The sequence below is a fragment of the Sturnira hondurensis genome, unplaced genomic scaffold (genome assembly GCF_014824575.4).
Source record: "Sturnira hondurensis isolate 20B ecotype Veracruz unplaced genomic scaffold, ASM1482457v3 Scaffold0016587, whole genome shotgun sequence".
NCBI classification, from domain to species: domain Eukaryota; kingdom Metazoa; phylum Chordata; class Mammalia; order Chiroptera; family Phyllostomidae; genus Sturnira; species Sturnira hondurensis.
In genome coordinates this window covers 500,482-563,976 of record NW_028089218.1, presented here as the reverse complement: position 1 = coordinate 563,976, position 63,495 = coordinate 500,482, and the positions used below count along the sequence as shown (strand labels likewise).

Here is a 63,495-nt window from a genome sequence, read left to right as displayed (position 1 = left end):
GAACCATAGAAATAGAGATCACATGGAGGGTTAGAAACAGGGGAGTGGGAGGAGGAGAAGGGGGGAGAAGGTACAGAAAATAAGTAGCATAGACAGTAGGTAGAAAATAGACAGAGGGGAGGGCAAGAATAGTATGGGAAATACAGAATCTAAGGAACTTGTGACACATGGACAGACTAAAGGGGGGAGAATGGTGGGGGATGGGGTGTGCAGGGTGGAGGGGAATGAAGGCAGGGGAAATGGGAAAACTATACTGGCATAATCAATAAAAATATTAAAAAGGAAAAAATTTAAAAAGAAAGGATAAGACAAAAATAAAATAAATAGAAATAAATTATATTAAAAATAAAAATATTGTTGGTACACATTGCCAGCTTTTCTCCAAAAAGACTGCAATTTACATTCCCACTAATAGTGTATAAAAGTACCCCTTTCCCTACACCCTCATCAGCACTGTATGTTACCATTCTTTAAAATTTTTGGCAATCTGATAGGTGAAAGGTGATACGAAATTTTATTTCCATTTCTCTAATTACTGGTTTATTCAAAAGTTTTTACCCATTTCAAAAAAGATTTCATTTATTTATTTTTAGACAGAGGGGAAAGGAGGGAGAGAGAAAGGAAAAGAGAGACACAGTGTGTGGTTGCCTCTTGCATACCTCTCACAGGGTTCCTGGTCCACAGCCCAGGCATGTGCCCTGACAGGGAACTGAACCAGCGAGTCTTTGGTTTTTAGGACAGCACTCAATCCACAGAGTCACATCAGCCAGGGCAGTTTTTGCCCATCTTAATTTTAGTCTTGAATTGCCTATACATATCATTTTACCTGTTTTTATCTGAGTAATCTTCCATTGTATGGTTGTATGATAGTTTGTTTATCCATTCTGCATGAGTTTCTATAACTGTTTAATCTGTTTCTTTGCCTCGGCTGGTGTGGCTCAGTGGATTGAGTGCAGATATATATATATACACATATACATATACTTATACTTACATAAAGTTGGTAAATAGTTTCTGTATGGCTTCTAGTGTTTATCAATTTGTGTTGTATTCTGCCACTTAACTAAATTGAGCTCAGTCTTATGTGATGAGTAGAAGTTAGCTAGACGAAGGCGGGAAAAGCATTTCAAACAGAGACCGGAAGGGCAGGTCTGCAGATGTGAGCAGGTGCAGTCCTTTCCTGGGCTGGCTTCCTCCCCCATTGCTTCATTTCTGTCCCAGGGACATGTAACTGTCTGTGCTGGGCTCCCAATACCACGCTGTCTAATGCTAGGATACAGTCAGAAGGGGACTCTCTTAGTGTTGTTGGGTAGGTAGCTAGTTTGTACTAATAAGGAAGGAAGCAAATGAAATCAGACAGTAAGCCTTATAAACTAGGAATCTGAGCTGGATATTATGCCTGACTTATTAGGAAACTATAACATTCACATCTCCTCAGGGAACAGGAACTGCCTCATCCTCTGCCTAGGGTACTTAATCCCCCAAGCAGACTCTCCAGGGCACAACGGGTCATAATTTGGGGTTACAGCGGGAGAGATAAAGCAGTAACAGGTAAACGGTAAACCGAGGGGCTGCGTGCAGGTCCAGTCAGACCCAACAGGGCACAGGTGGACGTCCCTGCACTGAGACATGCGCAGTAGGAGCCAAGATTGCAACCATAAAGGGGAGGGGCCTAGCCTGGGGAAAGAATTGGATTGGATAAAGAATACAGAACCCCAGAAGATCTAAGAAAGGGATTGGATAGGAGGACTATCCAACACAAACCTGAAAAGAACCAGGAAAGAGATTGGTGAGTTCGAAAGTCTGAGGTAACGGAAGCAAAGCTTAACAAAGGCTCATGGGTAGCGCACACTCTCCCGCTGGTTCACACATTCCCCCCCTCCCCCTCCCCCTCCCCCTCCCCCTATCTCTGGCAGCGCAGCCCCGGCGGAAAGCACAACCGGGAACGGAGAAGGGAGACTAGGTTATCCGGGTGGGGGCAGAGACTGAGCTGGACTAGCTTGGGCATGAACTAAACTGCACTGCGGTAGCTTTGGGTGCCTTCCCCGTGCTAGGTAATGACGAAATATCTCTGACCCTGGTTCTTCTGGAATTGGTGAAGGCAAGGCTGGACTTACTCCCCGGTCAAGCAGCCTGTGCGTGGACGAGATACCGGGCACCTGGATACAGTCCTTGGTTTTTACTTCAATAAATCTTTCCCCTACACCTCATCCTCCCATGCGTGTGTCCCCTAAATGTTTTTCTTGCAACTCCATGGAAGAACCCCACTTTCACTGGCAACAATGTGAGCCCCAGATCTGTCTTCACTAGGCTTACCTTGGCCAAGTGACCAGGCCCCAATAATGTTTTTAAATCATGTGTCCAACCAACCAGCCAGTTATCCAATATTGAAGGTCCAGAGAAAGATGAGGGCCAAACCCAAAGTCAAAGGCATGGTTAAGAGCCTTGCACAGTGACTGATATCTCTAAGGGATGGATTCCAATAAGGAATCTGCGAAGAACCTTTGACTGACATCCTGATAGTGAACTTGTAACTGAACATTTTACCCAAGCCAAGGCTTTTGCCGATTCCTCGTCTTTCATTGGACCATCTCATCTCCTACCACAGACACACGCACACCTTCTCTTTCTCTGTCATTATATTGCAAGCTTGTGCCTTGAGTGTCACCCTGAAGCAAAGGCCTGGATCTGCAAGCTCGGGAAGGCACAAATCCTGTACTTTTGCCCTGAGCACACACAGAAAGGCAGCCAGCCAGGCAGCCAGCCAAGTTATATTTAGATTCTGTCACCTGATGGGGTCATCCATGAATCAGGGCACAGTGGCAGCTGTGGCATTTGGGGAATAAACTGAGGTGGGATCAGGGGTAGTGAAGAAGTGGGCAAGGAAACCAGGCATTGACTTTCAGGCTCATTTAAGCAAGTCACACAACAGATAAAAATGTGTGGTTTACATTGAACTTGGAGAGATGGAGGTCAGACCCAAGGAGGACCTTGCCCGTTGAGAGAAATCAGTGTCTGGTTCAGGCAGGGGAAGGACACCATGGGGAGATCAGCAGGAAGCAGTGGCTCAGCTGGTTAGGTTCCTTCCTGCCCTGGAAGCCTGGGGGTGGGTGGGTAATCCATTTATGGGGGGGGTATCCATTCAGTTTAGTTCATGGGGTGGGGGGTGGGGGTGGAATCTCTAGCCCCTTCCTGTCCTGTGAGCCTCTGCTGAGTGAATGACTCAGACAGGCAGTTAACACCCAGCTGCTGTCAGCAGAAAGAGCTGCAATCACAGAACCCCATTCACAAGGGAGACACCACAAAGAAGTGCACATGCAGGATTTTTGTTTCAAGCCCCAAAGGCTTTCCTTGCCCCTCCAGATTATTGATCAAATTACAGCTTTAGGAGCCAGGGAAGTGGCCCTAACTTGTCAGTGATCCAGTTGCTTTTCTTTCATATTATCTCTAGACTTTATCTCCACCCCTGTTGTGTGGGGCCTTTGTAAGGATCTCCTAGCCTGGCTTCGGCCCTTCCAGGCTATTCCACACCCACCGGACAGGACTGGTTTTCCACAACCCAACCCTGCCTGAAACAACCACAGCTGCCCCTGGCATCAGGGGCATCCACACCCCTCAGTCTGGCTTTCAAAGTCCTCTTCATTCTGACACCCAGCCTGTCCCCCAGACTTTTTTCCCACAGCTTTCCTGAGGTATTATTAACATAAAATACAGTGCCTATATTTAAGTGACATATATACATTCTCAGAAACCAACATCACAGTCAAAATAATGACTATGTCCATCACCCCAAAAGTCTCCGAGGGTCCCTTCGTCATCCCTTTTTGCCATTTCTCCCTGAGCCCCACCCCCAAGCCCAGTGAACTCTGACATGCTTTCTGTCACCATAGATTAGACTGCAATTGAGGCAGTTTTCAGTATGAGTGGAATCGTACAGTGTGGACTCCTTTTGGTCTGACTTGTCTCACTCAGCACAGTTATTCTGGGACTCACCCCTGCTATTGTGTGTATCAGTAGTTCCTTTTCTTTTTGTTGCCGAGTTTAATATTTTTTTATTGTATGAATGTACTATAATTTGTTTACCCATTTACCTGTGAGAGAACATTTAGGTTGTTTCCAGTTTTTGACTCTCAAGTAAAGTAGCTTTGAACATCCGTGTACAAGTCTTCACGTGGACATATGCCTTTATTTCTCTTGGGTGAATACTAGGGGTGAATGGGTGGTATTAAGGTAAGTGCATATTTAATACTTTTTAGAAAGTACCAGGCTCCGTTCCAAAGTGGTTGCTTCATTTCCCATTCCCAGCAGCAGTGTGAGAGAGTCTCGTTCCTCCACATCTTCACTGACACTTGCATCGTCAGTCTTTTTGATTTTAGCCACTCTAGCAGGTGAGTGGACAGTTCGTGGAGGTTTGCATTGCCATTTCCTGAATAATTAATAGAGTTGAGGATGTTTTCATGTGCTTATTTGCCATTTGTCTATCTTCTCTGCTGAAGTATTCAAATATTTTTCTTGTTTTTTTTAATTGGATTGTTTTCTTGTTAAGTTTTGAGTGTCCTTTATAATCTGTATGCTAGTCTTTATGAGATACATGATTTTCCAATAGAGCCTCTCAATCTCTGGCTTGTCTTTTCATTCTCTTAACAGTGTCCTTTAAAGAGAAGTCTCTAATGTTGATGAAGTCCAGTTTATTGATTTTTTTCTTTTATGGATAGTGTTTTTGATGCGGTTTCTAAGAAATCTTTGCTAAACCTAAGGTCATGAAGACTTTCTCCTGTGTTTTCTTCTAGAAGTTTTACTGTTTTAAGTTATACATTCAGTTTTATGATCCATTTTGAGTATTTTGGTTTGGTTTGGTTTGGTTTGGTTTTAGGTTGTTTTGTCTGCATGGATGTTGTGTGGTTTCAGCACTATTTGTTGAAGACCATTCTTTCTTTCTCCACTGAGGTGCCTTTGCATGTTTGTCAGAAATCAATTGACCATATGCGTATCCATTTCCGGATGCTGATTCTGTTCCACTGACCTATTCAAAGAATTGAAGAAAACAATCCTTTCTCCAGGGAACACCTTCACAACTTTGTTAAAAACCAACTGGCATGTCTGTACAGCTTTATTTCTTGACTCCCTATTCTGTTCCAATGATCTTTTTGTATGTTTGATCTATTTGTACTGATAACATGTTGCTTTTATTACTCTAGCTTTATAACAAGTCTTGAATCAGGTAGTGGTTAGTCCCCCAGCTTTGTTCTTCTTCAGTATTATTTTAGCCATTCTAGGTTCTTTGTATTTCCACATAAATTTTATTTTATTTATTTCACGATACTAGGAAGTGGGTACTATAATACCATTCTCTTTGGTGACAGTATAGCATGCTGACCAACACCATGGGGCATGGATTTAGAATTACTTAGATTAAAATTCATCATTGTTACCTAATCTACCTAATCTACCCTAGGTAGTTATTTAACATTTTATGCTTCAGTCCTCTCGTGCATAAAATGAGTGATTAATAATACCTAGCTCCAACAGTCATAAGGGTAATTAAATGAGATAATTATATTAAGGTCCTGGAATACTGAGCGAGGTTTGGTAAGTACTAGCTTCCATCATTGTCCTTAGTTTGCAAGTGAAAAAAGTTGAACTTTATGAGGCTAAATAACCCTCCTAAGGTAGAGCTTAATGGGATACAATAAATTTATGAGTGACAGGACCACAGTTTTTGGACTCTAGACCCACCGTTCCCTAGTCACGATAGTATAATATATCCTGTAAATTTCATAAAGATCATTTTTAATCCTCATACAATGCTGCAGTAATAATAATAATAATAAATAAAAACACTTCTGTAACACTCAGTTTAGGCCAGACATTATTCTAAGTACTTTACCTATGAGTACTTAACTCATGCAGTCCTCACTACTCTGTGAGGAAGGTATATTTTTATCCCCCATTTACAGATGAGGAGGGCCCTGCGGCACTGTGGCAATGAAGTAATTTATTGGAGGATGTATAGATAGTAAGTAGCAGGACCAAAAGTTACTGTGACCATTCTAGGTCCTTTGTATTTGGTTATGCATTTTAGAATCAGCTTGTTCCACCCCCAAAATAGCCCACTGAGATTTTGACTGCTATGGTGTCGATTTTGTAGATCAATTTGGGGAGAATCAACAACTTACCAGTATTGACCTTCTGATCCATGAGTATGATACAGCTCTCCACTCATTTAATTTTTCTTTTGTTTTCAGTGTGCAGGTCTTGCATATCTGTCAGAGCTCTAAGTATTTAATATGTTGATGGTATTTAAAAGATAAAATAAAATTTTAAACATTGAATGGTAAATTAAGTCATAGAAATAATATTTTTATGTCATTGTAAATGGCAAAAATATTTTCAGTAGCTGATTGATTACTGCTAGTATATGAATTTAGTTTTGTATTATATTCTACATTATTAAACTCACTTCTTAATTCTGGTATCCTTGTCATTCTATAGAACTTTCCACCTAGACAATCGTATCTCCTGTGAATAGACGTAGCTTTACTTCTCCCTTTCCAGTCAGGACTCCCTTTAGAGCTTCCAGCACCGAGTCGAATGAGCAGTGAAAGCAGACACGCGCCCGGGTCCCGACCACCCTGCCCGGGTCCCGACCGCAGGGCTAACGCGCCCGGGTCCGACCGCGGGGCTAACGCGCCCGGGACTTCAGCGTTAGGTCTGATGTCAGCTGTAGGTTTTTCGTAGATGACCTTTTTCAAGTGGAGAGGTTTTTAAAAATAATTTTTAAAACCCTTTTATACTTACCTTTGTATTGACCATTTTCAAGTTCTTCATTTCTTTGCATAGCTCAGGACTTTACCTGGTATTTTTCTTCTGACTGAAGGACTTGAACAGCTCAGGTCAGCTAATAATATACTGTCTAACTGAAAATGTCTCTGATTTTTCTATCTTTTGTAAGATATTTTCACCAGATATAAAATTCTAGATTGATTTTTTTCTTTTAACGTATTGCTTTGCTGTCTTCTGGATCACGCTGAATCTGTGAAAAATAATCTCAATGGAGCCACTCTAAAGTGGAGTCTGAGTAGCCGTTCCAGATGAGGTGCTTTGCACAGCTATTCCTCAAACCTTTGGAATGTTAAAACTGGGCAAAATTACTTTTGGCTGGGCCTAAAGCTGCGTTGTATTCCAAATAACTTTGTTATGACTAGGGACAGGATATTAAAGACATTCCTTAGAACTGTCATCATATGTTAGCTTATCTGCATCTATGGAAATGCCTGCTGTCTATTCATGTAACTGTTCCCTTTCTGCTGTCTCATGACTGCCCCTTGCCTTCATCTCCTAGTCTAAACCCTTTTTTGGTTTCTGCCTCAGTCAGTGCTTCCTGAACAGCTGTTCTTTCGGATCCCAAACACTTGTTGCCCTTCGTTTTGGCCTTTCATTTCTAGATGAACAATTCCAACAAAAGATTGCTAAACTCTGTTTCCCTATACAGAAGGTACCCTTTTTCCTCTGGCTGCTTTTCAGGGATCTCTTTATTGCTACTTTTAAGTAGTTTGATTGTGATGTACCTTGCTGATGTACCTAGTTTTCTTGATGTTTCTTGTGCTTGTGGTTCTTCATAGAGCTTCTTGGATTTGTGGGCTTATAGTTTTCATTGAATCTTTTAAAAAATGTATGTCTTTGAATATTTTTCTACACTTCTTTCTCTTAGGACTCCAGTTACATGTATAATAGGCTTCTTGAATTTATCTCACACTCAGTGTTCATTTATTTGCAGCCTTATTTTTTCTTCCACAATTCATTGTGCATGGTTTCTGTTACTACATCAAGTTCACTAATAGTGTCTTCAGTGGTCTCTAATCTGCTATAAATTTCATTCAGTGTGTTTTTAAGTCTCTTCCTAGGTTTATTGCCCATTTGAATTTTTAAAAGAAGAAAGTAATATGGCCTTTGCTCACTTTTTCTTCTGTTGGTCTGTGCATATTGATTTATAAAAGATATATATATATATATATATATGAATGAAAATAACTCTTTTCTTGGCACAGGGTGTAGATATTTTTTACAATTTGTCTTGTCTTTCAAATTTGTATTTGCTGTTCCCTGTGCTTGAAATACAACTAACTCATTCTCTGGTATTCCAGTCTTCCTTACCCTGCTCCATTTTTCCTCTGGTATGTGTATATATGTTATGTTTCCTTTTGTGACTGTCTTTTTAAAAAATACATTATTTATTTATTTTAGAGAGAGGTGAAGGGAGGGAGGAGAAAGGGGGAGAAACATTAATGCATGGATGCCTCCCATGTGCCCCTAACTGGGGACCTGGCCCCCAACCCAGGCGTATGTCCTGACTGGGAATTGAACCAGCAACCCTTTGGTTCATAGGCCGGCACTCAATCCTCTGAGACACACCAGCCAGGGCTCTTTTGTGATTGTCTTTGAACTAGAAAATAAACTGAACAAAAACAAAGATTTATCTCTTTATTTACTGCTATAACCCCCAAGCATCAGGAACAGAGCACATGATAAATGCTTATTAAATATACATATTTTTGAGGGGAAAAGGTTAATTTTGTTTTTTTTTATTAAAATCAATCACCTTTTCTGTTATGGTTCCTGACTTTAAGATATATTTATAAAGATTTTCTCACTTCAAGAATATTTATTTTAACTGTAGTTGAAAAAAACGTTTTTAGTTAAAAAAACAGATTTTTTGCATTTAAATTAAATACATTTTATTTCTTTCTTTCTTTTGTTGTGCCACTTGTTTATTCATTTGTTTGTTGATTTTTCCTATGTTCTCTGACCATAGATGGCACCCGCAGCCTTGGCATATTGGGACCCACAGGCTAGCCAACTGAGCTACCCAGCCAGGGCCCCAAACCATATTCATTTAGACTACACGAACGCAGAGGTTCCAAAGGCAGGTTTTGCATGCATGTGTGTGTGTGTGTGTATGTGTGTGTGTGTGTTCATTCATTAGTTGATGCTAGTGAAAAACTTTCAGTTGTTCTGGTTTGAGTGTCAAAGGTAGTGACATGTAAGTTTCATCTCAGAAATAAAGTACATGTATAATTCTGTAAGTGACCTGCCATAGTCACACTCCCTGAGTTCAGGATTGTGCTGGTTCTTTGCTCAAAGCCTCTTAAACTGTGTTGGTTTGTAGACAGTGAACTTAGGTGCAGTATTTACTCTCTGGGATTTGCTAAGCTTGTCTCCCAGATTGAAGTAAATTCTTCATAGAATTTACTAGGGGAGAGGGAGAAAGAGCAATGTTAATTTTGGTTTGCTATCTTTATGGGAAGTCTGGCATCCAATTTTCCCAAAAAGATGTATGTCAGAAATTCCGCACTTTGTACAGAACCCTGGGGTGAAACCGGCGTGGTGCAGCCACGGCCGTGAGTGCTCGAGCTGCCTGTGCAGCTGTGTTGGGCTACAACGGTTCTCAGACCTTTTCATCTCAGGACCCCTTCCCACTCAAAAAACGTTAAAGAGCGTTTTGGCTCATGTGAATTATATCTGTTCCTATTTACCACATTAGAAATTAAAACTGAGAAATTTCTTCAATGTTTTATTAATTTCTTTTTTTAAAGATTTTATATATTTATTTTCAGACAGAGGGGAAGGGAGGGAGAAAGAGAGGGAGAGGAACATCAGGGTGTGGTTGCCTCTTGCACACCCCACACTGGGGACCTGGCCCACAACCCAGGCATGTGCCCTGACTGGGAATCAAACTGGTGACCATTTGGTTCACAACTGGTTCACTCAATCCACTGAGCTGCACCAGCCAGGGCACAAAAAGCATATATATGTTAATCAGTAATATCACTTAACTTTTTTTTTGCATTTAACTTTTTACATCTGTTTGGAATTAATGATGTGTGGAGTATAATTCTGATTTCACCCATGAATTTTCTCTCCTCCCACTAGCTTCTGGCCATCACCATTCTACTTTCTCTGTCTCTCTGAATCCGTTCCCCATATAAGTGGGATCATACAATATTTTTCCATTTGTGGCTGGTTTATTTTACTTAGCATAATATCCTTAAGGTTTATCCATGTTCTGTCATGTGTCAAAACTTCTTCACTTTTAAAAAATGTAATCTTTATTGCACTTTTCCCCATCCTATTTAGTCCCCTGAATAATATTTCATTATGTGTAATTTTGTTTATGTACTCACCCATGAATGGACACTTGGGTTGTTTCTACTTTTTAACTATTCTGAGTAATGCTGCCCTGAATATGGGTGTATGAATACCTCCTTGAGATCCTGCTTTTCATTCTTTGGAGTATATACCTAGAGGTGTAATTGGTAGATAGTGTGGTAGCTCTATTTTTAAGTTTTGGGCAACTGCCATACCATTTTCCATAGTAGCTGCCCTTTCCTACATGCCCACCATCAGTGAACATGGATTCTAATTTCTCCACATCTTCACCCACACTTGCTATTTAATGGGGTTTTTGTTTTGTTTTGTTTTGTACAATAGCAGCCATCCTAATGGCAGTGAGGTGGTATCTCATAGTGATTCTGATTTGCACTTTCCTACATGATTAATAGTGGCGTGCATATTTTCATGTGTGTTGGCCATTTGTATATCTATTCTTTGAGAAAATGTCTATTCAATATGTGTTTTCTCTATTTTTAAATCAAGTTGTTTGGTGTTTTTTCTTTTGTGTAACCATTGAATTTCAATCTTTAACAAAGTGAAATGAAACAACAGAATGAGAAGAATGTGTGGTAAGGAGGGTTTGGAGGAAGAGATTTCTGATCAGGATCTCCTTCCCCTGTCTCAGTTTTCATTCATCTGTCCAAGCAGTGTCTTCTTTCCTCTGCTCCTCCCTCAGTGCAGAGACTTGAAATTTCCCTTACTTTTGTGTATCTGTCTCAAATTAGGTAAATTTGGTTCTTTTAGGCTCCTTCGTATATTTGAGAACCACTTTCCTGGTTTAACAGTTAGCTCGCGTGGGTGACGGGCTCCCTCTGGTGGCAAAAGTGAGAATGTATCCAGACTGCCAACAATTATTTTTCTTTTTTCCCCTCCCTCCCTCCCTCCCTCCCTCCCTCTCCCTTCTTCCCTCAGTTAGTCCCCATACCTTTGTCTGTGTCCATGGGTCATGCATATATGTTCTTTGGTTAACCCCTTCACCATCTTTCTTCCGGTCCCTGCTTTCCTCTCTGGCATCTGTCAGTCTGTTCCATGTATCTACTCTTAGTTTATTGTGTTCGTTAGATTCCATATATAAGTATAATCATATGGTATTTTTCTTTCACTGACTGGCTTATTTTACTTAGCATATTTTCTAGGTCCATCCATACTGTAGTAAAAGGTGAGAGTTCCTTCTTTTTTTTACTGATGTGTAGTATTCCACTGTGTAAATATACCACAGCTTTTTTTAAAAAGATTTTATTTATTTATCTTTTAGAGAGGAAGGGAAGGAGAGAGGGAGAGAAATATCAATGTATGGTTGCCTCTCATGTGTCCGCTGCTGGGAACCAAAACTGGGAACTGGCCTGCAACCCAGGCATGTGCCCTGACTGGGAATCAAACCGCAATTGTGTGGTTCACAGGCCTGCGCTCAGTCCACTGACCTACACCAGCCAGGGCTCATATACCACAGCTTTTTTATCCATTCGCCTACTGATGAGCACTTAGGCTGTTTCCAGATCTTGGCTATTGTAAATAGCGCTGCTATGAACATAGAGGTGTGTTTATTTTGTATTTGTGTTTTAGGATTCTTAGCGTATTATTACCAGAAGTGGAATCTCTGGGTCCGCTTCTGGGGATACTCCGTATTATTTTGCACAAGACTGCCTTCCCACTCACAGCACATGAGGGTTCCCTTTCTACACATCTTCGCCATCACTTTTTTGTTTGTTGATTTATTGATGGTGGCCATTCTCACAAGTGTGAGGTGATTATCTCGTTGTGGTTTTAATTTGCATCTCTCTGATGATTAGTGATGTGGAGCACTATTTTCATATGTCCATGGGCACGTTGTATGTCCTCAGGCCCTTTGTATGTCCTCTTTCAAGAGGCTGGGTGGAGGTAGAGGCAGGATTTAGTGGCACCAACCAGGCTGTTGCTTTTTAAAAAAATCCTTGCCTGAGGATAAGTTTATTGATTTTAGAGGGAAAGGGGGGGAAAGAGAGAGAAACATGGATGTGAGAGAGAAACGTTGATTGGTTGCTTCCTGTACATGCCCCAGTTGGGGACTGAATCTGCAACCTAGGTACATGCCCTGACTGGGGATCAAACCCTCCGTCTTTTGGTGTACGGGACAATACCCCAACCAACTGATCCATTGGCCAGGGCATCAGGCTTTCGCTCTCTGAGACTCTCTACAGTTCAGTGGGTACTGAAGTGCTTCCTTGCCCTGCTCAGTTTGGGGGTGCCAGGCCAGAGATAGCAGGCAGAGCTCCCCATGTTGTGTTCACAGGGGCTCCAGAATGTCCCATGCACCCAAGCAGGATCTCCCTTACAGAGTTCCCCAAATTCCTCATTTATGGAACCCCTAGGGCTCATTTGAGGTAACCTGGTCCTTTCTGGTTTCGGTTCTGGAGTATTCATACCTCTGTGCAGGCCTAGCCCTCATGGCCTCCCTGACCAAAGGCAGTACCTGGTTTGAGTTTCTCAGCCCTGGTTAAGCGACCTGAGTTGCCCAAATACCGTACCTCTGCAGCTTTGCCTTCATCTCAAACACTGTGGGCCTCCTGCCCACTTTGGGCTCTGGGGTCCAGTTTTTCTTTGTGGCTTTTCTTTCCTGTCTGCCCCTAAAGCAAGCCCTCAGGTCTTTAACATCAGACTTTACTGCAAAACTCAGCAGGGACCTCAGCAATGGGTAGGTAGTGTTACCAAACTAAAGGGGTTTGTTTGCCTGTGCACATCAAAGCCCAATAAGACATGAACAAAATGAGGGAGCATTTTGAACTGTATGTCTGATACGTTGACTATCCCTTGGTCGCTTAGATGTATTGGCTCTGGGGCTTCGATTTGTTCTTTCATTTGAACCATTTTGCGGGGGGGGGCGGGCAGTCTGGTTGCCCCTGTTACATATTGAGGGGCAGAGCCTTAGGTGTTCACAAGGGCGGGGCAACCCCCATAGCTGGGTTCCCTCAAAGAGGGAACAATGGCACTCTCTCTTGGATTTCAGTTCCTTCTGCCGCTTCCCACAAGCAAATTGGGCCCTTCCGGTGCTGGTTCCGAGCTAGGTGGGCTTGTGTATATTCTAGGACCCTGTGGTTCTCTCCACCAAACTCTCCTGTGAGGCTGGGAGTCTCTCCAGGCACCTCAACCCCTATAAGTGTTTTTAATCGGTGTTTTTAGGCTCTATTTCCCAGCGCTGGGGCCCTGGGTTGTGCAGTCTGTCTCACTGCCCGTTTTCGCCTGGTTTATCTGCATGCAGATGTGGGACCATGGTTAGCCAGCCGCCTTGCGCACCTCACTGGGTCTGCTCATTGCCGCCTTGCGCCCAGGTCTGCTAGCCACTGCCTGCATGCCTGGGGCCTGCCAATTGCTGCCTTTGCACCTGGATCCCCAGCAACTGCTTTTTCCTACTGCGACCCCTCTCCACCGGCCACAGATTCTGTCCCTCTTACCAGTCTGGATGAATGGTTGTCGGACTTCCCTACAGTTCAATTTTCTGTCAGTTCTGGTTGTTTTTTTTTTCTTTCAATTTTTGTTGTCCTTAATTTTGATTGTGCAAGTAGGCACAGTGTGTCTACCTACGCCTCCATCTTGACCAGCAGTCCCTCTTCATCCTTCTTATTCCTTAGGTTCAGCCCTGCCATCTCTCACGTAGAAAAAAAAATTCAGTGGGAAGTGAGGCATTGTCTACACTCCAGAGAACATTCCTCTGGGTTTTCCAGTTCCAGTTTTCTGTAAAGTGCAGGTAACTGATCGCAGCCCAGAAATAATTCTTGTCTGAAGACGTGGAAACTCTGTGAACTGACTTTCTTCCCCACCTACCCGCTTTGTGGAAAAGCCAGCTGCACTTATGTCTGTACATCCATGTCAATATTCCTGAGCTATACATGTGTCCATTATTTGGATTGTCTTTTAAACCTATTATAACATTTGGCTGCCTCCCTCATTCATTAGTGGATAGGAGAAAAGCTTTAACAGATGCTCCTTTTTATATCTTCCCGAGAGGCAAGTTTTTCCTCTCATTGGAAATTATGCTTTGACACTAAGCTGGGTAGTCGCCTGTCCCCCAAAAAGCCCAGCTTTCCAGCACTGGCATGCAAAGGAGCCCACTTTCAGGGGGACAACCAGGGTGACCTGGCTCCCCTTCCATTGCTCTCTAGACTCTGGGGAAGACCTCACCTCTGTGTTCTGGTGACCATGGGTGGGAGGAGGCTTGCTCTGAAGATTTCTGAATTCTTTAGTTTCAGAACAGTTCAATACAGCTCAGGAGCACAGCCACCCTTGCACTTGCCAGGACATTAAATGGTTGCTTTGGAAAAGTGTATAAAAGCTTTTACTTTTGTTCAAGAAAACGTTGCAACTGATGGCTGGGGGGGCGGGGTGAGGAGTTTCCTAAACTTCTGTGCAGTTTGGGAAGACAGAAAGGTTCTAGAGATGGACGGTGGTGACGGCTGTACAACAGCGTGAACGTCCTTAATGCCATTCGAGCTACACACTTGAAAACGGTTAAAATAGTAAAACTTTATGATGTATACATTGTACCACAATAGAGAGAGAGAGAGACAGAGAGAGAGAGAGATACTACTTTGAATACTTTGCTGGGTGGGCCCTGTGGGAAAAGTTGAAATTCACAGCTTCTCAGAAACTGAAATTGTGTGTGTGTGTGTGTGTGTGTGCGTGTGTGTTAAAAGTAAACCTTCCTCCTCCCACCCAGCCCCTTAGTTCTCAACCAATCAGCAATGACTGTGTTCCACCATCTCTAGGGAACAGAATGGAGGAGATAAAAAGAAGGGGCTAACAGTGTGGGAAGGCTGGCCTGTCAATATGTTACTTGTTCTTGTTCTGAAAGGACTGTTTTGGTAGCAAACGACAGACACCTTCCCTGAGCTGGCTTCGCCACAAACGCCACAAACGCCACAAACGCCACAAACTCCACAAACGCCACAAACGCCACAAATGCCACAAACGCCACAAACGCCACAACCGGGAAGGCTTTGGGGGGATCCTAGAGGTGCCGGAGGAAGTGTTAGTTTCCTGTTGCTGCTGCAGCAAATCACCACAAACTCGGTGCCTTAAAACAACACGAATTTAATTTCTTACATCCCTGGGCATCTGAAGTCTGAAATGGATTGGCAGGGCTGGTTCCTTCTAGAGGTTCTAGGGGAGAATCTACTTTCTTGCCTTTTTCAGCTCCTGGAGGTGGCCAGCATCCCTTGGCTCATGGCCCCTCCTTCTCTCTCCATCTTCTTGCTTCCATGGTTACTTCACCTACTACTGACTCTGGCCCTCTGGCCTCCTCTTGGGAGGACCTTTGTGACTACCTTGGGACCACCTCTATCATTCAGGATAACCTCTGCATCTCAGAGACCGTAGCCACAACTGCAAAGTTCTTTTGCCCACATAAAGTAACATATTCATGGGTTCTGGGGATTAGGGAGCTTTCTGTGAATGCATACAGGTAAGGAAAGGACTACTAATGGTCCCCATACCCCCTCGGGGGGATCCTCACCTTCAGGAATGGGGAGAAGTGGACCCCTTTGCCATGCAACAGATGGCTGCCTCCTGCCCAGCTACACCCAACTATTCCGTGCAGACCTTGCATCTGGGCGGGAAGTTCCCACCTTAGTGACTCGGGGCAGGGAGGGGAAGGAGAGGAGCTGCAATGCCTGCTTGGCCACTGTCGTTGGGGATGAACAGAGCAACCGCAGTGGGCTTCCTGATAGGCCCCAGTTCCACCTGGGCACTTTGGCCTCCCACACCCCTCTAAGAGCCCTTCAGAGAGTTCTTGTCTGTGATTCACAAACACACCCACACTCCTCAGATGGTAAAAAAAAGGCAATTTAAATCTCTGAAAATCCCACTAACCCAGAGGTAACCACTGTTAACATATTGATGTATATCTTTCCTGTATAGATTGATGTATAGATTTGAGTATACACGTTTACAAAATTGTTACACTAGCTGCTTTATAATCTGCTTCATTCGCTCAATAATATGTTGTGATCACTTTTCTCTGGCAATAAAAGTAGAATTACCTCTCCATTTCTAGTGGTTTCATAGTATTGCATAGAATAATATAATTAGGACACAATTGACTACCAAGTCAGTTTCAACTATTATAAAAAATTTTACCATGAACCTCTTTGCTATTTGGTTAAGTATCTCCTTAAGGTAAATTTCTAAATATGGAACTGCTGAGTCAAAGCTATACTTATTTACACTTGGGTATTATTACGAGTTAAATTGTGTTCTTCTCCCCTCACCGCAAAAGACATGTTGAAGTCTTAACCACTAGTATTATCCATATTTTCTTCTGGTATGTCTATGATTTTACATTTTCTTTTTTCTTTAAAAAGATTTTATTTATTTATTTTTAGAGATGGGAAGGGAGGGAGAGAAACACCAATGGCTGCCTTTCATGTGCCCCCTACTAGGGACCTGGCCGACAACCTAGGCATGTGGCCTGACTGGGAATTGAACTGGTGCTCCGTTGGTTCTCAGCCTGTGCTCAATTCACTGAGCCACACCAGCTGGGGTTGATTTTATATTTTAAAGTTAATTTTTTGGTATACCAGGAATGTGTTTTCCTGCAAGTGAGATTGGAATCTAGGCAGGTAGTTTTTCAGCGTGACTAGACAGTACCATGAAATAAATGATGAGTGTTTATCATGCTGATCTTAATACCACCATTGTCATATCATACATTCCCAAGTGTACTGGGTGCTACTTCTGTACTCTTGAGATCACTGTTGCAATCAGCCTAACTAGTAGTCATTTACTCTTCTTTATCCCAACTGGGAAAGCACCAAAAATGACCACCAGAGGGCGCCTTCTATTGTCCTTGACCCCCCTCCAGGTCGTCTAGCTGTCCCACCCTGCAGGCTGCATTTCGGTGTTGCACAAAGACCAAACAGGCCACCCTAACTTCCTGCCTTCCTCTTGTGGTGAAAAGACAATAGTGGAGCCAGGGGAAGAGTGTAGGCAACAGGAAGTGGGCAAGTCCACATGCCCTGGTGTGGGCCTCCCTCTTGCCAACACAACAGTCCCAGTCGACTGGGACAGGGCCGCCAGCTGTTCTCAGAGCATTCTGGCTTGGTTTATCCACATTGTCTCCACTAGGTGAGCTCCTACGCCTCCTTCTTGGCCCAGTTCAAATGCTACTACTGGGACCCTCTTGGTTCTCCTACTTTTCTGTCTGTGCTCCCTCAGCACCAGCATTCGTTGCTTTCTGTAGCAATTGCTTATGTCCCCTCTGACCTGGAGAACGTGTGCTCCACCAGGGACCAGCTTGCTCAGCTCCGCCTGGAGACTTGTGAGCAGACGGCCTGGCACGTGGCGAAGAACACTGAACTTCACCTGCATTCTAGTATGTCTTCACCTGCTTCCTACACCTTGGGAGGCTTCCCTGAGGGCAGGTGCTGGGTCTCGTTCTTCTTTCTGGCCCTCTCACTGCCCAGCACAGGGTCTGGCAAAGCAGGCCCTCAGATTCGCTGCGGTGAAGCAGCCTTAGGTGTCTGTAACCCACTTCTGTCCGTGGATGTCTTTTTTTCAGCCACCACGTATCTATCAGGCATTTTCTGTTGTGCCCAGACTGTGCTGGGTGCCTTGAAGGGAGGGGAGTTGAGGAGGTGCCCTGTCCCAGCCGGAGAGCAGACAGTCTCGGATGAGATTCCATGGCCCTATCGCTGGAGCTGCTTCATGTTTATCAGTCGACTCTCTCATTTTACAAACAGGGAGACTGAGGCTCAGGCAGGGGAAGGTTTCGAATTGGGAGTTGTTAGCAGACTGACCCTGGAATTCCGACTCTGACACCCCAGACTTGGACTTGCTGTGCCAGGCGCACCGTGGAAGCAGCAGGCCTGTGAAGTCTGCCGCAGCACCGCTGAATGGGGCCGTCCTGAAGGGTTAATGACGTCACTTACGAATGAATCAGCGGAACACAAGCCAAAGTTGCTGCTTTAGTAGCAGAGGATGACCTCTACCCACAGAAGCATTTATTCACTTCTTGAAAGCTCATTTAAAACTTGCTTTTCGGGAGGTTTTTGAGCAGCTCCCCTTTAGATGGACCCTAATACGGAGGAGCACAGACTCTGCAAATGAACGGAGCTGGGCTCCGAGTCCTTCCCTGGCTGTGCAGAGTTGAGTTGATTCAGGGTACCACTGCCCAGACCGTCAGTGTTCTCACCTGTGACATGGAGATGATTGCCTTCCAGGTAAGTGGAGGAAAACCCTGGTGGCAGGCCCTGGCCCCCAGCAGGGCCCAGACACAGGCTCCCCAGTTCTGTGGCTGGCGGCCCATTGCGCTCCTCTGGTCCCCATGCCGAGTCCAGCTACGTCCTGCTAGGAGCCTGGGATCAGCCATGGTGGGAGCTGTTACACCATGGAACTTAGCAAACACTACCATCCAGGAAGCTGTTTGTTTCCCAAGACATTTCCCAGACATCCCGGGTGTCATCGTTGTCACTGAGAACAGTAACTTGTGAACTCCAGGCAGACCCATGCACACAGCCAGGCTGTGAAGTGCCCACATGGCCACTCGTCTCCATCTGAGCGGTCAGCTCAGCAGAATGGCTGATGGGTCAGCTCAGCAGAATGGCTGATCAGTGTCGGAGGCTGTCGGCCTCGCTGGGAACTCCGTCTGGTCGCGTTGTGGGGAAAAACCCAATTCGGTCAAAATTTCTGGATGCCACCTGTTACGTACCCTCAGGAACAGGAGAACTTCCCTCTCCTCCCCCAGCAGAAGCCGGGTCAGCGGCTCCAGGGCTCCCTGGGCTTTGCACGAGCTGCCTTCCCTGCCGGCCACAGGTGAGCTGGGCGCTTACCAAAGTCTGCCTCTGGGTGGGTGTCAGGGTCCTCTCCTCCAGAGCTCCGGGAATGCTCAGGGCAGGCACGGCTGTGGGGACACCCCTGTCCCCCCATCCAGGGCCTGACCCCTCCTCACTAGGACGGGCTCCTGGAGGAGCCGCGGGGGGTCAGCAAGAAGACTCTGGCTCCAGGAAAGCCTCAGGAGTCAGATTCCCTGGAAGAACGGATGGCCCGGTGAGGGCGCGGGGGCCTTTCCCAGGGGGCTGAGCCGAAAGAGGAAGTGTGGTCAGGCCTTGGCGCTCGCTGCTCTGGGGCGGGTGGGAGGCCTGTGGGCGAGGAACGCCTCTTGTCTGCTGTGCCTGAGCCACGGCACTCAGGACACCGCTGTCCCCTCAGCCACTCACATCTGAACTTGCTTATGACCCAGGTAAGCTTCTGGGACTGTGTGGTGTGAGTGACCAATGGGGGTTGGCCTGGGGGTTGTGGCTGGAGCCTCCATAAGACCATGGGGTGGGATTGGAGAGACACTGGTCTTGAAGAACCCACTGTGCTGGTCACTGGCTGGGTGACCTCAGAATCACTGTGCCCCTGTCTGGGCCTCCATTTCCTCCTGTGTGTGTGCGTTGGGTGATGAAGAAGCCCATGCGTCAGGTTGAAATGACAACTGGGAGTGAGGTTGTTACCTCTCAGGATGCTGCTGGGAGTTTTGGTAGCTGAGGGCCCTGAGGGGTCAGAGTGGAGGGTGGGGTGTTGGCATCCACGGTGCAAACTTTGGCCTGTGTCTGGAGCTGTTGGATGAAAACCCTGAGCCACCAACAGCCTAGGTACCTTTGTCACTGTGCCTCTGGTGCTCAGGGATTTATCTGTAAGGCATCCTGTCTTCTAGAGGCCTCAGGATCCAGGTGTGCTGGGTTGGGGTCCGATCTCCATTTTGTTGCCTGCTCTTGCCCTCTGGAAAATTACTGTGCAGGAGACCCGGGTTCAGCTCTGTTGCTTCCACTTCCACCTTCCCACGCATCACTCGTCCAAGAGCCACTCCCTCCCCTGCCCTTTGCACGCAGTGACCTCTGAGGGAGCATGGAAGATGGACATTGATGAGGTTGCAGATGACAGGGCCTGGGAGCTTTTTATTTTTGTTTTTTAAGGATCTTCCCCTGACCTACCTGTGAGAGTTGGAAAACTGCAGGGAAACACAGAAACAGTGTTCTCAAATTCCACCACCTCACCACCATGGCGGGGAAAAGTTTGGGTTTTGCCTTCTAATCTTTTTTTCCTAGGTATAGGTATTTTGAAAAGCTTCATTTTGATGTAAATACATTCTAGAAATAGAAATACCAACATCACCACTGTGGTCAGGGCCCGGGCTTCTGTGTCCCCTTCACCCACTTGCATATGGCACCGGCATTATTGCCTGGGGCCCACTGAGCGACAGGCTGGGAGTTTTCCTTCGTATTCTTAGAACCAAACACGTAAGGAAAGTGAACAAAGAGACAATTTTTGATTGGTCACAAGAAAAGACTTGTGGGTGGTAGAAATTTGGGGGTAAATGTACCAGGAAGCTTGAATGATCTGCCACTCTGGGGCACTCTGCTATGGGCGACCAGCATCTCAGCAATACCACAGAGCGACCTGTTCGGGATCAGGGAGCAGAAGCTCTTTTAAGGTGTGATACCTAAGTTTTTGAAAATGTGTTTACCTTATGCTTCACAGGAGGGCCAGGTGATAGCGAAAGAAAGAAGGACCCTACTCTCCCACACCCAAAAATCAAAATCGCTTTTCCATGTTCACTCCCCGTCACCCCAGCCGCAGGCACAGGGGACCATGCGTGCTGGCGTGGCTGCAGCGCAGACACCCGTTGAATTCCACTCCTTTCCTTTTAATCGGATTCCCGATGGTCCTCTCACAGTGTTTTCTTCCAATTGCTCGAGTGCCACGCCCTATCCTGTCAGGTGACTCTTCTGGCACCTTCTCCTCCGGCGCCCCAGGCGCCCCAGCGTGGGACTGCCGGGCAGCTCCCTGTTCATCTGCACACCCAGGCTCGTCTGCACACATATGTGTGCACTTAGGTTTTACTTCCTTTGGATTACTTCTGAGGCTAGATTTCTAGAAATGAGCTTATGGAATCACAGGACAGGAACTGCTTTTTAAATGCATTCCTATTTGCTTTCCAAAAACATGTAAGTGAATGTGCAGCGCCAAAGGCCATGTAGGAGGATCCGTTTCACCACAGCTTTGCCGGAATAGGATTTTATCATTTCTTTTTCCTTTTTGCTAACAAACAGATGTAGTTTCTAACTGAGGGCAGACAAATGTGCCAGGAGGACAGTGAACAAGCGTGGCGGCTGAGCATGCGCGAACAGAGTTGGGTTCTGTAATGAAACAAATCCATTGCCAAGATGGGTCTGGACGTGAAGCTGTGCTAGATACGCTGCCCCACTGCAGGCAGCGGGTGCAGTCAGCACGGTGCTGCGTGGCCAGAGTGGCATGTTCGTTTGCTCTCTCCCCCTTAGTTCCCTAGGATCAGCCTTTCATAGAAATGGGAGGGTAGACGGAGGCAGAGGAGAAGCTGCACCCCTTTTAATTATATTACCCCGCCCTTTCCCAGGCACGCTTGGCTTGTAAGTTGCCAGCAACTGTCCGCACGTCCATTTGTGGTGCTGAGTTCAGCCAGGAGGTCAGGCAGGGATCTCCCCCCCACCGCCCTCCCAATCATCCCATCCCCCAGAGCCAGGGCAGTGACAGTCTGGGAACTAGAGGGGAACTCAGGCAAGCAATGCTCATACTGACCTGCAAGTATTAGCTGAAATACTGTCTTCAGTCTCCCAGGTCCTCGGGATCTAGGCTGAGACCAGCTCAAACCCTCGTCTTATGCTCTGCTGAAGTCCAAAGCCCTCCCTGAGACTGCTGTGGGGTCCCCAGGAGGCCACCCCTTTCCGATGGCTCTGAGCCTGAGCATGAGCCTCTGTCCCAGGCCACACTGACCAAGGGGCAAACTCAGCTCTCTTCTCGGTTCCCTGCACCCAAAACAAAATGGCTCACGGAAGCATTGGAGATACAATAGATTTCACTAAAGACTGGGCAGGGGGCCACCGGGGAGAGGTTTCCAAGGCAGCACTAGGAACAACAGCCCTATTCTTAATGCCATGGCCGCTCCACCCCGAGCACCTGCCACCAGTTGCCTCTTCCACCTTCCAGCCACACAGCTGGCTCCCTGCCCTCCCCTCCTCTCACGCCTTCCCCTCCCCTTCTCCCCCAGAACTCCAGGCTCCCCACCCCCCCCCACCCCCGCCCAGTACACAGAGAAATTCGATCTTCTCCAGTTCCTATCAGCCAACTTCAATACCCGCCCAGCCAGCTAAGCACTTTAAAGGCAGCTCNCTCCACCCCGAGCACCTGCCACCAGTTGCCTCTTCCACCTTCCAGCCACACAGCTGGCTCCCTGCCCTCCCCTCCTCTCACGCCTTCCCCTCCCCTTCTCCCCCAGAACTCCAGGCTCCCCCCCGGCCCAGTACACAGAGAAATTCGATCTTCTCCAGTTCCTATCAGCCAACTTCAATACCCGCCCAGCCAGCTAAGCACTTTAAAGGCAGCTCATTCTATTTTTTACTTCTATTTTTAAAGCGAGGTATAAATAAAATGCACAGGTTTTAAATGTGCAGTTCAATACTTTTGACAATTGTGAATGCTCTGTGACCACGGCCCAAAATAAGATGCAGAATATTTCCATCACCCAGAAAGGCCCCTTGTGCCCCTTTCCAGTCACACCCCTTCCTCCCCCATGGCAGCCACTCTTCCCAGTTCTACTGCAATCACGACCTTGAGTCTGTCCTTGAACTTCCTATACTGAGAAGCACACAGGCTGTGCTCATTTACCTCTGGCTTCTTTCACTTAATGTTTCCAGGGTTCATCTACATTGTTGTGTGTATCGGAAATTTGTTTTTTAAAATTTCTAGGTAGCATTTTTTAAAGATTTTATTTATTTATTTTTAGAGAGAGGGGAAGGGAGGGAGAAAGAGAGGGACAGAAACATCAAAGTGTGGTTTCCTGTCATGTGTCCTGGGGACCTGGCCTGCAACCCAGGCATGTGCCCTGACTGGAAATTGAACAGGTGACCCTTTGATTCCTGGTCTGGCACTCAATCCACTGAGGCACACCAGCCAAGGTTCTAGGTAGCATTTTATTGTGTGAATATACCAGCCCTTTTATCCATTCTCCTGTTGAATTCCATTCTGTTTCTATAGTTTCATATTCTTTGAGTAAGTACAACTTGCCTAGATGGTTGATATTAAGAATAAAAGTATGAGCAGGACAGAGGGGAGAAAATTTAGGTGGGGAGGTAGGTATAAAAAGCGGGGGGAAAGCTGAGATTTTAATAATACATTTTACTTACCCCAATATATTTAAAATGTTATCATTTCAATATGTAATTGATATAAGTTTTTAATAACAAGACTTTTTACATTTTTCTTTCCACACTATGTCTTTGAAATTTAGTGTGCATTTCACACTCGCATCTCCAGCTCCAACTTGCCGCCGCGTTCAGTAAGTGCTCAGTGGAACAGCCTCAGGGGCCAGCAGCTGCCGTCTTGTTCAGTGCAGGCCTCCGCTGAGGAGACGTGTGTCTGAGGCCACTCCTCAGACACAGTCCTCAGAAGCAAGGACCTGGATTAGGATTCAGACCTGCCCAGCTTCCTGCTGAGCTGTTTGTGAGTCTGCCTTCTTCCACAGGCACTGTTTTGAGGCCCCTTCCAACTTTCTGAAACTCGAATCCCTCCCCCACACACGTTCTACCTTACCTTTTAGGTCTCAGGGCATTTCTGATCATGTATTCCTCATGAGGAAAACGCAGGTTTTCCAGCATATAGGACACAGCCAGCAGTGGGATGTGGAGTCAGTCTGGGGGCTCACACTCAGTGTTCTGGTTGGTGAGATTGGCCGAAATACTTGAGATGTTGGCACGCCTCATGTGTCATGAAGACATTTGAAGAAACTTGTTTCATTTGTGTGAATATACGAGTAGCTGTGACATGGTAGGCTGTGTGTCTCGCTCTGAGGATCTTGCTTGAAAAAAAAAGCAAGGGCTAAATAAACCCACAGTCTCTCAGTCTCTGGAATTCCCGGCGATGGACAGTGAGTACGATTTCTGTCACCAACGCCCCAGAAGTGCCCTTTGGGGAAGTGAGACTTGGGGCCGGGATGGCTGCTGCTCTGAGCCACGGCCCACTCCCCTCCACTCAGAACTGCAACAGGCTCACAGACAGTGGTGTCTGAGGTTCCCAAGGAATGGGGAGATACAAGACAGAAGCTGGGACTCCCCGCTCCAGTGCCTGCATAGCCTGTGCTTCCCAGTCAGCTGCTCGTTGCCAGCAGCAGGTGGCAGATGGAGGGCAGGGAGCCTGCCTCAGGTCATGTGTCCAGGTGAGGTGGCTTTGGAATTAGAATTTCAGACCTTGGCCTTGGGTGGTGTGGCTCAGTGGATTGAGCGTGAGCCTGGGAACCAAAATGTCGCAGGTTAGGTTCCTAGTCAGGACACATGCCTGGGTTGCAGGCCGGGTCCCCATTGAAGGGTGCGCAAAAGGCAACCACACATGGATGTTTCTCTCCCTCTCTTTCTCCCTCCCTTACCCTCCGTCTAAAAATAAATAAAATCTTAAAAAAAAGAAGGAATTTCAGACCTTGGATCCAAGGTGCCTACTACCCCACATTGTTATGGGAAAGGTCTGCCAGAGTGAGGGGAAGGGGCCGGGCACCATTTGGAGTGCCCGCTATGTTCCAGGTGATGCTCTAGGGGCTGGAAACAACTCGAAAGAGAAGGGCAAGGCCCTTGCTCTCATGGAGTTTACAGGCCAGTGTGGGAGACGGACAGTGAACAAATAAACCAAGACAGCCATCCTGATAAGAGCATGTGGGCTCAATTAGAGGGGAAAAAGTGCCTTTGGTGTATTGACTGTAACATAATGGTGGAGACGGTGTGTGTCTGCCTCCCACCCCTCCCCACCCAGCACCCTACTTTGGAGAGAATGGGAGCTTCTGGATGTAAGGGTAAAGGAGGGAGAAAGAAAAGGAGAGAAACATCAACGTGTGGTTGCTTCAAAAGTGGCCCCCACTGGGGACACTGGCCTGCAACCCAGGCTTGTGCCCTGACTGGGAATCAAACTGGCGACCCTTTGGTTCGAAGCCCTTGCTCAACCCACAGAGTCACACCAGCCAGTGCAGTTCCCTGTTAAACGCTCACCCTTTCACCTGGGCCTGCAAGTGTACCTCCTCTGCTCCTCAGATCCTCTCCTGCCCTCATCTCTCCCTTCATGTCGTTCTTTCTCCTGGCACCTTCATGGTTTACGGAAGTCTCTGGTAAATATACAACCTTTCCTCACCCTCAGTTTCCTCCCTTCTTGAAATTCAGGCTTCTCTGGCCTCCTGGGCTTTGTTGCCAGTTAGGAGATCCTGGAGACTTGGTCTGTCCTGAGGGCAGGATGGTGGAGGAGGAAGCGGGGAGAGAGTAGGGCATGGAGTTCCTGAGCAGGGAGCATCCGGGAAGTAGGGAGGGGGTGACAAGCAGGAGGATGATGCCAGGACACCGGGGTCTTCCTGGGTCTCTGGTCCTTTAGGAACAGCATTCCTATCTTGTACTCGGTTGCAACCATATTCCAAGGACTTTGGATAAAATTCTAGATGCCCCTGCTCCTGCCCAATGCCCTAAGGAAAGAACCCAGACATCCAACCGAGTCTTTCACATCCTGTTAAAAGTCAGTTTTTCTTCCTCAGCACCTGGCACACCAGGCAAATGAGGGGAAGTGGAGCGGGGAGGGAGCATGGAACTTTGCTCTGGAGAGGAGTGGCTTGATAATGATGAAATTCCAGGTACTGTGTGACAAACAGACAGGAAATACATCTGGGTTCAAGGAGTCTTTTTAAATGCCTTTCACTTCACCCAGCAACTGCTGCCACTGCTTCTGACTGTTGTGGGGAGCAAGCCTCCAGCTTCCTCAGTTGGCCCAGCTGATGCAGTGTTCTTCCCAAGCCCGAGGACCACCTGGAGTGCTTGCCATAAATGCTGATACCTAAGTCCCACACCAAACCTACAGATCAGGGCTGGGAGTGGAGTAGGGGCGTAGGACCCTGGGGTTGGCATTTTAATACTTCTCCCAAGGCCTGGCTTTGATGGTCACCAGCTAGGGCTCTAGAGCCAGAAAGATCTGGGCTTGGCTTCTGATTTTTCTGCTCACTAGCTCTACACACTTGGACAAGTTATTGAGCTCTTGTAAGCCTTTACTTTCTTTTTTTTTTTAAATATATTTTATTGATCATGCTATTACAGTTGTCCCAATTTTTCCCCTTTGCTCCCCTCCTCCCAGTTCACCCCAATTCTCACCAGCAATCTCCATTCCCCCCTTAGCTCATGTCCATGGGTCATGCATTTAAGTTCTTTAGCTTCACATTCCTTATACTATTCTTAACACCCCCCTGTGTATTTTGTACCTACCAGTCATGCTTCTTAATCCCTGTGCCTTCTCCCCCATTCTCCTCCTTTCCCCTTACAGCTGATAGCCCTTCAAGTGATCTCCATATCTATGATTCTGTTTCTGTTCTTCTTGTTTGCTTAGTTTGTTTTTTAGATTCAATTGTTGATAGCTGAGAATTTATTGCCATTTTAATGTTCATAGTTTTGATCCTCACCTTTTTCTTAAATAAGTCCCTTAACATTTCAAGTAATAATGACTTGGTAATGATAAACTCCTCTAGCTTTACCTTGTCTGGGAAGCACTTTATCTGCCCTTCCATTCTAAACGATAGCTTTGCTGGAAAGAGTAATCTATGATGTAGGTCCTTGCTTTTCATCCATCCCTTTAAATACTTCTTCCCAGTCCCTTCTAGCCCGTAAAGTTTCTTTTGAGAAATCAGCTGACAGTGTGATGGGAACTCCTTTGTAGGTAATGCTCTGCTTTTCTCTTGTTGCTCTTAGGATTGATTCTCTTGTTATCTTTAACCTTTGGCATTTTAATTATGATGTGTCTTGGTGTGGTCCTCTTTGGGTCCAACTTGATTGGGACTTTCTGTGCTTCCTGGACTTGCATGTCTATTTCCTTTATCAAATTAGAGAAGGTTTTTTTCTTTATTTTTTCCAAATAAGCTTTTAATTTCTTGCTCTTTCTCTTCTCTTTCTGGTATCCTTATGACTCCATGAGGATGTTGGTATGTTTGGAGATGTCCCAGAGGCTTCTTAGACTATCCTCGGTTTTTTTTAATTCTTTTTCGTTCTTGCTCTTCTGATTGAATGCTTTTTTCTCTTTTATGTTCTAAATCATTGATTTGATTCTCAGTCTCATCCCCTCCACTGTTGGTTTCCTATAGGTCTTTCTTTATTTCCTTTAATGTTTAACCTTTATTTCTGCCTGGGTCTTTTTTATGCCACTGAAGTCCCCAATGAGTTCCTGGAGCATCCTGATAACCAGTGTTTTGAACTGTGCATCTAATAGGTTGCTTATCTCCATTTTGTTTAGTTCTTTTTCTGGAGTTTTGTTTGTTCTTTCATTTGGGCCATATTTCCTTGTCTCCTAGTTTTGGCAGGCTCCCTGTGTTTGTTTCTGTGTATTAGATGGAGCTGCTTTGCTTCCCTGTCTTTGTTGGGATGAACGTGGCTTCTTAAAATCCTTGGTTGTCGGGCTTCCATACAGCTTGGCTATCTGATGGTTCTGGATGACATTTGTTTTGTAGTCCAGTTATAATTTTTTCTGTAGTTGTGAAAGGAGGTGTACCCATACTTCCATCTTGACTGGAAGTCTTAAGCCTCTATTTTCTTATTTGTAAAATGGGATAATAACTATGATCTGCCTTATAGAGTTTTTGTGAGGATTAAATGAAATGGCACATGCTTAGAACTCGTGGTAAGTGAGGCTAAGATGCATGTTACTTTTGTAAAGTACATTTTCATATTGAGGTTCTTATCATATGAGACATGTCAGAGCTAAGAGCTGAGGTCTTGCCAATATTGGAAGTTCTTGAATGAGGCTTCTGCTTTCAGTTCTGTAATGACGAGAAGCTTCCATCAGCCCAGTGTCAGCCTGGCAGAGCAAAGAGAGCGTGGACTTCGGCAGTGGATGGGGCTGAGCTGCCGTCTTAGGTTAGTCAGTCAGTGGCTCTGTTGGCTTTAGCAAGTTGCCTTATCTGAGTTCTATTTCTTCATCTATAAAACAAGGGTAATCATAGCCCTCATTATGTAACAAGGTTATTATGAAGATTAAGTGATAACATGTATGTTAATGTTTCTCAACCTTGGCCTCCTATTAGAATCCATTGGAGAACTTTATTAAAACAAAGAATATCCCAGTGCCCAGGCCCCAGCCCGGAATAATGTGATCGCAGTCTCTGATGAACTGCGGACAGCAGCAGTGTCTCCAGCTCCACAGGTGATTCCGAGGTTCAGGCAGGGTCGGGAACTTAGGATATCCTTCAGACTCTTGCCCCAGGGCCTAACACACTCAACGGACCTGACAGTAACAGCTAAACTGTGCTCCCATAGTTCCTCCTACTTCTCTTTCCATTCATGGTGTCCACTAAATGCTCCCCAGTCCACAGAAACCAAGGTGAAGCCTTGCAGCTCCCTGACCTCCTCCTGAAAGCTTGGATCCCCACAGCCATACATGGGGACTCAGTCCCTCACCGTCCACTCCCACCCTGTGCTCTGGCTCCTGCTGACTTAGGGTTCAGAGTTGGACCAGCTCTGCCTCACACTGGATTTTACCCTCTCTGGTCTGTGCTGGGCAGTGAGCCCCACTCTGGTTGAGGGAGCCCTGAACCATCTCTGAGTCTGAGTCTTGCCTGGGGATCTTCCCGTGTCAGAGGCATGCGACACTGCTGGCTCTGCAGGCAGAGGACAGGGCCAGGGGCCAAGGAACAGGAGTGACCTCTGGAAGCTGAAGGGGACAAGGACATAGCTTCTCTGGCTGAGCCTCCCGCAGAGCACACAGCCCTGCCACATTTGCCACGCTTTGCCTTTAGCCCAGTGACGTCATGTTGACCTTTGACCCCCAGAGCTGCAAGATAATGCGTGTGTGCTTTAAGGAACTGTGTTTGTGCTAATTTGTGCGAGTGGCCATCAGAAACAAGTGTGGTTTGTTTCCAACTGCTGCTGCCTGGGCCCCCACCTTATTCCAATGGGAGTGGCCTCCCTCAGTGACATTTCAGTCCAATTCCAAAACCTTTAAGTTACTTTTGATTACTAAGCAGACTCATTCTAGCTTTAAAAACTTAATTGTGCTTCTTTCTTCTACCTTCCCCCGAGGACATTTTTTCATTGCTTTATAGAGAGAGAGAGGAAGGAAGAGAGAGAAATACCAATGTCAGAGAAAGGCATCAATTGATTGCCTGCTGTACATTCCTGGATCGGGGACAGAGCCTGCAACCCAGGCGTGTGCCCTGACCGGGAATCAAACTTGTGACCTTTCAGTTATGTGATAACACGCTAACCAGCTGAGCCATACCAGCCAGGGCAGTTGTGCTTTTTTGAAAACTTCAATCTTTGACTCAAAACTCTCTCCCCTTTGCCTCAGTGCAGGGAGTGGTCGGAGCGGGGTGGGGCTGCCTCAGCTCCCTCAGCACCCTCCCCTGCACCTTCTTCTCTGCTATTGGGTAGAGGAGGAAGGACCAGGACAAACACTTCTCCACAGGAAGTCTCCCATCAGTGGACCATTCCCGCTGGGCTAGATTGCAGTGTTGAGTAAAAACTCTGGCCCTTGGCCCTTGAGAGTTTTCTTGTGGACCTTTGAGAGACCCGACTGCATTGCTGAGCTGACTGCCAGCATCCTCTCAGGCAAACACTTCCTTGCCCCACGTCCCAGTAGCTCTCAGCCATCTCGCACCCCACAGTGCCCCAACCCCAGGCCTGCCAACACAGGTGGGATTCAGCTTGCACAGCTTTCCAGGGCGTGGACTTGGCCATGCAGCCACTGCACGCTGCCCACTGGCCAGACACCCCACCATCACTCCCCAGAGTACCTCTCACCTCTCTGGTGGCACCCTGGCCATTAAACTGTCCTGGTGGAGGACATGCTACTGGGGATGGGATGGGATTCTCTTTGGGCCCCTCTCTCAGCTGCGCTTGCCCAGAAAGACAAGCTCTGCTTGGTTCTGTTGAAAGGTATCTCAGGGTCCATAGGGGAGAGGGCTATTTCTCTGGCCTTAGAATGGGGGGAACTTGAGATGCTTATTCTCAACTGTGGTCCCTGACCATTCATTCTGGGGAATCCCTTGGCTCCTCCCACCACGTGCCAGGACCACAGTGAGGCTCCTTTTGCACTTCATCTTAGCCAAAAGGCCGAGAAGCGATGTGATGCTCCTTTTGAAGTAAGGTGTCCTGCATCCCATTTGGCTTTTCATTGATGACTTGGGAGCATCATGACTAACATCAACAGAGGGAGGCTGTGTAACATGGAAAGCATCTGCCCTCCCTCTCACTGGCTGACCTTGGGCAGTCATTTGACCCCAGTTTCAGCTCTGCTGTGGCTGAAAGAAGCGTGGCGGTGCGGGTGAGCTGAGGGGAGAGACGGGAAAGCCCTTGTGGCCTCCTCGGTGCACTGAACACACTCGAAACACCTGATGGAAAATCAGATTCACTCAATCTGTAAGAACACAACTGCAATATATTTATCACTCCCCGTCGTTCTGAAAAGTGACTCATAGTTTCACTTTCTGACGTAATTTCTTTGAACTTGAAATCTAAGCTATGGTTTTCCATGGAAGTTACACCATATATGGTTGGTTGACTCTTTTTCAATTTTATCAAACTAAATGTAAATAGTTAAAAAGTATCCAGTAATCCAGACGGTTAACGGTGGACAGTTACAGCAGCCCCCACTTCCCTCCTCCCACCCAGTCATGCTCCTCAGACGCACTGGCTTTTAAGTCTCATGTCCCGGTATTTACTTCCATTGCTCTAAAGAAGGTGTTTATATTGCTTTGTGGGGAAATCCTTCAAGAGTAAGACAAAAAGACAAAGAGGTATAAAATAGGAGAGGAACATTAGATAAAGAGACACACACTTGAATGAGAAAACAAAAGAGACATGATAGTAAGAAATTCTATTTGTCAGTCTGTCTATCTGGTTCACCAGAGCTAAGAAGGTAAAAGTCCAAAAAGAATTTTTTAAACTAGGAATTAAAAGAACATTTTTTAAATGGCCAGATTCCAATTTAGGTTTATTGAACAAAGAGGCTGCCCTCTGCTACGTGGTGGCACTTAAGTCCAGTGCCCTTTGACCTCATGGGTCCCTGCAAACCCCACTTTCATAGCCCCATTGAAAGCCAAGCTTCTCATCTCCATGGTTTCCTTTTCCCTCTGTTCTCCTTCCTCCCATTACTTTTTTTTGTGCATCCTGAAAGGGTGACCTACAGCAAAACCTCTGCCTACCACCCGCCTGGGGGATGAGATACCCCTCATCCCTGGTCACTGGCGCTTTGCTCTCTTTAAGTAAATCCTCAGCACATTTTCCAACGTGGGTAAATGACAAAAACAATGTTGAGCAAAAAAGTCAGCTGCAGAATGATTAGTACAAAACAGTGCTGGTTATACATGATTGGTTCTGTCCCACATAACTTGATTCATAGACAAAGAGCCGTATATTTAATTAAGCCAAGCCTTCACTAAGGAAACAAAATTTGGAACTGAAAAACCAAATTGTAGTATAATTACTTCATAAATAAGACACTGTGCCAGTAATGCACACTTTTAAATAGTCAGGTTAGGAGGTCTTTGTAGTAACAATGGCCGTAGCAGCAGCAGCGGACTCTGCCGCTGCCCCTCTGCCACCTGCCTGGGCTCCTGTTGACACTGTTAATATCACTCAAGAGCATGAATCAGAAATGCACTGTATCAACACGCATGAGCCAAATGGTGGCACAGGAAGCAGATTCTCACATAACCGGAAATTCCAGGATCTCTCCCAGGCCTCAGGGCCGTTTTTACTTTAATATCCAAGGATATTCACAGAGTACCCATCCCATGAGTGAGGGGAACCCAGACCCTCCCCAGGTCCCCCTGAATTCCTGCAGCCTGCTCTCCAACGTCCCTCGGAGCCTGGCAGCCGCTCTTCTCTCTGCTTGTCCCTGTGTCACCCCTGGCTTGGAAAACTGCTGCGTGCATGTCGCCTTTCCACAGGTTCTCTTCACATAAGCTGTTGTTGTGCCATTTAGTTGAAGATTTGATGGGAACAGAAGATGACAACACTTTGAGTGCCTATTAGACGTCACTGTCCTACAAAGGCACTGGTCACGTTCCACTGCAGAATCCTCCTAATGATGCTCCGACTTTGCGCCGTCTTCTTTGTTTTTATCTCCCCCAACTTTATTTACATGTAATTGACGTATCGCACTGTGACAAATCACACTGTGGGTTTGATACAGTTCTGTATTGTAAAGTGATTACCAGCGTTGCGTTAGCTAACGCTCCCATCACATGACATAATTACAATTTCTTTTTTGTGGGGAGAACATTTAACACTCACTCTCTCCTTGATCTTGCCCTCTGCTACTACTCTCTTCCCAGACTTTCCTGCTCTCTAGTCAGCCCACTCTCGGCCCCCAGATTCCTGTCACTTTCTCGTGCAGACTAACTCAGTGTGCTTTGCAGCTTCACCTTCCCCCTTCCCACCGACCATGCCTCACTCAAAAATACCCATCAAGGTATTTTTCTAGCCCTCATCTCAAAAAAACCTCTCAAAATTCTGTCTCTGCATTATGAATTAAGCCTATATTACCTGTTTAATATAAAAGCAACTGCAATCAGTTTCACTTTAAAGGGCATTTCCACTCCTACTGCGTGTTTGACAATATAAGAAAGAACAGTGATTACCTCTGTCGTTTCTAGAGTACCTAGTCCGTCCATAGCTTATCCTCACGAATCCTCTGTGAAGTCATAGGTGGTGTCACTCCCATATTGCCAACAAGACACCGAGGCTCCGAGTAGGTTAAGTGGTTTGCCTGCCACCTCCTAGCTGCTGACTGACATGGTTTGACAGCGAACCAGTGCCTGCCTGACCCCTGAGCAGGTGTGTCCTCACACAACACGGAAGGTAACCCACCCCTGTCACCCCAGGATGCCTTTCACTCACGCCTGATTCCTCTATCTCCATTCTCCTCAGGAATCCACTGCAATGGATTGGTGGAAAGACAATTTCTGGATCATCTTAGCTGTGGCCATCATCCTAGTCTCTTTGGTCCTGGGCCTCATCATGTGCTGTGCCTGTAGGTGGCTGTTCAGAGGAGGTAATAGCCATCGCACCTAGGCAGGTGGAGGGCTGGTTATCAGTGCATTAGGGCTCCTCTAGAGCAAGAAGATTAGTTCTGGGCCTGTATGGGCTGAACTTTGGATTAAGCATTATGCTTGCTGGGTTTCAGTTCAAGCCCTGCCACTAACTTGGATCCCTGAGCCTCAGTTTCCCCATCCGCATAGTGAAGGGAGAGAGGTTAACTGATGCCCAAGAGTTCTTCCAGCCCAAAGGGCTTGGGGGAAAGCAGCACCTCTTTCAAGGCGCACTGTGCTCCAGTGTTTTCTCTCTTTATTGTGGCTGCTGATCACAGCATCTTATGTCTGAGACTTGGACTAGAGCACAAGTCTGTGTCATGTCAAAAGCTGTCTTAATTCCAAACCCATCAAGCTGTATACATTAAATGTGTAGAGCTTTTTCTATGCCAGTCATACCTCAATAAGTAGCTTTTTAAAATGTCCTGAAGCATGAAGAATAGACTCAATCTACGATCAACCTGTTTGTCCACCATGCTCACCTCCTCTAAGATCATACTCTGATTCTGGTATTACCCACCTTGGCCAGAGCTTCTTGACCGCCTCAGACATAAATTAGCAGCTACCTGGGGATTAACACTCACTTTAGATGATCTACAAGAGGGTTTTCCATTTTGATATGCCTCTCCAGAGGCATGCAATCCGTGATTCCGCAGTGTTTTCTTGAGATCTTATCCCTTTACGTAATGACCTAAACCTGGAGTACCCCTGGGAATGGTAAATACATGGAGAGGTACGGCCATGTCCCCTGGGCCACCCTGGGTGCCATCCCACCGTGATCAAGGCACTGTCCTCCTGCTGCATCCGGACACACTCAGATCCGGCCAAGCCAGTGCTGGAGTGTCAGGGCTGCAGGAGAAGTCAAGTCCCACTGTCATTCTTCTCAATCTCTTTTTAGAGATGAGAAAATTAAGATGCAGCAGGAGGCGAAGCCTTGGTTGGGATCTTGTCGGGGTTGGTGGCAGAGTTCGAAACAGAACCCAGGTCCATGGAGCTCCCTGTTTAATATGATTTCCTCTCCACCCCTTGATGATAATCAGTCTTTTAATACAACATGTGTATTTTGGCCCTTATCCATTTGCCTTCTTAGAATGTCCCATTCTAAGACAAGCATAACCCTGAACAAAAATGTTACTTATTCTTTTATCTTGACCCACTCTTATTAACAAGCTGGTTATAATTAATAAGTTATATGACCAGCATGTCATAATTTACAAACCGCTTTTCCCATTCTTTACTTCATTTCCTCCCAAGCACACTTTTGCTTATTCGTCTGACCGGTATTACTGAGGGCCAACTACGTGCCCCCTGTCCTACTGGCCATGAGGAGACAAACACAGCCCACATGCCCCTGCCTTCACTGGGATCGCAAAAGGCCCGGGCAGCCCGGGGTTCAATTCCAGCTCTGCCGGCGTTTTGCTCTGCGTCCCTAAATCTGCTTCTTCTTGGCGGTTCTTCCGCAAGTCCCGAACCCACATGGTTTCTGAGGATTTTTAAACCCTAAAATCACAAGTTTTGTTAATTCTTCCTAAGTCAATATGTTTATTTGTTTCCTTAGGCAAGAAATTGGAAATTTCTAAGCCCTTGAAACAGAAACAAAAAGATGAAGAAATTATGTATGAGTAAGTAAGGGAAATCCTTCCGCTTTTTAAGTTTGAGAACTGCTGCTTCACTTCCACTCTTGGGCCTCCGCTCCTGTGTGAGCGTGTTACACGCCCGCTTTTCCTTGGCAGCCAGTGAAATGTCGTGCCTGGCAACTCTCCCCACTTCAAGGGGAGAGGTCTCAGGGCTGTGGGGGTGCAGGGTGCCATCTGCCCCTGTCTGCTCTCCAAGTGTCCCTCACATCGTCTACTTTGGTAGAGGTTGCAGGTCGGGCTCTGTGTTCTGGGTCCACCACTCAGAGTGAGCCTGGCCCTTTTTTTCTTCAAATGGGTTAAAAGTGTAGTCCTCTAAAAGCTATTGTGCTGAACAAAGATAATACATCTGCGTTACTTTTGCATTTTGTGATTGTTAGGTTGGAGTTGCTCAAGAAACCAGACGGACACAGCGAGCTGAGAGCCCGGTTTATTAGCTGGGAATAAGAGGGAAAGTGGAGCCAACTGAGGGAGGTTGGGACTCACTTGGTTGTTCTTAGGTGAGGGTTTTTAAACACAAAAATCTGTGAAGGGTAACAGAGTTTGATTGGCTAGAGCTGGTTGCTGGTTGGCTAGACCTGTCATGCCGATAGGCCGACCCCAGACCCTAATCTTCATCTGTTTTTCCTGGGTAGGGTCTGCAGGTAGCTGCAGACCCTGGGTAGGGTCTGCCATTTTCCAGCCTGGTAATTTTCCATTCCTCCTAGGCCTGCCTAAGTCTGTCAGTGATATCTTCGGGGCTTTATGAGTGATATCTGTGTTGGGGGTTCCCAAGCCCACCCTTAGGCTGGATGATTCGCTAGGAGGACTCGCAGGACCCAGAAACATTGTTATATTTATGGTTATGGGCCATTACAGTACAAGGATACAGACGAAGTTGTAGGCAAAGGAAAAAGGCCTATAGGGTGCAGTCCAGGAGAAGCCAGGGGCAAGCTCCCAGGTGTCTTCTCCCAGTGAAATCACACAGACTGCACTTTCTTCTCGCAGCACGAGCCATGACAACCTGTGCCCACCCGAGAAGCTCACCTGCACCTTGATTCCTGGGGTTTTTATTGGGGATCGGTCACAGAGGCAGGGAGCACCCGCATGACCACTTTAGCTACTCAGTCTCCAGCCCCTCCAGAAGCCAAACAGATACAGCATGACCTGCAGCCCTACACAAACACAAGCAGGCATTCACCATCAGTCATGTTGTTAGCATAAACTATCGGCTGGCCCAAGGCCCTGAGTACACAGTCACTCATCAAGCAGCATATTCCAGGAGCTTAGAGGTTATTTCCCAGGAAATAACTTACATCAAAATGTACACGCCATCCAAAACAAAATCTTTCCTAAAATGAATTTTAGGAAAGATTTCCTTTCCTATACTTTCCTAAAATGAATTTTGTTGGGGCTTAAGGGATTCAGCAAATACTAAGTCTCTTCCCCACCAGCTCTGATCCAATGAGGAGTATGACACACCTGTCCTGCAGCTAGGGAACCAAAATATCTCCTTTATTGAGAACAAAACCAACATTTCGAAATGTGGCACCTCTCTGAGGGCAAATGTGTTTCCTAGTTCAAAACCAGGCGGGCTTTCCTGCGCGATGCACAGGCAGCTCTGGAGAACCTCAGGTCTCCGCTGCAAGGCAGCCCTTTGTCTGAGTGGCAAAGACCAGAGCAGGATATATGCTCTCTACATTCAGGCCTGCTCTGGAGGAGAAAGGGGGAGGAGCTGGACTGGCCCAAATTTAAGAGTCAGATAAATTTCCCTCCTCTCCTAGGGAGAGCCACAGGCAAGTGGAGGAAAAGGCTACTGATGGAGCTCTTGCCACATGTCCCCTTCTCCACTCATGCCCACAACCTAAAAATGCTAATGCATTGCCAGGGGGATTAACCACATAAGTGAGACCACATCTCACAAGAATCTAGTACCAGTTTGAAAATCAGAGTGCACAGAAGGCAATGGGGGTCTAGGTAAGGAGGCTTGCTTGGAGTCTATCTTTTTTGTTGAAACTTCTTAGCAAAAAAAAAACCCACAAAAAAGAATACAGAAAAGTACACACGGTGAGAGTACAAGTCAATGAATTTCTGAAAACTAAATAGACCCAGGTAGGTGGCACCCAGCTCAAAAACCAAAATTATTAGCACCGCAACATCTTATATTCCCTTTCAGTCATTCTACCCCAAGGATTTTCTTGTGTGTGTTTTTTTTAAGATTTTATTTATTTATCTTTAGAGGGGAAGGGAAGGAGAGAGGGAGAGAAATATCAATGTATGGTTGCTTCTGGTGTGTCCCCTGCCGGGAATTGGTCTGCAACCCAGGCATGTGCCCTGACTGGGAATCGAACTACGATCGTCTGGTTCACAGGCCCACCGCGCTCAATCCACTGAGCTACACCAGCCAGAGTGATTTTCTTGTTTTTGTGCTTTGTATAAGTGGAGTTGTACAGTATGTATTACTCGGTGTTCTTGGTCAGCATTTTTGTGAGATTCCTTGTGCGTGGTTGTAGATCGTTCATTCCCACTGCTATAGAGTATTGCACTACAGGGAACTTATCCATCCCACCACTGATGGGCATTTGGGTAGTGTCCAGTTTCAGGATGTTATGATTAGTGTTGCTATGACCATTCTAGGACATGTCTTTTGGCAAGCATACGCAAGCATTTTGGTAGGGTGTATATCTAGTAGTGGAATACTGTCACATGGTGTGTCTACAGTTAGCTTTAGGAGGACATTAGTGTTGCAAGTCAAAATACAGCTGGTGCTTACCTCCCCATCTTCACCAGCCCAGGAGAGCTCAGGAGGGGGGTTGCTCCATGCTCTTAGTTACAGCGCCTCAGCTCCCTTCCCTCAAGTCCCGATGCTCTCAGCTGGTGCAAGTGGTTTCTTTGGAGTGCCAGTTACAAGTGGGGTGCAATCCCTAGAAAGGGAAGGTAATGCTTCCGGGTTATAGTGACCTACCCACTTTCTTTGGTGCTTTCCTTTAAATCCACTGACAGGGAGCAGGATCCAAAGCAAACTCCAACTCCTCTTTCTTTCTCTCCAGGAATGTTCTCGATCAATCATCAGTTCAATTACCCCCTCTGCCACCCAGGGATTTTCTTTCTCAACAAGATGCCTGTAAGTATATTTTGCTGATAAGTCTCATTCAGAGTAGGATAACAAATTTATCGAGGTGTCTTAGTCAGCTCAGGCTGCCCGTAACAAAATATAGACAAAGGTAGCTTGAACAACAGAAATTTATTTTCTCACAATTCTGGAGGCTAGAAATCCAAGATCACAGTGCCAGCTGATCTGGTTTCTGGTGAGGACTGTCTTCTGGGCTTGAAGATGGCTGCCTTCTTGCTGTGTGGCTCACACAGTGGGTAGAGCTCGCTGGTGTCTCTTTTTATAAGGGCACTAATCCTGGTGTCCCAGGGCTGGGGCCTCATGACCTTATTTAACATCAAGTACTTTCTTGGAGGCTCCATCTCTAAATACAGGCACACTGGGAGTTAGGGCATCAACGTTTTGTGGGCACAAACATTTGGTCTGTAACACAAGGATTTGCAGAGGGCGGCAATCTGATTAAATGAGTTTAAAAGGATTAGAATAAGTATCAATGCTCCCAATGTTCACTTTATAATTTCATATTCAAATTCTGGCTTGGGATATGAGTAAACAGAAATTGTGGGGTGTCACTGGGCCTCTCCCACTTCTTTTTTAATTTTTTATTATTTCTCTTTTATTGATTCTAGAGACAGAGGAAGGGAGGGAGAAAGAGAGGGAGAGAAACATCAATGTGAGAGAGAAATATTGATCAGTTGCCTCCTGCATGTGCCCTGACTGGGGACTGGATCCCACAACCCAGGCACATGACCGGGAATTGAACCTGTGACTCATTGGTTTGCAGGATGACGCCCAGCCAACTGAGCCACACTGGCGAGGGCAAGGGCCTCTCACATTTGTATCTGCCTGGTTCCCTTGACTGGAATGTTGTTCCTTAAGCTCTTCACACAGCTGGCTCTACCTCCTCCTCCAAGTGTTGGTTCACATGTCATCACCCTGAAGAGCCCTTCCCTAACCACTCTATCTGGAGCAATCCCACTGGTTTTCTTTGGGAAACATAGGAATGACCAGAATTGTCTTATCTAGTTATTGTTCGTTTGTTTATCAACCTCTTCCACGAAAATATAAACTCTAGGAAATAGGCACCTTTCTTGTCTTATTCACCACTGCTTACCCACCACTGGAACTTAGCAGATAATTAATAAAAATGTTTTGACTGAGTGGACAAGTAGTGATATTAGCTAACATTTATTGAGCATGCACCATGTTCGGGCCCTGTGCCCGACACTTTACAGGCATTATCTCATTTAATCTTCTCAACAACTCTATGAAGCAAGTACATGATTATTACCCTTCAACAGGTGTGGACACTTAGGCACAGAGAAGTTAAGTGACTTACTGATGGTCACACAGCGAGTGACTGCTGGAGCCTGAACATGAACTCAGATCTGTCTAACTGCTTAGCTCTGCAGCTAAGCTAAAATGGAATGGTGGCTATTGTTTGGGTTCTCTTAGGAAAAGATGAGAGTGTGATATAGGCAGTTCCCATCCCCATGAAAAGTGGTGCTGAGCTGTTTTGTCACCCTTCCCCTAGCCACTTTAGTCCTTTTGCTATGTGCCCACACTCCACTAATTCCACCACTTGAAAATACCACTGTCCCCTTCTTCCTGAGAACAGAGATTCATGCATGAGTAATTAGCAATAGTTCTGGAAAACGGTGTAAGTCATCGTGAGGCATGTGTCAAAACGGAAATATGGTTTGTGTCACTTCCTTATGAGAACTAGGATCTTTAGTCACAACACTGCTCACTTGGCTACTAGCTCTGTTCTGTTTCTGGTCAAAGTTTCTGTTTCGTGGTTCCCACTGCAGTGCAGTCTTAGGCAGAGGGTCATGGTAGCTGACCAATATGTGCCATTTACTCACTGGGGTGATCCTGAGACTGTGTCATGTCTGTGCTTTAGTTCGCTTTGTAAAATGAGGATCTGGTCCACCAAGAAAAAGATCACTGAGATCCATAAAAGCAGTGCTAAGCCACACAGTCAAAAATATACACATGCATGAGAGCTTTGCATCTAAAAATCTTTTTGTATATTCTAGCCCCACAGGAAACCGAAAGTGTGCCTCCAGCAACATACTCATTGGTAAATAAAGTTAGAAATAAGGAGACAGCTTCCATCCCGAGCTACGTCGAGCCTGAATGTGACTATGATGACGTAGAAATCCCTGCAGATATGGCAAACCGTCATTTTGAAACAACCACCTCTTCCTTTTGGCAAGCTGAAGAGGGTTCACACCGCTTATTTTAAAACCATCAGGAACAGCTGAACTTCCATGTGTCCAGTCCCGAAAGCAGTGGTAACGTTATGGGCTTGTATAAGATGAGCACTTCTGAACCTTAGATGAAGAAGCTTTAGTGATCACATGACGGCAGCCAGAGAAAGATGCAACCTCTCAGTCCTGACGACCAGAGAGGGGTCAGGCCTTGAGCTTCTGCCGAGCGAGTTTCCTCGGGAAGGACCGCTGAGCTTCAGGGCTCCCGCCCAGAGAAAGCACCCTGTTCTTGGCACCCTTCCCTCTTTTCTTCTCTTTTTGTTTTAAGAGAGCTTAAAGCTTGGGGTTTGGTTGTGCAGAGGCTCCTGGGCTTCCATCCCCAGCACCATGGCTGGGAGCACGAGGTCTTGTCCCCAGTGGCCCCGCCCACCTCCTGTGTAGTGTCTTTGGCAGTAGCAGCTGAGCGTTCTTGTGTGCAAGTCACCCCGTCACCCGTGAGTTCTTCAAGGGTGGGGAGTGCTTTCTGTTCTTGTGAACCCTTCCCACCTACACACACCTCACACCCCAGTGCCTCTCCATGACGTTGGTCAGGCTGACTGTAGAGTTCAAGGTCCCACCCAGGTTGTTTTCTGTGCTTCCCAGTTGCACCAAAACAATCAACAGAGGACAGATGTTATACATAGAAGTGTCATTTTGCAATATGTGTGTTGGGCTACAGGAAAAGTAGGTTTTCCCAGGAAAAATCATGGGAAACAGGAAGGAAAGAGGTGATTAAATGGCAGATTCAAGATGAGAGTTCAGGGGCTTAAGGCCTTCCTGCGTAATTTTCACTGCTGCTTCCTCCCTACATAAAGCCAAGGCCCTTCCCTGCAGGTCACTGTCCCTGAGCATCTGTGGGGCAGAATCTCGGGTATGAAGTGCTGCAGCTAATGAGATGCCGGGGGGTGGGCTGCTGTCCTGCTAAACAAGTGCCCTAGTGTGGTCACTGAGCCTCCAGTCAACTTTGTAGCCTCTTGAACCTCATCAGCTCTTTCGAGTTGATCCACGAGAGCTCCAGGTCTTGACACTTTCTAACCAGACTCACAAGATGCTGATTTCTCAGCAATCCCTGTAAAGGCAGCTGATGACCAGGGAGAGCCCCTGAGCTGAGGAAAGGCTTGGGAATGACGGCAGGGCCGAGCTCTTCTTCAAGAGATGTCAAGCTTCCTCCCTCCACCAATGCTGGACCAGTGGGGATACATCTTCTTCCCAGGTTGTCTCTTTCTAGACTCCAAAGAGACCTCCGACTTCCTGTTAATACCTCCTCAGTGTAGGCCAGTGGTTCCCTCATAGAACTCTGGCATTCAACATACCAAAGAGGGGACCCTTTTTCAAAATTATAGAAAATAAGTTAATGGATATACGTGTTTTACATGTATGCTTTCCTCTTGTAAATTTCCTGTAAGCTGTCCACATCTGCGACAAAAATTAAAAGCAAGCGCCTCTCAGCATCAGCATGCTGCAATCACCCGCCTACCTGTCCTTCTCCTCCACTGGACTGAGGGCAGCGTGGGAACAGAGGCTACGTCTCTCTCTGCCCCACTGTTCTCTCTCTTCCCATTCAATGCGCAGGCACTCTGTAGACCATCAGTAAAAATATTGACTAAATGATCAGTTGAATGAATGGATAAATTCCTCTGGGACCTCACAACTCCTTGTACTTGGTCTTATGAAAACATTCCTCCCTCTGCATTATAATTGCCTGGTTACATTTCCATTCTCCTTTTTTAGTCTGGGGCTTGTACGGGGTGGAACTCGTCTGGCCCACTACTGTATTCCAAGTATCCAGGACAAACCCTGGCACACAGTAGGCACTAAATATTTATTGGATGTTGAACATTAACAGGAATTCTATCAATCAGTTGGACAAAAAAACAAGCATGTATTATTTGGACACCTGCAGTAAAGCACCATTTTTGCCAATAACATTGTTACAAGTTTGGATGATCGAATTAAATGTATCAAGATTTCTGCCCTGGCTGGTGTAGCTCAGTGGATTGAGCGTGGGCCTGTGAACCACACGATCGCAGTTCGATTCCCACTCAGGGCACATGCCTGGGTTGCAGGCCAGCTCCCAGCAGGGGACACATGAAAGGCAACCATACATTGATGTTTCTCTCCCTCTCTCCTTCCCCTCTAAAGATAAATAAATAAATAAATACCCTTACAATATAAATAAATAAATAAATAAAATCTAAAAAAAAAAAGATTTCACAAGACCTTCTGTGCATCCTAACTCCACAGGAAACCCCAAGTCAGCTACTAGCTACATACTCATAGTTAGAAATAGGAAGATATTTTCCATCCCAAGCTCTATGGTACCTACAGATGATTATGATGGCATTAAAATCACTGCAAATATTGACAACTGTCATTTTAAAACAACTCCTGGTCTGCTACCTAACTGCTTTTGAGATCTGATGGTTCACTTATATAATAAAACCGTGGATTATAGTTTTCTTTTAGAAAGTTAACAGTCTAATCTTTGTGACACAAATAAGATTGTTGTCAGAGAATGTTGTCAGAGAATCAGCAGCAAGTTTTAAAAATCATGTGTATCAACCCTAGCTGGTATGGCTCAGTGGATTGAGAATCAGGCTGCAAAGCAAAGGGTCGCTGGTTTGATTCCCAGTCAAGGTACATACCTGGGTTGTGGGCCAGGTCCCCAGTGGAGGGCACGGGAGAGGCAACCATACATTGATGCTTCTGTCCCTCTCTTTCTCCCTCCCTTCCCCTCTCTAACAATAAATAAATAAAATCTTTTTTAAAAAATCACGTGTATGCTTTAGGCTTCAAGGAACAGACTGTCCAACCAAAAGTAACTGAAACAATGAGTTTATGACCTCACAAAATAAGAAGTCTGGAAGTAAGCACTCCAAATTCAACCGCTCAGGAGTCCGCTGACCTTTGATTCTCCCAGCTTTGCCCTCCTGGTGTCAAGGTAGCCGCCATAGCTCCAATCACAACATTATTGTATGATGACATTCAAAGTCAGGAAGGAAGGGGGAATTTCCTCCCATGTAGCTCTTTTTATTAGGAAGGAAAATCTTTCCCAGAAGCCCCCAGCAACTTTCCATAATGTCTTATTGGCCGGGACTGGTTTCCATGCCCAACTATAGAAAAGGCCAGGGAGTGAACATAGGGCATTTTCGCATTTCTTCTTGGCCATCAAGGAAAAAGGAGAGAATAGCTGCTGGATAGGCAGCCTCAATTCACTCTCAAAAATCACATTACTCATTATTTTCTTTTTATTTCTTCTGTTACAATCTCAGAGTCATAAGGGAGTTCAGGGTAAGGTATGGTGTCTAGAGTCTACCATTCAGTCTTCTTGTAGAGCATTTTGGCCAATAAAAACAGGCACAGGACTGTTGGTCAAATGAGGATAATGGCAATAACAGCAATAGCAGCAATAACAGGAGCCCTCAGTGACTGCACACTTCCACTGTGTCAGAGATCTAAGGGCTACACTGTCCAATATAACCATGACCTTGAACAGGCAGGACTGCTGTGTGGTGATCAGAGAAGAGCTGCATCCTCCCCCTGCCTCCTCGCCCTTGCTGTTCCTTGAAGCCCACTCTGATGTGCTGCTTCTCCCTTGCTCTCTGGATAAAATCTCAGGCAGGTGCCACTGGGTCTTCTGGTCACTCTTAGACAATAAAAAGTCCTCCAGGTGTGTGTGACACGGGGGCATGAACCTGTCAAAACTCAGTGAACACACACTTAAGGTTTCTGCATTTCAACCTAAGTAAATCTGACCTCAAAAGAAAACAACTGTAAACAACACATTGAACTCTGGTGAATGACACGCACCCTGGAGTATTTAGGGGAAAGTGTACCAATGTCTGCCATTCACCTTGAAATGTACCCAAAGACAAGATGGTGGTAGAGCCTGCACTCTTCGGTATAAACGGAGCCTCCTGGTTGTCATCCTAAATGCAGCAAGGCCTGGGTCTGCAGGGCCAGCTCCGCCCCACCTGCTTGCCCAGTTCCTGGGAAGAAAAAATAGAGGAATAGCTGTACAAGCATCAAAGAGAGAGTTTAGAGCCTGCTCTTCATTTTGAGGCAAAATAACTCCATCCATATTCTCAGTAAACGTTTTGGATTCAACTCAGTCACGTGAGTTAGTTCCTCCCCTCTCCACCTCATAGGGAGAGAAAGAAATGGACTCTCCTCCTCTATGGACATTGAGAGAAAGAGGATAAGACTGCCTCCTGACTAAGAATGACTTTATCCAGAGGAGGAAGTCCACTTGCTCTGTGGCCCTCTCCAAAGCTGTGGTGGGGCATCAGTCAGAGCAGCACCCTGGGCGGGGGGGGGGGGCACGCACCCAGCTCTGCCTCCATGGTGGAGACTTGCTCTTCATCTCCCCAGCATGGATTCCACTCTTTTCAGCAAAAGCCTCAGGTTTTTCTGTTGGATCCACCTCTTTCTCTTCTCTCCTTTGGTGTAATTTGTGTAAAGCCTTAGCACAATTCAAAGATAGAGCCCATGACCCAGACTGGCCAATCAGAGCTTCTCATTCCCTTGACCACAGTGACCAACTGGTTGATTCTTTGGGTTCCAGAGCACGTCTCCCCTCTCCCACCATGGGATTTGAAGCTATAATAACAGGATAGACACTCTCAAGGTAGAACCTGTCACAAGAGACACTGAGCTGAGACAAGAAGAGGGTTCAGATCCTAATGGCATTACCTGAGCTCCTGTCTGTTGTCATGCTCGATGTAGGCATACTTATGGAGGTTTTTAGTCACATGAGCCAACATTCTTTAAAAGCTTTCAACATTGTCCCTTAAGACCCATCCCCACCATCACTGCCTAATTTTGGTCTCATCATCTTTCATGTGGCTTAACACAAAAGCCTCTTCACTGTTCTCTCCTCCAATTCATCTCCCACTTGCTGTCAGAGGGAACTTTCTAAAACACATCTGATTAGGATGCTTAACATCCCTTGTGCCTACAGGGATAAAATCTACACCACCTAAGCACACCCTTCCAGGCCCTGACAACCTGGTCCCCACTGGGCTCATGTCAGCACTTCATCTCCTCCCACCACAAACGACCATAGAAAACCACTGGCAGCTCCTGAAGCATCACAATGCTGCTAAGGCTTCCTATGTTTTCTTCCTCCTGCTGGTAACTTTTTTACCCTCTTTCTCTACCTAATAGACTGCAACTCACCCCTTAGCACCCAGACGGAGCATTGCCTTCCCTGAGAGGTCTTTCCTCATTGGGTCAGGTGTGCCCCTCTCAGTATTTCTCCCACACCTAACTTAGTGCATAGTTATCCCCATGTTGTGGTTACGCCTCTCTCCTTCCCATTAGATACTGGGCTCCTGAGGGTTAGGATTATGTCTTAGGGTGACTCTACATTAAGGTTTGCCAAGAACAACAGTTTGGGCTTTTGTTTGATGCCTCAGCATAATTATTAAGAGCACCCTTTTTACTCTCTACTTGTTCACCGTACTTATTTATGATCAAGTCCATGTCTATAAAGAGTGAGTGTTAGAAAAAAGTATTTCCATGCCCTGACTGGTGTGGCTCAGTGGATTGAGCATCAGCCTGCAAACCAAAAGGTTGCTGGTTTGATTCCCATTCAGGGCACGTGTCTGGGTTACGGGCCCTGTCCCCAGGTGGGAGGCATGCCAGAGGCAACCAGTGGATGTTTCTCTCCCTCTTTTTCTCCCTCCATTCCTCTCTCTAAAAATAAATAGATAAAATCTTTTTTAAAAAAGTATTTCCAAATAAATGCATGAATAAGTGATCTTTCTAGGTCTAATATCATTTTATCAAATAAATAGCTGAATTAGATTATTTCTAAGTTCTTTATTGCTTAAAGTGGTTCAAATTAAGTCAGTACTCCAATAGGCCAAGATGAGTAATGTTGGTTTATCTTCCCCTTGAAATGACCCACCATGACCCACCATGTAGAATTCCACACTTACACACATTCAGCCAGGGTTAACAACTTCAGAGAATATGACCTGCTGGGAGCCTGGTTATATTGACACAAATAACTTCTCTACTGATGGTTAAATTCCCTCATTTAGACCGGCCAGGGTAATCTCCTAACATCAGGTCAAAAATCAGTTTCGTTTATTCTTGTGGTGCATGTTGCATCAATAGGATTATTGCTGCTCCAATTGGCCCCAATTTGTGGTGTGCTTCAGTTCCCAATTGATCCCACACACATCCCTGAGTGCACACAGCACGCTCTGCCGTGGCCAAGCAGCAGTGAGAAATCTCACGGAGATTTGCACTTGGGTGCCGAAAGCCCTCCACCATAAATAACAGGTAACAACCGACTGTGGTCACATTTCATTTTACTAGAGCAGATGCAAAATTTTTGTAAGAAACAGCCAATTAATGTCACATCTTGGCTCTTTCACTGTAAAATGCAGGTTTTTATATTTACCCACATCTTATTGCCAAAATCTAGCATAGTTAAAGTTTTAGATCAGCTGCCTTTGAATAGTTTAAATATTCTACAAACAATCAGAAAACAACACTAAATAACTTTGGTCACTTACAAAGTGGCCTATAAACTAATGTCCTTTGAATTTTTTTTAAACATTAGATGTCTTAGCATTTTTTTCACCAACTGCGTGTCAATGGAACATGACTTCAGTTTTCAAAAACTTGCAGAAGGCAGTATTTAAGAACAAAGAAATTCCCCTGATAGTAAAAAAAAGTTTATTTGCATAACTTCTACACCTCTACCTCCCATGAGGCACAAACAAAAATAAATTTTCCGATACATTTAATGTTGGCACTCTACAATGCTATTTTCAGTGACCAAGAAAAACTTCCTCTGAATACATGAGAAATAAATACTACCCTGCATTTCTTACTATTGTTCAGAAAAGATGTTGCATTAATATTCCATAGATCAAATCTCTATTGTATCACTGGACTTGTTTAACAAGACTTCCACATTCTTTACAATTTCAGATTTGCCTGAAAAAAACACCAAATATATACAAATTTATTTTTAAGTTCTGCCTTAGCCACGTTGGAGTGCAATTCGGCAGCATCTAGTGAAGTTGAAAATATGGATACTTTACATGACCCAGCAACCCCACTTCAGGAGACATACCCTAGAACAGTGACTTTAGAATTTGCTGGTACAAGATCCCCATGACACTCGTAAAAATGACTGAGAGCACCAAAGAAATTTTATTTAAACAAAAGATATCACCCTGGCTGGTATAGCTCAATGGATTGAGTGCGGGCCAGCAAACCACAGTATCGCGGTTCGATTCCCAGTCAGGGCACATACCTGGGTGCAGGCCAGTTCCCAGGAGGGGACTCACGAGAGGCAACCATATTTGCCTCTCTCTCCTTCCCTTCACCTCTAAAGATAAATGAATAAAATCTTTAAAAAAAGATATCTACTGATATTTAGCTTATTGAAAATGAAAACTGAGAAAGATTTTAAATGTGCATTAGTTAGTTTAAAATAATAAATCATCATGTTAATATAAATAACATGTTTATTTAAATGATTATGTTTTCTCAAGAAAAAACATTAGTAAAAGAGAGTGGCATTGTATTAGACTTCTGTGAATCTCTTTAATATCCGACTTAATAGAAGACATCCAGATTCTTATGTCTGCTTGTGTAGTCAACCTGTTATACTGTAAACACCATACACCCTCTGGGAAGTTCCACTGTGCACTCATGAGAGAGGAAGCACAAATAAGGCCAAATAACATCTTAGTGCTGTTATGAAAATCGTTCTGATCGTGTGGCCCAGACCACACTTTGAGAATCACTGCCCCAAAGAAACTGACACATGTGTCACTTTGAGAATCACTGCCATAAAGAAATTCAAGCACATGTATAAAAATGTTTTTTGTAGTATCATTTATCTCAGGAAGAAACTGGAACCAATGACCACCTTGTAGTCTCTCCACAGGGGACCACAAAGTCCACACAGGCTGCCCTGTTGTTGCTTTGCTCACTACATACCTCCAGTTCTTAGTGCATGATGGGTGCTCAATAAACAGCTGTGGAAGGAGGGAAGTGAGAGAGGCAGCAAGGGTGGAAATATAAATACCACTCTGCAACTTGCTTTAAAATTTAACTCTGTTCTGTGAACACATTTTCACAGATGTGAACTTAAGTCACAGGGTAGGAATGGCCAAAAGCAATGTGATTCTTGTACAGCTAGTAAGCACATTTTTCTAAAGCCCAGAGTAAAGGTGTATGTACTTTATCCGTTAAGCACCACAGGCTGCAAACCACTGCCATCCAATGGAGCATTAAGTTGTCCACACATTATGAGCCGACTGGCCTTTGTTGTTATCCAATTTTGCCCATATTTTGTTTGGAGGTATTCTGTAATTCAGATTTTAAAAATGAGTCAGTTATTTAAAGGCTTTTCTAGAAATAATATAACCAATGTAGATGTCTTTGCTATCCCTGTTATTTTCATGTACACTGGAGGATTTTCTTTTTTCTTTTTTATTTATTTTTTAATATTTTTATTTATTTATCTTTAGAGGGGAAGGGAAGGAGAGAGGGAGAGAAATATCAATGTATGGTTGCCTCTGGTGGGTCCCCTGCTGGGAACTGGCCTGCAACCCAGGCATGTGCCCTGACTGGGAATCGAACCGAGATCGTGTGGTTCACAGGCCTGTGCTCAATCCACTGAGCTACACCAGCCAGGGTGGATTTTCTTTTTTAAAAAATATTTTTTATTGACTATGCTATTACAATTGTCCCATTTCCCTCCCTTCATTCCCCTCTGCCCTACATCCCCCCTCCCACTCATATTCCCCCGTCCTTAGTTCATGTCCATGGATCATACATATAAATTCTTTGGCTTCTCCATTTCCCATACTATTCTTAACCTCTCCCTGTCTATTTTGTACCTACCATTTGTGCTTCTTATTCCCTGTACCTCTTCCCCTACTCTCCCCTCCTCCTCCCCACTGATAACCCTCCATATGATCTCTATTTCTGTGATTCTGTTTCTATTCTAGTTGTTTGCTTAGTTTGTTTTTGTTTTTTTAGATTTGTTGTTGATAGTTGTGAGTTTGATATTATTTTACTGTTCATATTTTTTATCTTTTTTCATAGATAAGTCCCTTTAACATTTCATAATAAGGGCCTGGTGATGATAAATTCCTTGAATTTGACCTTGTCTGAGAAGCACTTTATCTGCCCTTCCATTCTAAATGATAGGTGTGATGGATAGAGCAATCTTGAATGTAAGTCCTTGCTTGTCATGACTTTGAATACTTCTTTCCAGCCCCCGCTTGCCTGTAAGGTCTCTTTTGAGAAATCAGCCAACACTCTTATGGGGACTCCTTTGTGGGTAACTGTCTAATTTTCTTTTGCTGCTTTTAAGATTCTCTCCTTATCTTTAAAATTGGGTAACTTGATGATGATGTGTCTTAGTATATGCTTTCTTGGGTTCAGCTTCTTTGGAACTCTCTGAGCTTTCTGGACTTCCTGAAAGTCTGTTTCCTTTGCCAAATTGGGGAAGTTCTCCTTCATTATTTGTTTAAATAAGTTTTCAATTTCTTGTTCTTCCTCTTCTCCTTCTGGCACCCCTATAATTCAGATGTTGGAACATTTAAAGTGGCCCTGGAGGTTCCTCAGCCTCTCCTCACTTTTTAAAATTCTTCTTCATTCTGTTCTGGTTAAATGTTTATTTCTTCCTTCTGCTCCAAACCATTGATTTGAGTCCTGGTTTCCTTCCCGTCACTGCTGGTTCCCTATACATTTCTCTTTAGTTCACTTTGCATAGCCTTCATTTCTTCCTGTATTTTGCAACCATACTCAACCATTTCTGTGAGCATCCTAATTACCACTGTTTTGAGCTGTGCATCTGATAGGTTGGCTCTCTCTTTGTTGCTTAGTTGTACTTTTTCTGGAGGTTTGATCTGTTCTTTCATTTGGGCCATTTTTTTTGTCTTTATGTGCCTGTTACATAGGCGGAGCCTTGAGTGTTCACCAGGGCAGGGTAACAACTGCAGTTGTGATGCTGTATGTGGGGGAGGGGTCTGAGAGGGAACAATGCTGCTTGCTCAGCTCTTAGCCAGCTTTCAGTCATTTCCTCTGCTACCCACAAGCAAATTGAGCACTTCTGATGCTGATTCCCTGGTAGGTGGGTTTGTGTACATTCTGGGACCCTGTGGGTCTCTCCAACAAACTCTCCTGTGAGGCTGGGAGTTTCTCCCATTGCTGCAATGTCCACAGGCTTTTACCACCAGAGGTTTTGAGACTTTATTTCCCTGCACTGGAACCCTGTGGGTACAGTCTGTTTCACTCCCCAATTGTTCCTCCCAGTTTATCTGCACACAAATGTGGGACCACCCAGTCTGCCAGCCACCTCCTTGCCCACCCTGGTCCTCCAGCTACTGCCTTGCTGCACATCCATTCCACCCCGGCTGCCCGTCTCTGCCCCTCCTACCAGTCTGGATGAGTGTTTCTTCAACTCCTTGGTTGTTGGACTTCCATACAGTTTGATTTTCTGGCAGTTCTGATTGGTTTTTGTTTTTAAATTTGTTGTCCTTCTTTTGGTTGTGTGAGGAGGCACAGTGTACCTACTTTACACTTCCATCTTAGCCAAAAGTCGGATTTTCTTAAGATAGTTTATGTAAATTTGTTAACATTTCTCAACTCATACAACAAAACCAATGGTTAAAACAAGTTAATGGATAATTTTGTTCATATAACTATCTTTTTCTTTCCCTCCTCTTTTCTTGACTTTGCTTGGTCCTAATTTACATGGTGAAAGATTTTTAAAACTGCGTGCAGAAAAAAAGCAATGCATAATAACTTCTCAATAAATGTTTGCTGCTAATAAAAAAAGAATATTCGCAGACTTTTTTCAATGCTTTTTTTTGTTGTTGTTCAATTTTGTGTCTTCAATGCCTAACACAAGTGGGAGTACAATAAATATTGTGGAAGGAGGGTGGGGTGGAAAAGAGAGAAGATGGAAGGGAAGAAGGAAGGCTGATTATGTTTTTGAAAGATAGGTTATGATCTTCAGAGTGCCTTTTATCTCTATGATTCTGGAACACAAGTAATGATAACAAAGAGGCCATCGTTAATTAAGAAGCCCTCAGCCCTGGCCGGGTGGACCAGTTGGTTGTAGTGCCCTTCATGTCAGTCACCTACACTGGTCTTCAGTTTCTCAGGCACACTGCCAGCTGCCACAGGACCTTGCACACGTAGTTCCCGCTGCAGGGATTCTCTCCCCCATACCCTCTCATAATAGACAATTGCTACTTTGCCTGTCCAAAGAGCTGGCTCTTTTTTCTGGTAAGAATAAGAGCAAACAAAAAACTGTCTTTTTTTTCCCATCACCTCATGGACCTTGTAGTAACATGGATACTTTCCCACATCCCAACATGTAATTCAGGCCAAAGTGCCTCATCTGCTGGATTCAGTGATTGGTCCAGGTTTGGGCATGTGATCCAAGCAGAACCAAGCTGAATCCCTTTTTCTATAATTGCTATAGATGTTCTCCTTTAGTAGCCCTGGGCTCTGAAACATACCTCCATGTGGAAAAAAATTATGAAGTCAACACAGAGAAAAGCAAGACCAAGAGATGGAGAGAAAGAAATGAGTCCTGATGACAGTGCTTAGATCCCTGAGTTCTGGCCTTTCCGGAGGCCTGTCCACCCCCCTGACTTCTGTTGCATGAGACAAGTTATGCTCTGGCCAGAGCTGGGTTTCTACTACTTCATTTCCTTTGTCTGCCTGACTTTTCAAGGAAAGCCAGATTCCAGAAAGTCTTTCTGTGTAGGTCAAGTCTTCATTAATAAGTTCTTAGTGTGCTCTCCAGCATAGCGGTCTCCACAGTTATCACTTCATATGTATTCATGGATTTATTTAAATATCTCCTTCACAAGTTCCATGAGAGGGTCTAGGGTTGTCTAGAGTGGGCACTCCATACATATTTGTATAACAAATGAATTTCATGAATTCACCATTCTGAAAGGGGCAGCATAAAAGGTCAGAAAAAAAGAGTTCTTTGTTCAAAAAAAGACTAAAAAGCAAAAAAAAAAAAAAAACACCACTGTTAACATGACTTGATATTTCTCAACAAAAATGTAGCTACTGTCTTTCCCTGCAATTCCATTTTCATTCTTCTTCTGGTTTAAGCAGATCTTGGTTCTTAGAACAAAACTAAAGCTAAAAAAAAGAACGCTCAATTTTGTTATTTTAAAGTAAAATAAGAAGTACAAGAAAACATTTACGGTTACAATTTTCCTGGGGGAAAAAAAGACGACGAGTAAATGGATAGAGGACTAGCCCTATCAGATTTTAAAACATATTTAAAAGCTCACAATTAGAACAGCTTATTATCGAAGGAGAGACAAATAGAAACACACTTCAAATACATAACCAAATACATACGTAAATTTAGTTCATGATAAACACGTCATTTAAAATTAGTAACAGGATGATCCCTTAGATGGGACTCAGGTCACAGAGCTCATTAGTGGTGGGTCAGCTATTGCCTGACTTTCTGACCTCTGAACTTACCCTATTTTGGTTTCTCTCTGTTTGAGACAACGATAGCATGCCAGAGGCCGAGGGCAGAAAAACAATGAAAAGGCAGAACAAAAGTGTAAAATTATTTGATGAGGTCGTCCACCCAGGCCGACCGAGCCGAAGCCCGGCCGTAGGCAAGTCTAGGACCTCCGGAGGACTCTACATCTCGGTGGTAAGCAAGCGCACCTGGCGCCCGCGCCCGCGCCCGCAGGTGCACCAACCTGGGCGGCGCTGGACCCTCTAGGAGTCCACTCACGCGACACCAGCCTAGGACCGAGCCAGCCGAGTCTGCGCAGAGAAGACATCTGGGTTTGTGGGAGCACGCGCGGGTTGGTGGGCACAGCAGGAGTCGGAAGGGGGTGCAGGGTAACGCGACCGGAAGTGGCCGCCCAATCCTGGTGTCCGAGAGGTTGGCTCCGCGCCCGAGTTAGGAACGGGATGCGCGATGGCGGCCGTGGAGGGGGCCCCAGTGGAGCGGGAGGCTGGGGGTGGCCTGGAGGTGAGACCCCGCTGCGTTCGCAGAACTGGTGGCCCTGACGCCCTCCGGGAAGCGGGGTGGGCAGCAGATCTTCGGAGGCAGGAGACGAACCCACCCCTTTTCTCTGGGTGGGAGAGGCTGGGGCCTCCAGGACATGGGTGTGTGGTGCCTGGGCTGGGCTTTCTGACCCCTTGGTCCTCTTCTGGGTCTCGGTGTGCCCCTCCCACGGCCTTCCCCCATCTCACTGCCTCCCTCCCTACCCCTTGCCCCCGCTCTAGTGTTTTACAGTTTCCTCCTGTGCGTATCGCAGACTGCACCTCCGCCAAACCCAGCATCAATCCTTAGTCGTAAATTGACCCTATTCCTTGCCCAGCGTTGTGGCAGACTCCTTCGTAGGTTGAAACAATGGACGAAATCTGGTTTCTAAGCTCCAGGAGTAACGGACAGTGCCGCTGGGAAGTCTAAGCTGAACTACAGGAATGAAGTGCATGCTTCAGACATGTTCTAATACTTGATCTAAACTATTAGCACGGTTGGAGTTCAGAGGAGGGGGATGATTTAAGGCTGGTCTCTTCTTTGTAAAGGTCTGTATATCATTTTAGGAGTAACTTCAAAAGTCATTTTCTTTGGGAAGCCTTCCCCTACCTTCATTTTTAAGCTTCTCATCTTTTTAAAGCTTATTTAGCTAGTGCTAAGTTCGTAAACTCTTATCACCTTGTTTCAGGTGTGTGTTTGCGTGTGGTACCAGCCCCCTTTCTGGGCAGGGACTCTATCTTTGTTTAGCATCACCTAATGCATGCACATGAGTATAAATGAAAAAGGATTGAAATGGTGCCCTGGCCAGATAGCTCAGTTGGTTGGAGTGCCATCCTGTACACCAAAAGGTTGCTGGCTCAGTTCCCAGTCAGGACTACATACCTAGGTTGTGGGTTTGATCCCTGCCTGGTCAGTGCATAGGGGAAGCAACCAATGGATGGTTCTCTCTCACACTGATGTTTCTCTCTCTCTCCCTTCTTCTTTCTGTCTCTAAAATCAATTTTTAAAAAAGGAGTGAAATGATTAAAAGGTACTGACTGAGGTGGGCCTGCAACAGTGGGAAGTATTTGTGTAAGTCAGAGGTTGAAAAATGATGGCCCCTGGCCAGATCCAACTGTAGATATATTTTCATAGTTCATGGTATTTGTTTTTATTTGAATTAATGGCCAAACTTTTACATCAGGAAATTTCTTTGACATCCACTTACACAAAAACCTGCATTTTCAGTACCTCTTGGAAAATGAGAAGATGTAGCCAAACAGGGCCCATGTGCCTGCGTGGTGCTATTAGTAGGAGTGGAGTAGCAAGTCACTCCTTTAGACTTGGTCTAAAATTTCCAGATTCCTTGTCCCCACTAATCCACTGTCTTTCCCTGACATGGAAGCAAACTTGTCATTTATCACCTAGTTTGCTGCACTCCTGATTAACTGCCTGGCCTCTTGCAGCCATTTGAGTTCTTGATTCCAGATGTAGATAGAGGTGAATAGGGAGGGCATTGCAAACAAGAGAGTCATGGGTAAAGGGATGGAATGGAGAGAAGCCTAGTATATGGAGAAATTAGGGAGGATTCCAGAGCATAGGTTTGCTTTTAGGTGATTCGTAGAGTTGGGCTATTGCTATGGGTTGAATTATGTCCCCCACAAAAGATACTTAAGGTCCTAATCTCCAGTATCTTAGAAAGCGATCTTATTTGGAAATAGGGTTGTTGCAAATATCATTTGGTAAGGTGAGGTCATACTGGAGTAGAATGGGCCCTAATTCAATGTGACCTGTGTCCTTATAAGAAGATGGCCATGTGGAGGGAGAGACAGAGGGAGAGTGCCACGTGAAGACTGAGTCAGAGATTGGAGTGATGCATCTACAAAGCAGGGAACACAAGGATTGTCACTAGATGCTAGGAGAGAGGCATGGGACAGTTATTTCTCAGAGCCTGTGACTGGCTCTGGGTACCCTGTTTGGATCTACAAAGTGATTCACAGTTTGTGGCTGCCTCTACTGGGCCCACACGTGCATGGGAAGACCGAGCTGTACACCAAGGCAGGCTTCCACCTAGTCTGGGGGCAAGTCAGCAAAAGGCCCAAGCATCCAGAGATCTGCCTCTGCCTGCTGGCTGCCTAATAGGCTCAGTCACTGAAAGAGTCTCTGGCAGTATTCAAGTTTCATGAGAAAGGTTTTCAGTGAGCACATGGAGTTCACCAGATTGATAGAGGTTCAATCTCAGTGCTAGTGTGGATCTGAAGCGACTCAGCAAAAGTCCCAGTGTATACCGAGTCTAGCTTCCCCCGCTGGGTTTCTGCAGACCTTTGTGGTGGGTCATGGTGTCAGGAAATCATCAGACTGAGGCAAGCATAATTTATCAGGCCCCAGTAGACCAAGATTTCGCTGTGTGAAGAGACGGCTCTGCACCAGTGGGGAGTGCAAGAGAAAAATTGCCTCTGTCATTGAGACACACAACTTAGTCTGTCCCAGATTTTTTGAAGAGCCCAAGCTCAGCAGAGCAGGGCCACCGGGAGTCCAGGAGGGTGGAGTAGTCCCTCCCTCCACCTAGATCTCCCAGGTGGGGGGGGGAGGCTAGTCAGGTTTACGGGAAGGAGGGAGGAGTGGCCCCCACCCCCAGCCACACAACTCAGTCACCGACACCCCCTGAGTCTGCCTGGACCTCTACACCCCTTCCCAGGCAGCCGGCTCCTCAGCTGGGCGTGGGCTCTGAAAGATGGGTGACAGGGAGTCCGGAGGGTGGGGCTACTGCCTTCCCCAGGCTGACACCAGAAGGAGAGTAATACTCCTACCAAGAGAGGTGGCATCTGCAGTGTGGGAGAGGGACTCAGCACAGGGATCCTGGCAGCTGTCCCTTCAGCTCTCTCCCCAGAGCCACAAATCCAAAACCCCTCTTCAAGAGACTCTAGCCCACTCTGCTCTCCCTCCACCAGAGCCCAGAGTGGCTGCAATTGACATATTTGTGCATTGGCCCTTTAAAAGAGCTCCTGTGTCCCTAGCGGACTCCTGTCTCTCTCTCCCTGGCAGACAGAATCCCCACCGATTTTCACAGTCAGATGTTACATGGGCTCCTCTTCTGGCCCTGGTGCTCTGGGCCCAGAATCCCAGCATGAGGTTGAGACCCCATGCTCCTCAGGGGGAGCCTTTGCAGCTGAGATATCCCTCCAGATATCAGCTGCAGCCCATGGGAGTGGGGCCAGTCCATTTAGCATCTCCCCGCCCCTGCCCCCGCCCCCTTCCTATCAATCTCAAAGTGGCTTCTTCTGTAATCCTTGGTTATGAGACTTCTGTTCAGCTTGTCTTCAGTTGTTTATTCAGGTTGATGGTTCTATGTTTTAATTGTAATTCCAGTTTGGTCCTGGGAGAGAGTGAGTGTAACATCCACCTACTCCACTGCTGTCTTAGATCTTGGTCTCTCACATTTTTAGAGGGAGAGGCAAGATGAGCTACTGAGACCAAGGGTAATAATGTAGGAAGTAGTAGATTTTAAAAGAGAAGAGAGGGTATGAAGTATTTGCTACTGGCTCTCCATTGGGCAGTTTTTGAGCAGCAACTTCTATTTCAGAATTCAGGATGCTGCAGGATGCAGCTGTGAATTAGTCACAAAAGGATGCTGGGCACCAGCTCTATACTCAGTTGGAATCTTTGCAAGGAAGAGGCAGAGCTGGTCTTACTTGGTAAGGGCTCCATCCTCAACATAGAATCCATACACTCTAACTTCTTGTTCAGTTGAAAAAAAAAATGTTTTTAAGATCTTAGTGGAATTAAAGGATTAAAGATTCCCAATGGCTTTGACCCTGGAGGCAAGATTCTTCAGCTCTTTGGTAAAGGATAGCTAGCCTGACCTAAGGCATTAGAAATTCATAGCTTCTTGACTTGCCCTGTGCTTTCTCTCCGTCTTATTAGTCCTGTTAGACCAATAGATGACCAAAACTCCACTCATCTTCAAATCTCAGACCAATTCCTCCCATCTTCGAAAACTACTCTTCCTCCTGTGTCCTCAGTCTTCATAAACAGCACCACATCCCACTCATTGCTCAAGTCAGAAAACCGAAAGGCCATTCTTGACTTCTTTCTTTCCCCACATGCAGTTACCATGTTCTGTTGATTCTAGACTGTCCCATAGGAGACAGTTCTTACCTCGTTGGTCACCGATCACACTATCTTGTTATCCATTTACACATATGTCTCCCCTCCTTAAATTGTAAGTTCCTTGAGGGGGAAGACCACATCTCGTGTTCACGTTTGTATTTCCAATACCTAGTACATGTCTGGAACACAGTGGGTGCTCAGTTAATGTATGTTAGGCAAACAAATCAATAAATGACATGAACACTGAGGCCCTGTCCGCAGAAACTCACTATAGAGTTCAGCTATATTGGACTATAGAGGAGGACTCACCCCTGATCAAGCTTATGTTTTAGATACTGTTCCTTTCTACTTCAGACATCCTCTGAGGGAAAGAGTTCCTTAAACTACTTCCGGTGGAATTGGATGAAAAATTCGAGTAGTGTGGCCACCAGTCTCTGAGGAGAGAGCTATGTAGGACAAAGGACTGGATACTTTACCATTCCCATGCCTGTGGCAAAGTTTGATTCTAATGATTCTTATAGAAGAGTGCTTTTATCAGTATTTGCAAATAATGTATTGTTTCTCCTTTCTAGCCCCTTTACTACTTTGCTTATATCATCTTCACTTCATCCTAGATCTAAGATGAAATTATACTGTGTGTTCATTATCAGCCAAGATCCAGTCAAGAGACAAAAACTATACCAGTTATTTAAACAAGGGACATTTTATATAAAGAATGTTTACCTAGCCCTGGCTGGTGTAGCTCAGTGGATTGAGCGCGGGCCTGCAAACCACATGATCGGGGTTCAATTCCCAGTCAGGGCACATGCCTGGGTTGCAGGCCAGTTCCCAGCAGGGGACTCATGAGAGGCAACCATACATTGATATTTCTCTCCTTCCCTTCCTTTCTAAAGATAAATAATTTTTTTTAAAAAAGAATGTTTACCTAGTAAAAGGTGGTTAACTACTAAAAGGGTTACAAGAGGACTCTAAGGAATAATAGAAATAGATAATGCAGGAAGCAGCCTTATCTCGCATTAAGGGAGAGTAAAGAAGGAGGGAACCAAGAATTTAGAAGAGGACTCCATAGCTCAAAGCTGAGATTCAGATGTTTTTTAAGAGGTTGTGGCTGCCAGACGGACACATAGCCTGATGGTGGGGAAGAGGCTTGTCAGAGGGCGTAAGCCAGAGCTGGTCTATAAGAGTGGCCTGCCTAATGCAGAGAAACTCACTGTGCGGTATAGTCCGCCCGCTGCGTGGTGGAAAACTCATTGGAGGGCATGGGTGCGCCACAGCTGGTCCACCACAAGCTACTAAGCCTCCCATCTGTTGACTTGTCAGCCCCGCCCCCCCCACAAAACAAAATAGCTTACTAGTATCAGGAAGAGAATTCCCCTTTTCTGTGTATGCCTCACACTGCTCCTTCAGCGCCCTCTGCTGACTGAGCCAGGTGACAGGAGAAATGTTTTAGGGGTACAGCTCCACTACGGAAAGTTGGCTGAAGGAGACAAAATGGGCCTATATAATACAATCCCACTTTTGTATATACCAAAACATTGGCAGTAGCCGTCTTTGGGTGGCAGGATCAAGGGATTATAGGTGCTTATTATTTACTTTGTATTTTATTTTCCTATAATAAACATGTAGTATTTTTATAATCAACAAAAATGTTATGGAAAAAGTATTTGTAACTTTAAAATATTCTTTTTCTAAAATTATGAAAAAATGATTATGAAATACACTAAGAGTTTGAGTCACTTCAATGGTATCTGTTGATTTCCTGTCATGAAAGACAGGTAAAGCAGCACAATTTATACTCCCACCACCTCTCCTCCTCACAGTGCAATTTTTATAATATAATTATTTTAACATTGTCATGGTTTCAATCATTCACTTCCTGTTCTACAAAAATAATTTCCAATTGTTTAATCTCAGTTCTGCGATTAAAATGATTCAGTGCTCACCATCAGTTTTTTTACATTGTCCTCTCAATTCCTTAATGTTTAATTTATTTCTTCATCGGCTATATTTCAGGCAAGCAGTTCTTTCCAAAAAGGGTGCTCGTGGCTGTCAAACTCCATGAGGTTTTTTTTTTACCTACCTGATAATGTTTTCCCATGCTTTTTTTTTTTTAAATATTTTATTTATTTATCTTTCGAGGGGAAGGGAAGGAGAGAGGGAGAGAAACATCAATGTACGGTTGCCTTTTGTGCGTCCCCTGCTGGGAGTTGGCCTGCAGGGAACTGGCCTGCAACCCAGGCATGTGCCCTGACTGGGAATCGAACTGCGATCGTCTGGTTCGCAGGCCTGTGCTCAATCCACTGAGCTACACCAGCCAGGGTCTCCCATGCTTTTAACATGAAAATGCATATTGCTGGGTAAAAACTTTTTTAGAGCACACTTTGTTTCTCTTCATAACTTTATAGGCATTACTGTATAGTCATCCCTGGGTATCAGGGTGTGGATTGGTTCCAGGACCCCTGTGGATACCAGAATCCACACATGCTCAATCCCTTACATAAAATAATGTCATATTTGCATATAACTTACACACATCCTCCTAGCTACTTTAAATCATCTCTAGGTTACTTACAATACCTAATATAATGTAAATATTTATACTATATTGATTAGGGAATAATGACAAGAAAAAAGTCTGTACATGTTCAGTGTAGAAGCAACCATCATAGGCCTAAGTATGAAGTACATGTCAGCAATAATGTAACTTTTTTTTAAAGATTGTATTTATTTATTTTTAAAGAGAGAGGAAGGGAGGGAGAGAAACATCAATGTGTGGTTGCCTCTCACATGGCCTCCACTGGGAACCTGGCACTAGGGACCTGGCCTGCAACCCAGGCATGTGCCCTGACTGGGAATCGAACCAGTGACCCCTTGGTTCCCAGCCCCGTGCTCAATCCACTGAGCTACACCAGCCAGGGCAACAATGTAACTTTTTTTAAAAAGATCTTCAACAGTAGTTGGTTGAATCCACAATTGTAGAATGCTAGGGTGTGAAGGGCCAACTGTGTTCTGTCTGGCATTAAGGTTAACTGTGGAGAAGTGTAAAGTCAACCTGAGGACTTCCGCCAAGATGGAGGCATAGGTGGAAACACTGTGCCTTCTCCCACAACCAAGTTTAACTACAACAAAAGTTTTGGAGAACTAGAACGCACCCAAAGACCAGAACACGGAATTATACGGAAGTCCGACAGCTACGAACCGTTCAACGGGGACGGTAAGAGAGGCGGAACCAGCAACGGAGCTGGGTCAGGCAGGACAGATCCCCTGACCTAGGCGCTAGGCACGCGGGCAGCCCAAAGCCAGTCGGGGTGCGGGGCAGACTGACCAAGGTCGCACATTCACGAGCAGTGAGATGGACCGTGCAGGCCCTGGGGGACGAGCCCAGTGGTGGAGGGCCAACAGCGGTGGCACACTCGAGTACAGTGGAACGAAACGCGTGGGCCCGATGACGGTGGTGGCTGCGGTGCCGGTGGGGGTCCCGGCGGCAGGCGGCAGAGGGAAGCCATTGTCCCTCTTTGACCCTGCCCCCACATACAACGTCACAACCCAGCGACTTAGTTGCCCTGCTCCAATGAAAACCTAGGGCTCTGATCCTGCTACTTAACAGGCACGACCAGCCCAAAAGATGGCGCAAGAAGAACTCAAAGTCCCAGAGCCAATAACCCTAAGCGACCGGGAAATTGCCAGCCTCTCAGAAGCCCAATTTAAGACACTATTTATCAGGATGCTCACAGAATTGGTAGACTACAGTCACAAATTAGAGAAACATATGAAGGCTAAACTAATTGAAATGAAGGGAGATGTCCAGGAAACCAATAGAGATGTAAAGGAAACTGGGACTCAAATCAATGGAATGGACCAGAAGGAAGAACAAAACATCCCACCAGAAAGGAATGAAGAACTGAGAATTCAGAACAATGAGGAGAGGCTTAGGAACCTCCAGGACATCTTTAAACGTTCCAACATCCGGATTATAGGGGTACCAGAAGGGGGAAAGAAACAGCCACGAGTGGAAAACGTATTTGAACAAATAATAAAGGAGAACTTCCCCAGTCTGGCAAAGGAAATAGACTTCCAGGAAATCCAGGAAGCTCAGAGAGTCCCAAAGAAGTTGGACCCAAGAAGGAACACACCAAGGCACATCATAATTACATTAGCCAAGACTAAAATGAAGGAGAGAATCCTAGAAGCAGCAAGGGATAAGGGGACAGTCACCTACAAAGGAGTACCCATCAGACTGTCAGCGGATTTCTCAAAAGAGACCTTACAGGCAAGAAGGGGCTGGAAAGAAGTATTCCAAGTCATGAAATCCAAAGACCTACAGCCAAGATTGCTCTATCCAGCAAAGCTTTCATTTAGAATGGAAGGACAGATAAAGTGCTTCTCAGATAAGGTCAAGTTCAAGGAGTTCATCATCACCAAGCCCTTATTATATGAAATGCTAAAGGGACTTATATAAGGAAAAGATGATGAATAATATTAACAGTGAAAGGACAGCAAACACACAGGTATTAACAACCACACCTAAAACAAAAGCAAACCAAGAGGACAGCTAGATCAGGAGTGGAACCATAGAAATGAAGAACACATGGAGGGTTAGCAACAGGGGTGGGAGGGGGAGAAGGGGGGAGAAGGCACAGAAAATAGCATAGATGGTAGGTAGAAAGTAGATAGGGGGGAGGGCGAGAATAGTGGGGGAAATATAGAATCTAAAGAACTTGAGACACGTGGTTATAAACTAAGTGGGGGAGAATGGTGGGGGAGGGAGTGTGCGGGTGGAGGGGAATGAAGGGGGGGAATAGAACAACTGTAATGGTATAATCAATAGAATATATTTCAAAAATAAAAATAATAAAGTCACCCTGAAATTCTCTTACACATTATTTGCTTTTCTGCCTACATGCCCACTTTCTCATTTGTTCCTGAAATACAGTTACTTCACCAGGAGATATCTTGGTGTTGACTGTTACATACCAACTTTTTATGGGCTGCAACATGCCCTTCCAGTAGATTCAAGTCCTCATATCAGCAGCTTTTTCTTCTGTTACATATTTGAATGTTTTTATTTTGTTCTTTTCTTCAGGAATACTAATTTTATGTTTTTGAATATCTTTCTATTGCTACTTGTCTTCTCTATAATCATATTTATATTCGTTTCATTCAGTATGATTTCTCTGGGTCTCATCATAACCCTGTAGTGATTATTTTGTTGTTTCTTAGGTGAATTTCATTTACATAATGCTTTAGTTTTCGCTTGCATTTCTTTTCTCAGATCTTTCAAAGTACTTCTCATTTTTTATGATTTTATAACCTATAATCTATTTTAAAGCCTTATATCTCTTCTTTGAAATAATAGAGAACTCTGATGCTTCATACCAGTTCCTTTGGTATTCCTCTCGGATGTATGCTCCTAATCCCTCTGTTATTCCTGTTCCTTTCTTTCCTAAAACAATCACCACCAGCTATGTTTTAGCATGCTTCCCATACAGTTACCTTAGTGATTATGACTGCACAGTAAATGAATCAGTCTCCATTAAAAATTACCGTGGGAAGAGGCAGAGGGGACAGAACTAGGGCATTTTAGGACCTTCATGCAGCTTTGCTGCTACAAACACCTCATCTAATCTTCAGTCATATCTCCCTTCGGTTTTTGGTTTCCAGGAGGTCAGCGTGGCACAAGGGAAAGCCCTTTGGATCACAGGCTTTTCCTAATACAATTTGAAAGTCACACTGTCTACTCCTTCTTCAGCTTCCTTAACCTCTGTCAGTGTTCCTTAGCTAGAACTAGGCGGAAGGTAATAGAGATGATCTGCCAGCATGGCTCCCTGCTTTAGTATCTCCTCCTCCCACTCTGCTGTGTCAGACTAGATGTCTACAGGCACAGTCCTTGCTTTCTCCACGACTCCCCTCCTGCCATGCTCTAGATGTCTTCACTCTGATCAGAAGGTCACTGAATGTGCCATTCAGAAATATGAACCTTCGGGAGGTGTCTGTATGTGGCCCTCTTTTTTAAGATGGAGTTCACCTCATTTGTCATTCTTTTCATTGTTTTCAGTGGCTTTTGAGAAGTGCCTTTACCATCTTTTAGCCTGTTTCTGATTTTTGAACAATATTTATCAAACAAACAAACAAACACTTTAGGAAAAAATTACGAT

The 63,495-nt window shown here is 45.4% G+C and overlaps 1 protein-coding gene across 3 annotated transcripts; it reads left to right on the top strand.

Annotated features, from left to right (window-relative positions):
• Positions 1 to 18,084: 18,084 nt before the first annotated feature.
• Positions 18,085 to 41,333, top strand: SCIMP (SLP adaptor and CSK interacting membrane protein). Of its 3 annotated transcripts, none has more exons than XM_037066260.1 (5): positions 18,085 to 18,359; positions 33,087 to 33,210; positions 34,806 to 34,869; positions 37,911 to 37,984; positions 40,012 to 41,333. In XM_037066260.1, the coding sequence occupies exons 1-5, from the start codon at positions 18,243 to 18,245 to the stop codon at positions 40,218 to 40,220; spliced, it is 588 nt and encodes a 195-aa protein (XP_036922155.1). In that variant the 5' UTR covers positions 18,085 to 18,242; the 3' UTR covers positions 40,221 to 41,333. The 3 variants fall into 3 exon arrangements, with proteins under 3 accessions (XP_036922155.1, XP_036922156.1, XP_036922154.1); XM_037066261.1 differs by lacking the exon at positions 18,085 to 18,359 and adding an exon at positions 19,193 to 19,378; XM_037066259.1 differs by lacking the exon at positions 18,085 to 18,359 and adding an exon at positions 23,478 to 24,370.
• Positions 41,334 to 63,495: the final 22,162 nt, after the last annotated feature.

Excerpts from the sequence above, each read along its gene's own strand:
- SCIMP (XM_037066259.1), top strand. The coding sequence starts at position 24,236 with ATGGGGAGATACAAGACAGAAGCTGGGACTCCCCGCTCCAGTGCCTGC. Across the intron at positions 24,371-33,086 it reads GCCTCAGGTCATGTGTCCAG|GAATCCACTGCAATGGATTG; the intron begins GTGAGGTGGCTT and ends CATTCTCCTCAG. Across the intron at positions 37,985-40,011 it reads TCTTTCTCAACAAGATGCCT|CCCCACAGGAAACCGAAAGT; the intron begins GTAAGTATATTT and ends TGTATATTCTAG.